Source organism: Rhipicephalus sanguineus, chromosome 2 (assembly GCF_013339695.2).
Source record: "Rhipicephalus sanguineus isolate Rsan-2018 chromosome 2, BIME_Rsan_1.4, whole genome shotgun sequence".
NCBI classification, from domain to species: domain Eukaryota; kingdom Metazoa; phylum Arthropoda; class Arachnida; order Ixodida; family Ixodidae; genus Rhipicephalus; species Rhipicephalus sanguineus.
In genome coordinates this window covers 221,840,618-221,912,706 of record NC_051177.1, presented here as the reverse complement: position 1 = coordinate 221,912,706, position 72,089 = coordinate 221,840,618, and the positions used below count along the sequence as shown (strand labels likewise).

The 72,089-nt window shown below is 46.3% G+C and overlaps 1 protein-coding gene across 6 annotated transcripts; it reads right to left on the bottom strand.

Moving 5' to 3' along the window:
• Positions 1-15,581: 15,581 nt before the first annotated feature.
• Positions 15,582-62,474, bottom strand: LOC119384107 (uncharacterized). Of its 6 annotated transcripts, none has more exons than XR_005181858.2 (6): positions 59,454-59,748; positions 31,542-31,691; positions 30,609-30,828; positions 26,937-27,036; positions 24,106-24,155; positions 15,582-24,025 (listed from the first exon to the last, which is right to left on the bottom strand). XR_005181858.2 is itself a non-coding variant. In XM_037652403.2 (6 exons), exons 1-6 carry the CDS (start codon positions 59,847-59,849, stop codon positions 24,012-24,014), a joined length of 732 nt encoding a protein of 243 aa, XP_037508331.1. In that variant the 5' UTR covers positions 59,850-59,866; the 3' UTR covers positions 15,582-24,011. The 6 variants fall into 6 exon arrangements, 4 of the variants coding, with proteins under 4 accessions (XP_037508331.1, XP_049268728.1, XP_037508330.1 ...); XM_037652403.2 differs by lacking the exon at positions 26,937-27,036 and adding an exon at positions 59,847-59,866; XM_037652402.2 differs by lacking the exons at positions 15,582-24,025; positions 24,106-24,155 and adding exons at positions 24,164-24,788; positions 62,355-62,474.
• Positions 62,475-72,089: the final 9,615 nt, after the last annotated feature.

The window sequence follows — 72,089 nt, the reverse complement described above, 5'->3', positions numbered from 1 at the left end:
ACAAGTTGAACGCGTTGCGGGTTCTTTGGAACGAGTTCGGAAGACAGATCATCATCATCAGTAAAAGTGCTTTGCACTTAAAAACGGCCAGACCTCCGTGGGTCGGCTGGCGCGTGCTCTCTCGCTGCCGTCTCCTTCGCTCGGCTAGAGTGGCTCGGCTCTGCAGTTTAGTCGCGCGTGCCCCCTCATAGCATCACCCCGTGCTTCGCACTTCCTCATACTCCCCTTCGGGGAAATGCGGGTTTTTTATTGTTTGTTTGCTTGTTTACTTTCTGCGCTGCCACAGCGGGTGGGATATTGGAGCAGCATGCCGCTTTCTGAGTTTCTTGTTCAGCTAGCGTGAACCATTATGTTTGGGTAAGAACAGGATATTGTGGTTACATAAGAACCGAATTTCCTTTAGTGTACCACTTAGGTCTTGCTCGTTTGCTCCTTGCGTTACCTCAAATTAAAAGTGGATAATTTTGAGAACGCTAGGGATAAGAGTAAGAAAACGAAGTTAAAGAAGTTTATTTTTGTTTTCATTTAGTCCTTATCGAAATGTGGCTGCCACCGCCAGCTTGGCGCCGTTGAAGCCGGTGGGCAAAAATGATACAGTCGTTGAAAGATGACCTTGTACACAGGAAAATGTGAACTTGGTTAGTGTTTTTTTTTTTTTTTAGGAATGAACGTATAGTACAACACATACGACCGACGTGTAGTGTAATAACCTCTAGATGTGCTGTCTATCCCGCCCAAGAAAGGCACCTATATATCCTATTTCATTTCTTCTTTTTGTTTCTTTTCTTTTTCCCACAGTCGACTGACTCATATGCTGGAGGTGATTGTCTTGAATCCTGTTGGCGCAGATAAACCAACAGGTTACTCTAATGGACTGGAAGCTCTCCTGAAGCTCTCCTTTCATGTGCTGTAGGCGCAGTCTCTTTCAAGTTTGCACTTCAACAAGCACAAAGTCGATCATGAATAATCATCAATCACCAATCACTTTGATCAGCACAAAGAGTTTCATAAAAGCGAATTTTGGCGTTTTCGCCCTGACAACAATACACAGTCGGATTCGGGGTCCGATCATCATTAGATGAAGCTCGGACCCCGAGCGAAACCTGAATAAGATTGCTTCGCAGGCGCGTCTGTTTGACTTTTCTGTAATGAATATTTCACCGGATCAAGAAACCCTTTGAGACAGTGAGGCCGCTGTCATTTTCGCAGAAGCTAGAACTCCACGTCGAGGCGGAAATACTTCGCCGCAGTTAGCATGACACTGCAGCAACCAATGAACAAAAATTCGTTTATTTCTTTTTAATTTTGAGAGTTTGCCCAACGGCATACATAGTTAAATGTACAGTTAAATATATAACTTTATCGCACACACGGGAAAGAAGAGAAAGGAAAAAAAACATGCAACGGCACCAAATAAAGTCAAGCTACGCCTAAGCTAACACCATGGTGACCAGAGCTATCAAATGTATCTACGTTCCAAGGAACGTTCCAAAGAAACGATGTCACCGCCCGAGTCACCACCAGTCGCTGGTGGTGGCTCGGGCGGCGGAGTCGTCGCTGACACGTTGACGACGACGGCGCTCGTGGAGCGGACGATGAGTCGAGTCGGCGCAGAGGTTACATGAGGGGGCGGCCTTGCCAAAGCGGCTGGCCACCTTCCTGCCCACGTACCGAGCGTGGAATCTGGCGGCAGGCACCCGGGCTCGTCCCGTGGCTAGCAACTGGCTGCAGGAGTCCTCTCGGCAGCCGGGACAGTGAGTTCTGCGCTCAGTGGCGCACCGACGGGGGGGGGGGGGGGGGGGGTTGTAACCCCCCCTGAGGCCGACCTGACCCCCCCCCCCCGCACACACACCTTAATGTAACTGCTTCACGGTCATTGTCACCGAGAATCCAACGTACACGTTCAAGGCCCTTGTTGACATTGTCGTTTCAATTCAAGAGGTAGTCTGAGGTCGATTTTCTCTCATTTACTGCAGAAATGTGTTGTATTCACTCATCTACCCGTAAACTGAAAGAGCGCAAACCGCGTGCTCTGTGGCTCTGCGTTCACTTCCAGTGAAGCAGCTTTGGACGAAAGAAAAGATGCTTTCACGGGTCTTCAGTTTGACCCCTCTTCTTTTCTTGCCCCCTCTGATTACTGCAATAGAGCAAGGAGATATTTCGGAATCTTCGAAACAAGCTATTGTTTTTTTTTCATTTATTTGATTCTCAGAGGAAGTCTAAAAGGGGCAGTGTACGATGATAATGCGCCGCGTGACTTGGCCACAGACATCGGTGCACAGTGCATGTGACATCAAAAAGTATTGTGTATAGCAGCTCAGCCAGCTGTGTACGCAGTGCTACATACATGTTTGTCCAGAACAAGAGTTCGCACTGTTGGCCGTTTATAACATCATTATCCGGTTCACATGGGCAAATCTAATGCACTTACCTGCACACATGCAAATTATACCAGGTTCACTGGGACGCTTCTAATGCAATTAGAGATTAAGATATCAAGTGCCTAAATACCATTAAATTGTCGGCCTCACATGGCTTGATTTAGTGACACTAATGGCACGATGACGAAGTTGCGCAATAAATATATGTTGGTTTTGCCTTGAATGTGCAACTTTTTTCAAATTCTACGACATAAAACTCATTTTACAGAAATAACAAGCGCTTTAATGTATATTCCATGGCCTTACTCGCTATGGAAACGAAACTCGCTTAAGCGTGATGAACAAAAAAAAGCGTGATGAACATTTCCTGTTGCGATGAAGGTGGCGTTCTCGTTAATTTTTCTTAAATCCTTCATATTATAATGAACACGAATTATGTCCGTCATGGAGCACCTTTGTTTTCCTTTAAATAGTCAATAATGTATACACTCTCCTTGCCGACAAACATTCTTTTTTCATCATAGATGGGCTCTACAAAACACAAAATGAGAATGAAGGCACTCATTCGACGGCAAGCTCTAAAGTATATAGCCACGTGTCACCGCTAAAATGCCCTTTATATTTACGGTCTTACCAATTAGCTTCACTTTTTACGTGCAAACGGGGTCTAACGTAATTCAAATTGGAGGACCGAATCAAGGTAACTATTGATTCCCCAAAACGAAAAAAAAAGATAAAAGCATTTGAAGCACTCGGGCCCTTCCAGAGACATATGGTGCGAATCTTCTTTTTCTTGCCTTGTCACAATGCATTGTTTGCTAAATATGCAAACTTTCTCATAAACGTTTCACTGTTTGGAACCCTGTGCCCATGTCTGTCGCCATGGCAAATATAACAATGAAACTCATCGAGGAACAATGCTCTTAATCCATTGCAGCCGCAGTCAAAAATCTTTCACAGATACGTCTCAACGACTGTCATTCGAGCGTCAAGAGATCATAAGTCACAATTATTCTCTCATCTAAACTTATCGAACCAGTATTCAATTCACCCTTGAAACAGAAAACTCCCTGTCGTTTTTGGATGCTCTTGTAACTTGAAAATAAAACTGTGCGAACACACCTACACAAGTCGATATTTTCTGTTCACTTCATACCTCCCGAAAATCCGCAATACATCAGTGGTAAAGATATTAATGCGAAGAGCCGGAACGCACTGCAGCTCAGAACTTGAAGAAATAAAAACAAGAAAAACACGATATATTCAGGAAACTCGCCAAGAATGGCTACCCAAACTCTTTTATTCGGAAAGCATTTCGCTTCCAAAAACACAACGACGCAAGCTGAGAAATCCAGCAAAAGGCCTCCCCCAATCAACATCACGACAGAAATACATCACTCTCCGCTATCCCTGGCCCCTGCGAAACCATCGCAGTTTCCGCGGACGGCGCGCGACTTCAAAACGAAGCCACATGTTCGAAAAGCCGCCGGCGTACTAGGCTGCCGAAAAAAGGAAGGGAAAAAAAGGTCTTTTTGACGCCCGACCCCTCCGAGCGTGTGGCCCGCAGCCGACGACGTGAACGGGCGGTTCGTGAAAATGTTTTCAGCATTACGAACACAATAGCGCGTTGTCTGCCTTCTCCCAAAGACTGGCCACCGGAAGAGCGTACCCAAGACATCTTCAACAAAACTACTGGTACTGGCTGCGACGCCAGCTGCACCAGCGGAACTGAGAAAGACAGGAAAGACGTCGCCAATTCCTCGCAGCTGAAGCCAATTACCGGAAATGAATGATGGCAGATTTAAACGACCCCATTTGTGAACCACGCTCAAGGCAACCTACACGTAGCACCGTCGCTTTTCCCTGCGCAGATCGCAAGAAAAAAGAAAAAGATGTCTGCGTACAGCCTCGCACAGTCCGGCCACTCCAAAGGAGCTCCCCACCCCCTTTTACTCTTCAACTCATTCCCGCCGGTCAATCCCTCGCACTCCTCTGTTCTTTGCCGAAGATCACCGCCGCCGCCTGACTCACCCTTTCATACCCGCCGAACAAGAAAAAAAAAACGCTCTTCATCCCTCCCTCGAAGTAGGGACAATGCTCGCTCAAAGTTCCACCGATAAGAGGGCGTCGGCTGGGCTTCGAAAACAAGTGTTTTCTGTTTTCTTCGGAGCGTGCGTTGTCTGCAGGCAAAGGGTGTCGCCAGCAGGGTGGTCGTGCATTTTTTCTTAACTTTGTTGACAGCGGACGCACGAGGTGCATTGGAGCTGCGAGAAGAAAGGCGACCTCGTACGCGGCTCGTTCGACAAGAAAAAAGGGGTTTGGAAAGTGCGAGAGGTATATTGGGGTGCCACGTTTTCTTTCTTCTTTTTTTTTTCCAGTAGACAACTCTCGACCTCTCTATTTTTACTACTTCTTTTTTGTATGTGGTACATCGGACGGAAGCTACGAAGTTTGATGTGCAGTTCGCTTGCTAGAACTAAAGCCCCTCCATGCGTTTTAGCTAGAACTGGCTTCTGTGTCTGCTGCGCGAGTCTGCGTCGACAGTGAGCTACCACACCACGCTACCACAAACGCCAGTTGAACACGATCCTCACCTACTTCCCGACAAAGATTCCGTGTTCGAATTCAAGAGACGCAGCAAGAACACCGGAATACCCGATTACGGCCAGAAAGGAAGCGATGACTCAGCACTTATCGCCTTCTGATGCGTCAATCGACCAGTCACTTATCACTGAGGATACTTCAGTCGCCGAACCTGTGCACCCGAATGACATGGCAAATCGGTAAGCTTGGCTACAATGCAGTTTATCCGTGAGCTGATAATTGTGCTATATGTGTGCTGCATTGAGCTGCACATACTGTTTGTAATCAATGCCGCAAAGTTTATAATCAATATTTACGATGCACTTTCAGATTTATAGTTTGGCGAGGCTGGAAGGAAGTATAATATAGGATGTTCTGCTCGCATTATGCACAAGATTCTCAGTTGCAAAGTTTTTTAACTGCTAAAATTGCCAATGGGGCTTGTTTGTGTGACATTTCCTGATTACTGTGGTAATCAGGCACAAGACGCAATAACTGGGACACAAGAAAGGCACACGGCGCCGCGTGTCCTCGTGTGCCTTTTTTGCGTCCCGTTTGTTTGCGCTATCATATAATAATTTTTTTAAGTAGCATTGTGCGACCGCCAGCCGGCCGGCACGTCAGCACCCTTATCAATACCTGGAGCTGAAAAAATTGCAATAACAAGTATTTCCCAGACATCTTTGTTGGAACTACATTACGCGTTGGTTTATTCAATTTGCCGTTTATTTTCTACGTGCACTGCTTCACTGAACTGTTTCTTGGCCCTCTCAAGTTTTTTCAAGATCGTGCTGTAAGACGCTGAAAGGTCATCATCATCATCATATCACATTTGATATTATTATTATTATTATTATTATTATTATTATTATTATTATTATTATTAGTATTATTCCATTAGTATTCTTATTATTAATTGGTATCTCATATTTTATTTGTCGTTGCATTCCTCCAGCATAAAACAACGAAATGGCGTAATATGCAATGCGCCTGCCCCCCCCCCCCCCCCCGCATTCCTGTAGTCTTCTCAGAACCCCCCCCCCCCCTGAGAGAAATCCTGGGTGCGCTAATGTCTGCGCTCCACGGTGGCTCAGCTGCCCGAATCCGCTGCTCGGACGATGGGAACGCCCCGTTTCCAGGATTGCCCGTCTCCGAGGCCGTCTGGAGGCAGACGCTGTCGGGCCCTTTGTGCTCGAGTCCGAAACCCGACGGCACAGACCCTGACACCAGCGTCTCGTCCGAGCTGTCCGAGTCAGACTGACTGCCTTCTATCTCCTCCTCTTCCTCTTCTCACCCGTCTGCCGCGCCATCTTCCTATTGGCGGCGGCCACACGTGCCATGCCCCGCCGACGTCTTCCTCTTTGATGTGTCGCACGTGTCCGTTGCGCGGTGCTTCTATAGCGTCACCCACCGCGTTTGGAACCCTTGCGCCACCAACACCAAGACACAGCACCGAATACACGACACTCGCATTGTTCGCGCACTCACATCATCACACCGCCAACGTACAGCCGCAGTAAGCGCGGGTTGAGGACGGCGTCCAGAGCTCCTCGGCACCTGCTCATCTGCCGCCAGTGCCACCACCGTTCATGGGCGGCGTCTAGGCCTCCTCGACGACTCCGCACCATTTCACCGACGCCATGATACCTATTCAAGAGCAGGGACGCCGTCCACGCGTACTTGACCATGGATTCATCCGCTGTGAGGACCGGGACCGCAGCGTACAACGTAGACACCGCCTATGGCTCGTCGGGCGCCTCAACCGACAACGGCGCGGAACTCTTGCGTGTCCTCACGGAACTCTGTCGTCAACACCGCCGCATGACATCGTTGAACTCCGGGTTCTTGTCCGCCGCTTCACCATCGTCGGCTCTTTGGGCAGTGCCGGTGTTCCGCGGCTTCCAGGACGACGTCTTCGGGTGGGTTGAGACTATCAACTCGCTCGGCACCCACCACGCCTGGTCGGACCATCAAAAATGGCTGATTGCCGTCGACCACCTTCGCGATGCCGCCAAGGCATGACATGTCTACGAAGGCGTCCGGCAGCGATCGTGGTCGGCGTAGTGTGCGAAGTAGATGTAGATCCTGTATTGCTGGCTCACACCCACTCAGGGGGATTGGCCAAGAATAGGGTAGCTTTTACGAGTCTTTTTCGCCCGCTTTCTCCTCTTCTTCGCCCCAGCCGAGCAGGCGCCCGTGCCCGAGCGCCGCTGTCTTCATTGCACTCGGCCTCGGCCAAGGAAAGTCGCAGCGTGGCCGAGGACGACCGCCGCGGCACAGCCAATGCCGCCCGCCAGAAGCATCAGTGCTACCTATAATGGTTCAGCGTCCAGGACCGCTGAATATTTTCACCAGCGGGGAAATGACCACCGCCAGTGAAGGGTCATTTTTTTTGGCAAGACACCGTGCTCGCAGCGTGGCCGAGTGCAATGACGACATCCGCGGTAGACCGACCCACTGTCTACCGCGGATGGGAGCTGTGAGATGCACAATCCCGACGATGCAGCTCGGGCCCCCACCGCCCTGCCCTCTCTCGGTGACCGAGAATGTGAAGGGCACGGTGCAGCTCTGCCCGTGGTAGACAACATGCCCGTTCTCGGACATGGCGCTCATTTGGGGCTACGCGTCGATGGTTCATCGGTGCTCTCCAGCCGCACGAGAGACTACAAGGCCACCCTCAAGCCAGAGCAGTTGGCGAAGCTGCCTCCAAGCTCGACAGTACTTGGGCATATGGAGGCGTTGGCCTCTGTCGTGCCGGACGAATCACGAGTCCACGAACCCCACCAGTGTACGAATGACTGTACCAGCGCGGCATACGCTGTACCGCTCCACAAAGTAGGCCTGTCGAGTGATGCCAACAAGATCGGCCCTTATGAGCCATATGTCCAAACGCCGCAGTTATTGGACGAGCGCGCGGACGCTCATCATTTCCTGAACGATGTCTCCATAGAAGAAATTGAGGTACATAGGCGTGCGCACAGCCCCCCCCCCCCCATTCACCTAGGAGGGGGGCGCAATGTCAGCGCCATACATTGACATAATTGGGAGGGGGGGCGCTGCGACGAACCTTCGCCCCCCCTGAAGGGGAACCGTGCGCACGCCTATGTTGAGGTGCCTATCCCGGTTGAGGTGACAGCCATCGATGACTTGTCGGGCCAGACCAACTCTCCTGCTGGCAACACTGCTTTAGAGCGGGAGAGCTCGAATGCCCGCGGCACATCGTCAAGACATGCCAGCTCGACCACCTAAAAGAGCACTATAGCGACAATGCTGCAAGACCATGAGCTGCGTCGCAGCTCATCCCGGGAAATCACGCACTCATTGACACAGAAGCCTCGCTGTATAGGGCTGACGCGCTGGAGTTTAGGGTACTGTGGCGGAGCCTGGTGGCGTGCGCCGAAGTTGCTTGGGTAGTCAAAAATGGACGCCGACCGGCGAGTTACGCAGTTCTCAGTTGCTTTGAGCGTTTTACTTAATTTTGCGCCTAGTTTTCAGGCTCAGAAAGAGCTTAAAACGTACGCAAGAACTTGTCCGCTATGCCTGCAGAGTCTGACATGTTTGACGAGCGATCCCTGCTTCAACAAACCGTGCCGAAAGCAGGTGGTCCGGGCGACGGCTCTGAGCAGCGCGCGGTCCCGAAGCGCGGTCGCCGCCGTTATTGCGTGGTTAATTGCCTCGAAAGTGGGGGTAAGGATCCTGATGTGCGGTTTTACTGGTTCCCCTGAAAGCCGTACGAAGTGGAGCGACGGAACCGCTGGATACGTGCCGTCCGACGCGTGAAGTGAGTGACGCGAGCAAAACGTGGTTTGCAACGCAACGTGCCGATTACTTTTCGTACGCACGTGCACGCGTTTATATATGTATATATTCCCTGTGTGCAGTCCAGACGGCACGCCGTGGCTGCCGACGGCGATCACGAGGATATGCAGCCGGCATTTCGTGGGAAACGAGAAAAACGATGCCATGAGTCACCCTGCGTATGTGCCTACGATTTTTCCGGCAGCTTACAGCCGGCTGCTTCCAGCGGCCGGCTGTAAACATTGCGCGCCGTCGCTTCTCGACCGCCACCGCACGCTGACAGAATTTGACGAATTCCCTAGAAGCAAATGTTGAAAATTACGACCGTGCATGGGGAAAAAGTGTGTTAGCGACTGAATGCGGCAGAAAACGGCACACGGCGCGAATGCGCTCATTCGGGCCGCCGACGGCTAGCCTTCGCCACTGGACCTTTCTTGATTCCGTTTCGTCGTGTAATGAAAATCATTTCGGCTTTCTTAACAGCAATCTTTTCGTTTATGCACTGTCGTTAATCGCGCGAGCATGCCTCGTAAAACTTAACTCGAGTTCAACGTCGTATGAGATTCGCTGCACTTGCGAGTTGCAGCGCGCCGAAATGGTTCCTTCAATATCCTGCACGTCGTAAACATACTTGACGTTGACGAGCTTCTTGCGTTTACGCAGATTGCTTGGCCTGAAGAACTCAGCCACGCCAGAAATTGGCCGAGATCCAAAGCGCTGCACAACAGACAGCGGCGGCTCTATTGCGTATCTGAGCTTAGTGCTGCATGCGGCCGCCAATCTGACTACTCGAAACCAAGGAACTTATCGTAGGGGGCGCTTTTTATGGATGGATGCTATGAGCGTCCCCTTTAAAACGGGGCGGTGACATGTCTGCCACCAGGCTCGAAGAAAAAAAAAAAAAAAAAAAAAACTTCCTTGTTTCATGTTGGCCTAATACCTTATCTACATTGATTAAATCTATGTTATTATACCAAAAAATATAAATTCACGGTCCATCTCTCTGCCTCTTAAGGCAGAATGACCTTATTTTTCCCCCATTATTTATTTTTGTTCTTTATCTCTACTTTTCTGCCACCAATACTCTAACCGTCTCTTACTTATTTCTATCGCGGACGTGTTCAGCTTTCCATTGTTGTCCCTAAAACCCAAGGCTTCATGTAGACTCGTGCCCACACGTATACCTGGGTGAATATCGCCACATTCAATCAGTACATGTTCCATCGTTTCCTTAGTTCCCCCGCAGCATGTACATTGTTCTTCTTCGTTACTAAATCTCGCTTTATAACTACGCGTTCTAAGGCAGCCCGACCTTGCTTCAAACAGTAAAGCGCTTCCCCTTGAATTATCATAAAACCTTTCCCTCCTTATTTCGTTTTTTCCTTTTCGGTAGTTACTCAGAGCCGGCTTCTTTTCCATCGCTGTCATCCAATAAGTCCTCTCCGCCTCTCTGACCTTCCGCTTAATGCTCCTTGTTGCCATATCGCCCGCACTGCCAGCCGTATATTTACTGGTGAGCCTCCTAGTTCTCTTTCTCCACTGCGTGTCAACGCTTTTTCTATACAAATACCTGAAAACCTTCTCTGCCCATCTACTCTCCTTCATTTTCCTCAGCCTCTCTTCGAATCTCATTTTGCTCTGCGCTTCCCTCACTTCAAAGCCTGTCCATCCCATATCACCCTTTACCGCCTCATTTGTCGTCTTCCCGTGAGCGCCCAACGCGAGGCGGCCCACCGTCCTTTGATTTACATCCATTCCTGATTGCACCTCTGACTTCATGCACACCACTGAGTTCCCAAATGTAAGCCCCGGAACCATCACACCTTTCCACAGCCCTCGAAGCACCTCGTACCTATTGTATCCCCATAAAGCTCTGTGCTTCATAATTGCAGCATTCCTCTTTCCCTTTGCTACCGATGCTTTCTCTTGTACCTCCATATATCTATCCCCCTCATTTACCCATACTCCGAGGTACTTGTACTCGCTTACCCTCGGTATTTTTTGGCCCTGTATTAATACCGTATGGTCTCCGTGATCATTGAATACCATCAATCCACATTTTGTTGCACTAAATCCTAGTCCTAGAGCCTCACACTCCCTTCCGCATATATCTGCCAGTCGCTGTATATCATCTTGACTGTCCGCAAATAAGACAATATCATCAGCATAAAATAGACCTGGAAGCCTCTGCTCAACCATCGCTCCGACCTGTTTGTGTGACAAATTAAATCCAATGTTGCTACCTTCTAGCGCTTTTTCCATCCTCGCCATGTACAGCATGAATAACAGCGGGGACAAAGGGCATCCCTGTCTCAGCCCCTTGCTAATTTCAACGCTGTCCTTGCTACTTATTCCTTCCCATTCTATACAAACTGTATTTCCTCGGTATATTTCCCTCAAAAGCTGTACACAGTCGTCACCTATGCCCACTTCCTTCAATATATCCCACAAAATTTCCTGATTAACGTTATCATACGCCCCGGTGATATCTAGATAAGCTACGTATAAGGGCCTGTTTTCTATTTTAGATATTTCTATACACTGGGTAAGAACAAACAGATTATCGTCTAACCGCCTGTCGATTCGAAATCCATTCTGAAGTTCTCCCAAAATATCATTTTGTTCTACCCACGCTTCTATTTTTAATTTTACTGCCTGCATCGCCAACCTGTATAGCACCGATGTAATTGTTAGCGGTCTATACGAGCGAATGTTATCCTTTTCTCCCTTGCCTTTATAGATTAAGTTCATTCTACTTTTTCTCCAACTGTCTGGTATTTCCCTCTCCTGTAAGCACTTTTCTACGGCTTTCAGCAGTGCTTCTTTAGTGTTATGTCCGAGTTCGTTAATGAGGCTGACGGGAACCCCATCTAAGCCCGGAGTAGTGCGCTTAGGAATTTTTCCTTCGGCCTTCTTCCAATTGAAATTCTCTAGTACTACATCTTCGTCGGTTGCACTCCTTTGCGTACTTTTACTCACCGGGGGAATCCCCTGGGGGACCTTTTTAAACGAATCGGCTGTTATCTTTCGGATGTAACCTAGCGCTTCATATCCTTCCAATTTATTTCCTCCTTCATCTACCATATGTTGTTGCATCGTGACAGACTTCCTACCCAGCGCTTTTAGGTGGCTCCAAAATATCCTAGGCGCGGCCTTCTTCTTTTCGCGAATCTCTGTCATCCAGCGTTCACTTTCACCTTTAATTTTTGCCTCGACTAATTTCTGCACAATGGATTTTTGCTCTAAATATATTTCCCATATTTGGTTGACTTCGTCCTGTGGCCGCTTCTCCTTTTTTGCCTTTCTGTGCTCCCGTGATGCCTGACGTCGCATCTCGATCGCTTCCCGGATTTCTTTGTTCCACCAACTTTTTGGCTTTTTCTTTCCTTTCCAACAAATAGTTTTCTTCTCTATTTCCATTTCTTTCGTGATTACATGTAGCAGCTCACTACCGTTTTCGCAGCGCATGTAGCAGCTCAGCACCGTTTTCGCAGCGCCGCCTGGGCAGCCAGTCAGGCCTATACCTCGCTGGAGTTCGGCCTACCATGAAGCAGGCAAACGACTCCAAATAATCCGACAGTCGACTCTACGGCAATTTGCAGATCTTGCGTCTTCAGGAGTTCCGCATTTTCTGCTATTTTCAGAACGGCGACAGGACAAAGCTCAGCACTTTGGGTTGGCTCTGCGACCATGTCGAAATAGTCGGGGCCGCCCGCCAGAATCGTCGCTGAAGAAATTTCATGCCAAGTATCATCATGACCAGAAACTATGACTACACCGAAGCCGCCAATTACGTCCACCAGAGGGGAATGAGGCAGGTTTTCCAAGGAAAGTCGCAGCGTGGCCGAGGACGACCGCCGCGGCGCAGCCAGAAGCATCAGTGCTACCTATAATGGTTCAGTGTCCAGGACCTCTGAATATTTTCACCAGCGAGGAAATGACCACCGCCAGTGAAGGGTCATTTTTTTTGGCAAGACACCGTGCTCGCAGCGTGGCCGAGTGCAATGAAGGCAGCGGCGCTCGGGCACGGGCGCATGCCCGGCTGGGGCGAAGAAGAGGAGAACGAAGGGCAGAAGAACAGCCGGCCCAGGAACGGGCGTTGTCTCTTTTCTCTTCATTACAATATATACACGCACACATACAAACGCAATCACGAACATAAAAAAGGATGGTTAACCCCCCTGAAAAGAACTTCTGGCTACGCTTCTGGCTGACGATAGTTTTAGAGAATGATGCTCGGCGCCTCTCTGAAGGCAGGGTTGCAAGGTGATGACAGGGAGCACGTGCAAAATGTCTGACGTGCGTTCTCAGGACTTCCACCGTAATGTGAGTTTGCATTGGATGGTCACGAGCAATCGCAATAGTTGCCTCTGTTGACGCACATCTGGGCAAACCAAGGCAGGCTCCGAGTGCTTGAGCTTGTACTGCCTGCAGAACACGAATATTAGTCTTGCAAGTATTGCTCAGCACGGGCAGGCTATATCCAAGAAAACCGAGAAAGAGCGCTCTGCAGAGTTCCAGCATTGCGTCTACTGACATCCCCCACGTCTTCCCTGCCAAGAACTTGAACAACTGGGAAATTGCTCTTAGGCGCTGCTTCAGGTAGGCTACGTGCGGGCTCCAACAGAGGTCCCTGTCAATGAGTACACCAAGAAACCTGCGAGTTCTGGCATAAGGAATGGGCCGCCCGTTGATTGAGATGACATAAGGCTTCATTAGTTTCCGAGTGAATGCCAATAGTGCGCGAAGGATTCGCATTTTTTGGTCTCAGCATATCACCAGAAAAATGCGCATCCTTACCAAGATACCTTGCACAAACGTAAGCTGCTCGATACCAGCAATATCCGTCGTTTCATCAGCAAGTACGGAGAAGCAGCCTGCAGCGTTTACTTTTGCGACTAGGCTTTCCTTGATGATTGCAGCAGAGATTTCTCTACAGGCAACTCGCTCGGAAGTTGCCAATCCATGGGACCACTGTCTCTATGGCAACGGAGAGCCAGACCTTGCCGCCCGCTAAAGAGAACTGTCTCAACAATAGGCTGTAACTTCCCTCGGTTCTTATTTGAATTTGCCTGCCATGGTCCAGTTGATCAACAACACTGGGCAGACATCCTGAGAAGGTTTGAAGAAAATTATCGGCTACTAGCTGAGCGTTAGCGTGATATTTAGTGGCTTCATGTGCATTGAAGACTTCGAGGGCGTGCTTCCACTTTTAAAATGGCTTGGATACGAGGGGCCCAGTGCGCGCACGTTGGCCCTTGCCAACCTCACTTCTCCTAAAAAGGGCACAAATTCGACAAAACGCACCCTCTTAAAGCGCTGAGTAGCTAAGCCATCGGTACTTGTCCAGCCAAGCCACCTCAAAACCTTCGTTTCTGCTTCAAATCGTTCAGAGACTTAAACATGTAAACTGGCGGAGGAATACAAGGAAAAGTTAGCAGTTGATATTTTGTCTGATCATCCACTTTTGAGTCATCTGTGTAGAGCCCGATATCAAACTTGCTTTTGGTAATATTTTGAGGGTCTGAAAAAGATAAATAATTGAATAAATAATAATAAGGCTGAAGCCCAATAAATCCCACCCCCCGGGTGACGCCGCTGGTCTGTGGTGTATGAGAGCACGAAAAATTTCTGGGGGGGGGGGCTGAAGCCCCATACCCCCCCTCCCCCTGGCTACGCCCCGGGCACACGTTGTTTATGCTGTCGCTGATAATGACAAATACGCCTGTGTGCTTTGTGGGCCTTTAAACCAACCACTCGTTGTGCAATACATGTTTTAATGCCTGGTGTAATTCTATGTTTCTTCCACGCAATATTACGTGCGTCAAAGTCACTCCTTGCACTGCATAACAATCATATAGTGTATTTTTTAAAAACAATTTCTGCGAAGGGATGCTGACACCGGAATTTCTGTGAAAGGTTTCTTTCGCAGAAATTCTGGTGTCGGAGTCGTTGGTTCTGAGTAAAAATTCGATATAGATGCAAATAAGAAACTAATAACAAAAATCTGTTCGAGTAGGAATCGAAACCAGGACTACTTCGTGGCAAGCGGGTGTTCTACTACGGAGCCACACCCATGCTCAAACTTGTTTCGAAAAAGAAAAAAACACTGTGATTGTCATGTAGTGCGAGGAATGTCCTTAACGCATGTAATATTGCTTCGAAGAAACATAGAATCACGCCAGACATCAGAACATGTGAATTGCACAACGAGTGGTTGGTGTAAAGGCCCACCAATTACCCAGGCATAATTAATTTGTCATGTTACTAAGTGTGCTGGGTTCCCCCTCTTGTATACAAGAAGCGTATTGCCACCTATGCCCTGCATTCCTTGACGAAAGCAGGCCTCCGATCGAAAGAATTACGTAAACATTGTCATACGTTCGTATGGGAATATTATTTTTGATCAGCATCTGAAATTATGTGGATGTGAGCATGGCACTAAGTGCGATCAGGTGGCCTGATAGTGATGCGCTAATGACAGCAGCATTTTTACTGGCGACGATGAGTAGACATACACCGAGCAAGCACATCTTTATGGACTGTTGAGGTAAAACAATCATTTTAGTAATAGGTCAGCTAGTTCACAAAAGCTGTAGGAAAAGTGCAAAAGTTAAATTGGCAGCCGTAGGTCTAAAATTCGGGTATGATTAGGTACGTGACAAGTTAACCACCACATGCTATTGCTGCATTGCCAACATAAAGCTTTTCACCTTTTCACACTAACCACAAGATACTCTCGAGTTCTGCCAATAACGGGCACTGTGGCAGTATAAAAGAACAGAGAAATCGGCAGCCTCAATAAAGATATGTTACAAGTGAGTTTATTCACCTTGAATATGCACATAAGATAAAATGTCCACACAGGGACCTTGTTCGTACTGAAAAAGTTTTCAAGACATAAATTTAGTGAAGAATACATGCGAAAAAAAATATTCATTGGTGCTCTTAGCCGTTATTGAAGCAACAACTTGCCTCAAATAACTCTAAGCATGAGAAATGTGATGATAAAAATAAAGACCAAAAGCAATTGCACACCACAAAGTGTCGCACCTCATATATGTGCACAGCGCGGCGATTATTGGTTACCCGATGCCATGACGTTGTGTACCATATCGAAAAATAGAAGCATGACTAGATGCAGCTTTATACAAAAATGTCTACACTGGATACTTTGGATAGTTGTTATAATTAGCACCACAGTTAAGGACACTTTATTAGAATTTAGTTTCGGCTTGAAGGTTTACTGTATGATAAGAGAGGTTACCTGGTGCCAGCTGTCATGCACAACAAAAAAATACCTATACATTCATTAAGAGTCAGCCAACAGATAGACAAGACTTGGCATCAAATCATACTGTCACACATCACACTGACTAGTCAGTGTGATACAAAAAGTTGCATTTCAGGTGAGGACAAAAATCACAAAATGTTTTTCTTGCCAATTGGTACTGCTCAGAATGCATTGAAACGTTGCGGTCATGCAAGTAAAAGGCAGCAGTGCTTCTTTGTGGCTTTTAATAGCTTTACATGGTAGTGTACTTTGGAAGCGACATTTAAGTTTACCCTGCGAAAATTCAACACTGTTCACTGTCAAACACATACCCACATTAATGAGCATGAAACAGAGAAAGCTACAAGACTGGAACGATAGAGGTATCATCATTTTGTAAACATTACATTTGTGAAGCACAACATCCATATGATGGGTGCAAATAAAGCAGGCGACAATGACAAATCCTACGAAACAAACAGCACCAGGCTGTTGCAGTTTCTCCTGAAATTAAATTGCTGAAAAATGCATGAGGTTGCATACACTGCTCTAGAAACAAATGTTTTTGGGCTACCCATTCATGGCATGAAGAACATCCCTCTTAGTCATTTACCCTTCTCTTCTTTGGCCACCTATGATTGTGGACTTATCATCTCATTATAGCTGCACAATGACATGACGGTAGTTAAAATGATATGGAATACACATTTCACATGTATTGAGTGTGGTGTCAGCTGACATCAGTGAGATTACTCTGCATGACCACTTTCAATCTTTGTTAACCCTCTGAGGGTTCTTGCCGTACATGTACGGTGGCGATTTTCCGTCCCGCAAAGGTCTTTGCCGTACGGGTAGTTTCGACCCTCCATTTGAAATTTTGCCCCATAATGAAAATGCATGCTCACTGCGAGGTGCTACCACCTTCTAGGATTTACAAGACGCGTGAAATTTGATTGTGCTACCTTCTTGCGGAGATAAACCGAACTGAATTTCTAGCTTCAGCACATCATGTGGCCTGAGGCAACGCCCTTTTGCGGTTTCGGTTTCACTGTGTCATCGCAGCGGAAGCACGTGAAACTTGATTTTTATTTTTAATGGCATTCGCTGACAGGTGCGGCGGAAGTTGATTTCCATCTTTATTGGTGCTGCTCTTTGCTTGTTTATCACTGGAGCTCGTGTAATATTCTCACTTTCCTGAGCATTGCCATTTTTGAACAAGTTGGTAAACGGAACTCGAAAACATATTCAGCGCTAGCAAATAAGGACGTAAGAGGACCACAAATAAGGACCACAATGGACCACAATGCACTACCTTCAACAATTTTATTTCGAGGAAACAACAAACCATTTATCCATGCACGAAGATAAAGACTTGAGCGAGATTATTGAAGCTCACGCTGTCTCGTGCAATAGTGACATGTGTGTGAGTGCACCATCAATTGACCTCTTAGATAGGGAGAGAGCCTTTCTGGTTAGTCTAGCGAGTGGAGTAGTGGCGCCACTGTGCATGGATAAATAGTTCGTTGTTTCCTGGAAATAAGATTGTTGAAGTTAGCTCATTGTGGTGTCATCTCTCTTACGTCCTTGTTTGCAAGCGCTGAATATGTTTGCGAGTCACTTTCCTTGTTTAACGAGTTTCCTTCAAGTTCTTCAGGTGAACGGTAAAGCGGTGATATGGCCAAAAGCACTGCCCATTCTCCTGACAGCGATGACTGTTCAGACGCCGATTTCGCTTTTGTTTTACGTGTGTAGACAGCGATAAGGTGCTGTGCGTAGACCTGTGTTTCAAGGAATACCGCCCTCTGAAGGACTATTGAACATTTTGCAGTTCTGAGTGATGCTAACACCAAAATACTATTCCTGATCTTTTTAAACAATTTTTTTCCAGACTGTACACATTGTGTGCATTAAAAATTTGCAATAAGGTAATTTGACTATCTGGGAAAGTTTTTGTTGAAAAAATTCAGCCCTCAAAGGGTTAAGTATGTGTAGTACACATGATTACCAACTAATGAGTAGACACCCTGCAATGTAATTCAGCCACGATAAAAACTGATATTCTATAATTTTATATGAATGCCAGGAATGCAAGGGCAATAAAGTGCACACAATACATTTCACATAGTTGATGTTATGTGTCTTTAGCTAATGGTGCAGTGACCCACACAAGAAATGGAAGAGGATTGAACACCCTTTCCTGCCATTGCCAACTAATGACAAAACGTCACCTCTGTTTGCCATGATGCATATTTAGCGTGATCTGACAGCTTAGCATGATCTAACATCACGTTAAGCAAGCACAGAGCCACATCAATGTGCCATACATAAAATGCTGCAAGTACTGCCTGAATAAGCATTGCAAGCGTACCTCTCTCTCTAACTTAACTGTTTGTTGGCTTGTTGTTCACGTCAATGTGCTGAGCAGACAGCATTGTGCAACGCATGCGGTATAGTACTAGGCTTCGCAGCCTTGCTTCCCTGTTTGATGTTGAATAAAACTGCAGTGCCCGCCACAGTGCCAAACACAAGAACATACATGTTCTTAGTAAAAGTGCCGTGGTCCATTAGTAGGAGACGGCACAACCACTGTGCCAAGTATATCACAGCACAGGTGAACTGCTGCTACGTGGTTGGACAGCTGCAATATGTTGCAGTCAGCCGCATCGATGTGCAGCTGACACATTGATGGTTGTCTCAACCTACACAGAACCTGGCAATGCTGGTGCCATTTGTCATTTTCCCAAGCATCTTCACTGTTGTCACAACCTTTTCAAGTGAAATGAGTGATGGAAACAAGGGACACGGGTGATTGCACTGAAGCCAGCTTTCATTGCTGAAGAACTAACACTCGAAGGCACAGTAAATATGAATTGCACCCTTCCAAGTGTACAGTCACACATTTGCGATAAAGCAGGCATAAAAAGACTACAGCCAGCAAATGTGCTCAGAGAGGTGATCCCATGTCGCAGGAAACTTGCATACAAAAAACTTCTAATAGGCAACCTAAGTTTTTGCTCACAATAATGCAGCTTGTAATCTCCACAGACACACTCCTCTGCAAAACAGCTTTCAGTGGTGGTTTTATTTCAACAGCACCGAGAAAACGCTTCTTCCATTCAGCGCTGCTCTGCTTTCACTTAAGCTGTGCAAGAAGGCTTAATTTCTGGGTCAACACTGTCCAACAATGTGCTATGAACATGGTCTGGTTCATTAAGAAAAAACAGAAATCCACTACCCTCTCAGCCTATCATCATTCCCAATTAACGGTCCAGATACAAACAATGCCAATATTGACCAATGAATAATCGTGTCACAAGATGCAACTGGAAACACAAATAAAAAATGGCTGTAGCTGAAAGGGGCCCTGCAACACTTTTTGAACATGGTCAGAAAATGCTGTCACTCAGTAGTCAAGGCCCCTGAGAAAATGTGAGCCAAACAGTATAGCAGAGTGTGTGGAACGGAATGTACACGTAACCCTTTGCAGTCCGTTGTTGGGCAGGGCCCAACAATGCAACTCAACAGCAACAGTCCACGGTCGAGCACTGCTTGACAACTGCTTGCGTGGCAACAATTCATGCGCGCGCTTTCTCACTGCATTATGCGCCATCTCTAAAAAAAAAGTAAGCAAACTTCCTGAGCTTTGGACCGGAATGGACAGAAGGTGGGTAAAGGTTTCGAACTGCAAAGGGTCAAGTTTAAAGGTCGGCAAGAAATCGCTCGCTCTTCCCTCAACAAATGATGCCACTAGTGCAATTTGGCTTATGATGTCAATTTGGGCCATTGGCTGATTTGAGCATCGCAAGTTGTATAGTTACCGCGGTCGCCATGGGATGCCGTAACTTCCCGCACTGTGCTCTATAGTGGTAGAATCACACGCGATACAGAATTACACCAGAGTGCTCGTGATCACACCAAAAGTTAGGTGTGTGTTCAAAGAAAAAAAATAAAGAACGAAAGAGAGGGTCTTGCTGTGTACACGTGTGGCTTCTTGCCCTCTTGTCAGCCATCCACCCCCTTGCGTAGCCTTCAGCGCGCTCGCTGGGAAGCAAGTAGAGAAAACGTTTGAAGCACGTGACAAATTCTCATAACTCCGCTCGTACTTGACGAACTCTAAAAATTTTTGCGGCAGTCGATTCGTGAGGCAACTTTGATAGTTGCCTCAATAATTACTTACAGAAGTGTTGCAGGGCCCCTTTAAAACCGCAAATCACTATTTGAGAGGCTATAGATAAAACTGGCGCGTCACAAAGCATTCCAATGGTGCCACCGTACTGTACAGTCATATGCCTGAAATCATACACATATTAAATTACTGCACTGCAGCAGGAAATGACAAGAGTGTCTTAAGAGGATGCATGCAAGGCCATCATGCACACCAGTCATGCACATCAAAGGCTTCACAGACAGTCGAACACAATTACGTGCAAATAGTAAGAAAAAATATGAGTGGGAGAAAATTATAACAAAAGCATCAGAGGCAAAGAACAGGGAAAGGAGCTGCACAGAAACTATTGCTCAATGGCCTACTACTTCGTAAAAATGTTGGAGACTGTGAGTAACGCATGTAATATACAAGTAAAAAAAAACAAAAAGGACCTGCATGCACAGACTATCATTATATCATCTCTTCCTGCAACGACTACCTTTCACCATTAGAACAGCAGATTCAAGAAGAAATTATTGCTGACTAAGAGTTGGAGAACATCATAATTTGTGTGATAATGATAAAATGCAACAGTTACGTAGCTATCAATGACTTTTCAGCACTTAGGGCCTGTTGGATTGTAGAACTCACGCTGATAGTATGTGAAAGCGTAAATATTTCATAAGAAATCTGCCTTGAGCTGGCATCAAGGAAAATGGGCTCAGAGTGCACTACCATACTGTTATTTCAGCGTACGAGTTCCTCCATGGCACATTTACACAGTGTGGGAAAATGTCTACAATACCCTATGAAATACTTAAAGGATGCTTAAAGGAGTACTGACAAAAACTTTAGAAAGTTTCCTATTGTAGCTCTAAATAAAAACGCCGGCATTGAGCGCCCTAAAAAAAGCGTATCGCGGTGCCCCAGAAAGCATTGGATCGATTTTAAATACTGCTAGCTTAAAAAAAACACTTTTGCTTTCGATATTCAGAGGATGATTTCGCAGTGACTTGCCAACACAGTCTAACATTGGTACGTGGGGGCCGCAACTCACGATGTACTTCCAGCAGTTCTGTCGTGTGCTGTCAGCTGCACATGGTACTCGTAAACAACAATCAGTGAATTGTAGACTAGTGGCTTCCGACAGCAATTTCAGCCGCATGTGGGACGCAGAGTTTGCAGTACTTGCAGAGTTTGCAAGTACTTGTCATAATCATGACCGTTGCGGTGGGACTGGCTTGCACATGCCGGGCAATGTTTAAAAATAAACTAAAATATTTTATACGTGTTTCCCGGCTCCGGTGTGTGGAGAGTGTTAACACTACACGCCAAGAAAACGAGAAACGTTTCTTTTACGATGTCTCAAAATCACGTCAGTAATCCTTAAAATTCGTCTTGACAATATTTGTGCGAAAACATGGGGACAAAGAAAAGGAACATCTTTGCGCGTGATATGGCCATCGTACGCTTTCCAAGGGCACCTACTGCAAGTACAGAATGTGAAATACCCACTACGCCATAGCTCACCACCATTTTGCCAAGTACCCACTACAAATCTGTGAGGCAATATGCGCACCTACGTAGCTGCATACTTCATTACGCTGACAATGATGATAAAGTATGGATGAGCTCTTTGTAATGTATGGGAAGCCTTTAATCACCCACTCGCCACGCAATGCCCATGGTGCAACAGCTGTGCGGTTCTAGGCTTCTGTCACGCAGTATTTACACAGCTGCCAACGTGACTCCTCACCCGACGCAACGTCTCTGTAGGGTCTTTTCCCAAACGAGTTACAGGCATATTGATGTGGCTTTGTGGTAGAATGCTAGACTGCTATGCACAATACCTGGCTTCGGTTCTGGCTCAAACCCAATTTTTTACTCTTTTATTTCATTGGGATTTTTCGCTCATGAAGAACGCTGACAAGACCAAATTTTCTGCGGCAAGGGCTCCTTTATGCTACCACATTAATGAACGAGACTCGGACCGAGAAATGTGCTCTCTAGGCGAAGGTTACAAAAATCACCATTTCATTTGAAAGGCAGTTGGGTCTTTTGATAGCACTGGGGTGAAAAAAGTACTTTATTCCACTCCAGTTGTGGAATTCTAGCTTCTTTCGTGTAAGATGTGTTCATACATGAAAATATTTCCAATTCTACACTGTCCTCACTTTAACGATCTCATTGCAGTTATCTATTGCCATGTAGTCCAAAATGGCACCATTATAATTCATGTTACTTCTTCGCTATAACTGTGGGCTTAGCCATCAACTTGACCAATAATTTCAAGTCTCCTCAGAGCCAGGGTTGCCAGGTTTGGCTACTTTTTCAGGCCGGTGGTGGCAAGAAAAACACCATGGCTACTTCATGGCTACTTTCTTGTTCCCTGAATTTTAACCAAGTTGTCCATATCTGGCGATGTAGCAGCCGCTGCCCTGCAAGAACGTGCTGTCAAGACAAGGCGGCCAAGGCACGTTTCCAGCTCCCAAAATGTAATTTGGCACTTGCATTGCCCAAAGGACTTTTGGATGCATGGCGGAAATTTGGGCAAAACTGCTGCATGGGACCTCAATTTGCAGACCACCCATATTGGTGAAAACGACTTTAAACCATAATTGGATGTGACCGGAAAATCGAAAGCTTTCCCATCGAGGGCGCTCTGCACTCGTTGACTTTAGAAACCGGATATCCAACAAACTGTTTGTGCCATTTCGTAATATTAGGTGCGGACTGCGACTGAAGAATACAAACTGCTTGCACTACGGCCTTAGGCAAAAAAAGATCATGAGAATCATACCCTGCAACTGCGATTTTGAGCACATTCGTGCCGTACTTATTTTTACTGTTGCTACGCGGCTGTCACTTCAAGTCCTCTAAGAAAACTCACACAAGATGCGTTAAGAGCTTTTTTTTGCAACAGTGCAAGAAAGTTCGTCATCCTGTACGAAATGAGTCAAGAATTTAAGGCTTGGATCTCGGCAATTCTGATTGTGAAAAGTTCAGGCTGCACTTATCTACATTTTCGCAAAAAGGATTTTTGCATTTAGTCATTTAACTAAAAACGTCCAATTTGTTTTTACACATGTGTGGTTACTTTTGACTACTTTTGCTGCCCCTGGCTAAAGTTGGCTACTTTATGGCTAGTTTTTGCAAATTTTTTGCTATTCTTTTTTTTTTTTCAACCTGGCAACCCTGCTCAGAGCAGGTAAACAAGTGTCAGCTAGAGTCTCATCCCTGGCGATGTTAAAAAAGAAACTGCAGCAGCTGTGTTAAATTACAAACTATGCAGTACATTCTAAAAAGAGACAGGGCGTGCAAACACGGACACAAGAAAGAGATCAGGACACCACAAACGCCGTTTGTGGTGTCCTGATCGGTGTTTGTGGTGTCCTGATCTCTTTCTTGTGTCCGTGTTTGCACGCCCTGTCTCTTTTTAGAATGAATACGTACCAACTAGCTCAGCTCTCTGTTATTCTATGCAGTACACTCTGGGACCATTTAATTACTTAGCAAGGTTTTCTCCAAGGAAATGCTGTTGCAACTGCTCGATGGATTGAATTGTCCACGCCATTCACTGCTCGACATGTTTTTTGGACTTTCGACATTTTATTTCCTTTACCCAAAATTCACAGAGAGATCCATTCCATTTAACGTGAGTTTAATATTGTGCCTACGTACGGCCAGGCAAAATTATAGCATTATTGTCCCATTTATTGGGCATTTTAGTTCAAGCGAGTTTCATTTATCTGTAGTCTGCTGTGCAGTTGTCTCAACAAGTGCTTGGCCCAATTTTTGATAAATGGTTGAGGTTTCTGAACAGGGCTCTTCAACGTTTCACAACTAGAAAGAAATGCAAAATTACTTTATTATCACACAAGTGCAGATATCCACCACAGCTATGAAAAGTTATCTCGAATCACCTTTTCTACGTAGTCGGAGGCAGTCGACGCCGGAACAGCAAGTGCTGTAACTGAAGACATTGGGAGCAGAAAAACCAAATGCCATTGTCAGAGAAGCTAGCAAGTGTCACCCAGATTTATGTTACGTGGCATACATAATACACTTTTCCTATGAGCAGAAGCAAGCACTGCGCTTGGCTGTACCCTCCCGTTTCAATAAGTGATGACACGATCACAAGGCATTGGTTTGTATAGCTCGTGTGTTGACCAGTGAGCCGACCAAACACCAAGGAGAAGCAACCGCCATGCCTGCCCTTGTAGCTCGGCCGAGACATCGGAAGAATGGCAGCGGCTTTAGCGCTCTGGGATGCTCGGTATCAAAGCAATGCCGCACGTGTCTCCAGGGTTCTTTCGCTACAAAGCCAGCTGCCACATCGGTGCCCCACTGCACCGGCTTTCGTTGTCCTTCCCGCAGTTACTACCACAGATTGTGCACAGCGTGACTGCAGCTCGTGCTGGGCCCAGCACCTACGTTATCGCCAGTGGCCCGACAAGCAGGCAAGATGCTTTGTTGGCCAGTCAAGCTCGCGGTTAGTCCGGCAACAGAGGAGGGGGGGGGGTGTGCCTGTCAGCCGTGTCTGTCTCCTCAGACTGAGGTGCCGTCGGCGGGGAAAAGGTAAAGGCGCGTTGCCGGATCAGCCGTCCTTAACGAGGGAAAGAGAGAGCGACAGTCAGGGTCTCGCCAAAATGGCATGCTGCCCTGCTTTATACACGGCAAAGCTAGTCACACGAGCAAGTGGCAAAAGAATACCAAAACTAAGTATAGAGCCTAAAAATTATTGAGACACTCGTAAAGTCGCCTATGCAATTTCTGCGCAATGTATTTGAGCAACCGTGAAAATGTTTTTGGTACAGAAGTATGCTGCATAACCACTGAAACTATGCCTTTTATTTGCCACATGCTTTGGCAGTGGTTATGTCATTAAACGTATATCAACTGCACAATGTATGACGCACAGCCAGTGTGACAAACTTCCTATAAACAGAGCCATACAGGTACTTGTTGCAACCCAAATGCATGTGCACATGACTGCTAGCTATATTTTGGGCAGTACTAAAATATTTACCATAATTTAACCTGCAAATTTAATAGCCAAAAGTATGCTGTGATTATTGGACGGATGAATTGCTGAGCTGACTGTGTGCCGGGAGGTGATGGGTTATATAAGAGAGCTGCCATGAAAAGGCATGTTATTTGGGAAGGTTGTGACTATCATGCCAGGTCATGCAAACAAGGCTCCACATGGCTTTCGTGGTGACAGGTCATGGCCGAAATGTGTTGCAGTAGACGGAGTACTGCGCACACCTAGTTTGAACTGTACGTCCACTCTTACAATATGCCGGCATGCATGCGACAGGGAGGAGTAAAAGGCCGACACACAGGACTGTCAGTGTCACCTCTTCAAAGAGCTCTTCAGGATGTCAACTCTAGAAACATCTCCTAAAATTTGTCTTCGTCATTGCTCAGTATCACAAAATATCATTAATAAAAGAAAAAGCTATTTCCACACTCTAAAAACACTGAATCCATACATCTGGCATTAGTTGCATTGGTGTAAGCAAATAGTCTTGAAAGCACAATTGGTATTGCAACATCTTTCTTTATGCACAATGACTGCACAAAACTGCAATGCTTTACAAAAACATTTGAAAATTGTAACTATAATATTTGGACTCATTATGAATATTAATACATTGCACAAGTTCACCACTGCACTCAGTAGCTGCTAATTCGGTGCCCAAGTATGTGAAAAAGGAAGCAAGTTTTTAATTGTTCTTGGCGAAGATAATGCCTGGATGTTGGCAGAATGGGTAAGTCGGCTAAGTATGCCGGTCCTGATACTGTCAAGAAACAATGGGCTCAGAACTGCCAGAAGAAGCAATTTCTCTGCAACAGTGCTGCAATTGGCTGCAAGCCTTCTACGCACTGTACATGAACTGGTACTTCAGGAACAAGCTACAGCAGCGTATGCTTCGAGCTGCATGAAAATAAGGAAGCCTCCTTGAATTCACGAAAAGTGCCGAGAGGTGGTGCTGCACACATGCAATCTTTAAGGAATAAGTTTCAGGAACTGCCGCTTACAGTGCTACTAACGGGAAGTTATGCCACTGCCGTCTAGGAGTTCATAAAAGGCTGCCGAGACACCACAGATGCCAGAGTATGAAAGTTTTGGATTCTTTCAAACATGGCTTCATTTTACACGTGCCAATGAAAGTGCGAACGAATTGAAATCTTCTTGTAGCATGCCTCGCATTAGTGCTTGCAGTAATCAAACACGCAACGCTCAAGAGCACCGACTTTCTAAGCTTTTCAGTAAATGTACCAATCAGCCAATGCAACTCTTCAGTGTCACATTTTTTATTATATAACTGACGCTTACATAACTAACGCAGTCTCGCATCCCGTTCTGCTAGACTGTGACAGGCAGAACAAGTTCTCGAAGCACTTCTATGCAAGCAACAATGGCCCCCCTAAGTGACTCTAAGCAGCTAAGGCAGCAGCAGCGAAAAGCTTCGTTCTGATCTCCACATTTTGCCTGCACAAAACACGGTGAAGCATGTGTGGCCTGGCCGACCATGATTGACAAAGATCACCCTTCAGAACCAGTGTTATTCAACAAAACATTGAAAGTGGAGTACACATGAGAAGTCTACTCTCAGTCTGACATTCAGTGTTCACATGCAACAGCCTTTGCTTTGCCACAGTTCACTGGGGTCATGCAAGGACAGAGTGGGAGGGTCAATTGAAAGCAGCGATGACCCTGCTTTCCCAGATGATGAAGCATACCCACCCAGAGGCTATCCCCATCTATGGGGAACGGCTACTCATCAGCTGGGGTGGATGGCTTTTCCACAGGTGTGGCTTCAAGCAGAGAGAGGGAAGTTCCCGGCCTGTGTTAGGTCACAGAAGGAAGGAGGTGTGTTAGTCAGAAATGGGTTGGTAGCAGTCCTTGAGGGAATTCCAAGGATTCAAATGAGGCCGCATCAGACAGTGCTTATTGTATACGCAACTAAGCACTACATAAGTGCTAATGGTCTTCTTGAGCCACACAACGTTTCTCGAGCTTGGCCAAACACAAAATTCAATAATATTTAGGCCTTTCACTTTCAAGGAACGAGTGAGTGAGAAATTTCCAGGACTGCTATGAACCCTGAAATTTAGTCTCCGAGCAGCATAAGCATAGTGAGCACAGGTCGCACAGCAGAGGAGAGCCCAAAAAGTGACCACAGGAAGGGAAGGCACAGTGAAACATGGGGAAGCGGTGCATGCGTTTTAGTGGCACATTACTCCTCCATGAAAGATAGGTTTTCTTGTGTAGCCAGGTTGAGATTATTTCAATCCATAAATGTTGTCTGGATGTCATTAAAGGACAGCGACTGATCCTTAATTAAGCCCTTCTCATAACATGCAAGTGCACCTCTCTGCAGTGCACAAGACATGTGCTGGCCACAAATGATGGATGGTGCTTGTCATACTGCAGCTGCCTTTATGCGTCACAATATGAGCGCACTGTTGGTACACCATTGTTAGTTGAGCAAACTGCCTCACAGAAAAGCCAGCGCTACAATTATCAAAAGAATATGCTGTCAATGCAAATAGCAAATTAAGTCAGCTCTCGCCCACAAAATACACTAGCTGCCTGCTTATATACAGGCCTTGTTACACACGGCTCAGTTGTATACAACTGCACGTGCTTTCTGCAACAGTAAATAGCTCCAGCTAAATGTAGCCACTTTGGTTATTGCTTGTCTCTTGAGACATCAAGCTGGACTTGTGTTTGGTTCTAATATATTTCCTGCTTGCTTAGTGTACAGCCATTAACTGGTGACACAACCAATGGTAACATGCAAGGGCATATCTAATATAACTGAGGGTGCATTGTTCACCTCTTGAATTTCGTAATGTGGCAAGACTATCACTGCTTAACTGTTTGCCCTTAATGACAGATGCCAGTTGGTATTTGCTCCCTTAGCGAAATCCTCATAAACCAGCTCTTTATATTACTCATCTAATTGAGCATAGTTCAAAGGCAGTGAAGAGCTGTTATTGCACAAATGTAGAAATGCCACACGCACGGCACTTCAATTGTGGCACGACATTTCAATGAGCCAGAAAGGACACCAAGAGGAAGCATAAAATGAGGTTAGACTGGCTTAACATTGTTTCTAGGTTGTTTTTTTTTTGTTACATCAGTGCAAGGAACTGGAGCCATTATGATTGAGCCAGACGAGTATCGAATTTTTCAATCTCATATGCAAGCTGCAGAAAGGACCACAACTGTGGTCCTGAAACCTTATCCCAATTGAGCTTGAGCACAATCAAAAGTGACACCGTCTCATTGCTACAATTTGCTACAATTTGCACTGTACCACACTGTGACAGTTATTGAGTGCACAAGCCTTGCATGCAAGGTGGGGGGTGATATTTAGGTTAATAGTTCTCAAAAAAAAAAGAAACCTTGTTTTGCATTAGAATAAAAAGAAGGCAGGACTTATGCAAGAACGCTTATAAACAATGTAACAAACAACAAACTCGCGTAAGCTGCAAAGCTACGTATCAATTTTCTCCACAATATTTGTTCTGGCAGACAGTTGTAAATGTTGTGGTTATAATACTTTCCTGTCTTGCTCATTTTCAGAAATATTTTAAAGAATATTTCAGGCCCTGTATAAAACACAGCTGCTGCTTCCAGTCACTAGAATTCAATGTTCTCTCTCAAATAGACCAAGTTTCGTTGAAAGTGGTTCAAGGGCTGCCTCAAAAAAGCATTTCTGTGTTCAGTCAAATTGTCGCTGGCCCTGAGCTAAACACTCACATGAATTCAAGACAGAGCTACTTCGCTCAACAACAGCTCCGAAGTAAAAAAAAACAAAAACAAAACAAAAATGCGTAGCACAGCAGAGACAGTCAACTTCTATTAATTTCACTTGAAGGTGTCCTGTCTGGACGTACAGGGGGGTTAGAAATTTAGTGAAATCGAAACATCCTCTGCAGAGGTGGCCAGGGCCTGCATCTGAAGACGACATTGTTTGCAACTAGATGCATTGACGAGGGAAACCTTTGTGGGTTGTGCTGGCTGGTGCTCTCGTTAAACCGATCTTCAGTATTCTGAGGCAATCCTGGCCACACAACACATCTGAGGCATAAACATAGTGTCTATTTTCATGCAATAATAAATGTTTACGTGGCCTACTCTGGCATGTAATTGCACGCAGTCGTAAAGTGGCAGAATATTTTTTGGAATATTGCAGCTGTCAAACAACATGCGTTAAAAAAGCGTCTGCTTCTGTGTTTGGCAGGTGGCAAAGGATTCCAAAATATCTAAAATGTGGCATGGAGCAACAAATCACACACTCTAAAAGTGCCCCTCACAGTGTATTTACATATTGACCCATGTTGAATTAATAGAAGTCAACTGCTTCCGCAAGTGCTAACGAAGTTTTACTACAGAACAGATAGGCACAATAAGTGGCACGGTTGTTTTCTTGGAACAAACAACCAGACTTTGTTCTTCATTGTTCTTATGAAAGAAACAGTAGTATGCTGCTACTGTTCATTCAGCTCGTGTAACAGAGACAACAATACAGCAGGTAGACACTGACATGTTAAGATGTTCTAAATGTGGCAGTGCATTCTTTAAAGATCCATCACAGGCACTTTGCGACTGTGCAAAGTACACTTCGTGTGCAATCACTATCACCGGGCAACAAAACGTCAAGGTCAGAAAACTGACAAGCTTCAGTGCAGACAACAAAACAAGCGCCCCATTAACCTCTACATGTTGAGTGACTGCAGCCACTCAATCGTCTGCAGCGCAGCCTTCCTGCCACAAGAATGTTACTGGCAGTGAAATCGTTGAAACAAATTAGAAGAACACAGCCGTGATGTGATGGCTACAATACAATGACTGAAAGTGGTGCTAGCAAAAGTTCCAAGGGAGACTGTTCCTGCGCAGTTGATGCTTGGCATGAGCCTATTGGATAGAGCACAAGTGCAGGCCAATGGCGATAGCTATCGCGCACCTGCCACTGCGCGAGCTGTACTGCCACTGCTGTTCCTTCATGCACACTCTGGCAAGAGTGGAAAAGAAGACTGCCAACTGTGACAAGTGCATCAACACATGCATGCATTTGAAAAAACGGCTCTACAGATTAATCTCCATGGACAAGTCCACTAAATATTTACCACGTGCCACTCGATTCTAATGCCTCATTCCTTTTGTGTAGCAGTGTAGTAAATAATCCCTAAGACTGTGCAGATGGCACTGGGAGTGCCTAGGACTTTTCTCCCCCGGAGGCACTCCTTTTGCGTCCTTATTTTTGTTTCGAGGCCCACATGCTGCTCGATATACCACTCCCAAATAGCCTTCTATCTACTCGGACACCACACGAGTGGCTGTGAACGGCTTCCCAGTAGCCCCTCCCCTCCAAGACCGCAGCAGTGACGAGACACAGCTCAGGACCTGGGTTGCATGTTGTAGATGAGGTTGTTGGCCCGTCGCCGGCGCTCACGGGCCTTGAAGGTCTCTCCTAGAAGCATCACGGCAGCAAGCGTGTGGAAGAAGAAGGCAACGACGGCAAGTGCATAGGCCCACGACAGATGGTTGTAATTTGGGTACTGTAGCCAGGAGCGGTCGAAGCACATGCCTCCAAACACCGCCACTGACAGGAACACGGGCACCGCTGCACAAGACAAGCGCCACAGATCTGCTGGCCAAAAACAAAGCTCATTCACAGAAAGTAAGAATGCTCAACTGCCACACAAACTCGCCCGAATGCAAAAACACACGTGCAGCATGCTTCAAGTGAATGGTAAAAGGAATGCTGAGGTTAAACGCAGTTAAACAACTTTGTCGAGCCACAGCAGCAACTACTGCATCTTACAAGTGCACCACAAGTCAACACACAGACGATGCTTGGCGCTCTTGGCCCGAATGTGCAGTGAATTTGGATGCAGCCAGCACCTCTGGCAGCAGTGGCACGAAAGACTCATCTTGAGCTGCTGTCCATCTTTGCAAACGGGTCGCACTAGGGTTTCACTGAAGCGCTTTGGCCAGTGTTGCAACGACACTGGAGGCGCGGCTCAGAAACACTGGCACGACCTTGGCCGAGCACGAAGGTCAGATTCATTCACGCAATGAGGCGTTTTCTAGGTTTGTACCAGGAGAAGTAGAGCTATCGTTCTAAATACATTGGTGACCGAAATTAACCTAGAGCCGTCCACTAAAGCACCTTGGAACTCCTCTGTGCTGCTACATAGTAGTAGGACTCCATCTATTAAGCTACAACACATTTTTCAGGACACACTAAATTCTTTTGATTCTAACAATTCATATTACCCAGCGGAGAGCTTTGCAATAAGGCAAAATGAGAGCACAAAGAAAGGTGGTGGGCACCTGTAATAGCCTCGAGAATGAATGCACCCAGCAGGAAGATGATCTCAAAGCGCAGCATGTAACGCATCAGCACCACACTCAGCAAGACCAGGGCACCCAGAGCAAACATGAGAGCCAGTGTCATCATGCTTTGCACAAACATCAGCCATCCTGCATAGGAAAAGAGAAGGGGTTGAGAAATTACTTTTCAGCAGAGTTTAATCATGGTCAAAGAATGCTTCTGATTTGTAGGTAGTAACGCCATGCCAGTAAAACGTTAATCCACTGGATGTCTAAAAATATGTCACACCGATGATGTGACGGCCTAAAGATGCCAGTCATGGGGCTCATGGTCGTTCCTCAAGGAAATGGGGAAGCGGCTACAGCTATCCTGTACAGCATACCCTGTCACCAGTATGTTGCCCACCCATCTTAACCACCATGATGGCAGCACCAGAGACTATCAAGAGGAGCAATAGATGAGGCCTTGCAATCACAGACAAGCTTTCACAGCAAAAAGGAAAGTAAAGCGACCCTAATGCAAGACTTTTAGGGTACACTGTGTTGGCAAAGTTGTGATTAACTGTGAGCCATCCTCTTTTTCTTCTCAGTCAATTCATTGACCGACACAACCGAGAACTTTCTGTACCTTACCAGGTATTGCGCTGCCTGCAGCACTTCTGACCACGTGCTCATTTCATACGAGGTCATCACATCTTGTGTGATGGCACAAATTTTGGCAATCTGTGATGTTACGTCATCAAACATCTCTGATGACGTGATTCTTTGCATTGTTCGTGTTGATGCTGTCACCGACGGTCGGTTTTCCTCATTTGATGAGGCTTTTCAACCACAACCATCCACTTCATACCAGTTTATACTAATTGCTGTTTATACTAACTTCCACTAACTATATTTTATTTACTATATTTATAATTTTATTTTGAACATAGCTTAACCCATTTCATCATTTTTTAATTCTGATCAAGGTTTTCACACAACTTGCACCAGCACTTGACAGAGTGGTGCTTGGTACTTGTACCACTAAAAAATCCTTCGTTTTGGAGCCGACAATACCGAAATTGGAGCAAATAAAAAAAATCATGTTTTAAAGCTACAAATTCTTCATATTTTGAGCAGGACATTCTGAACATGTAACAGTCAATAAAGGAAGTGATGGCAAATTTCACGCTAGCCTTCCTTCCGTTCCACATTAGCACCTGCAGTTGCAGATGCCTCCTGAGGGAGCTGAAAGCTGTGCACTGCTTTCTCGTGTTTACCAGGCATGGCAAAGTCCTGGAAATAGCGAAGTTCCACAGATCAAGCTGACGGACAGCTCAAGCAGCATTTTGGGTCCCATCGTGGCATTTAAATGGGTAAAGTTTCTCATTACCTGAACGCAACGGCAGTAACTTTAAGAAGAGGGCCATTTCATGGCCTAGCTAATGATAAAGCAGCTGTGATGAATCGCAAGAGCCATCGCCCCCCGAAATTTAAACCTTCAGCAAGCTCCTGTTGCCATCTGGAGCACCAGAAAGGTTCTGACAGCATAGGCAGCTTCAACGGGTCCTTGTTTGGCCATTCAGATTAATATGCACAAAGACTCAAGGGCATGCACACCTTGTGGACTAATGCACAGCAAGAGTGCCTCTCGAAGCTATTCAAAGCTGTGCCATTCACATTCAATGTGTAATTGCAACACAATAAGTGACAAAGAATCGTGCAAATATTTATTTATTTATTATGAATACTACCCTCAAGTGCCATAGCTTTATGGAGGAGAGGCTAGTTACAATTGAAATGACACGACACTAAAAGAGAATAATGCCTAGCAAAACGAAAGGTCCAGAATGTGCACTACACCAATAGATCGATATTTTTATGGCACATGAACATCATATGTATTAGAATGAATGGAAAAACAAAAAAAATGCGTCTGTAGCACAAGAAAGAACAGAATCAGATAAACATCTTCAAAAAAACAAAAAAGTAATGTCAGTGATAAATGCAATCAAATGCAGTCATTGTGTGTGGCACAAAGGAATATAAAAGGCCTTCGTACTGCAGTGGATGCATCCAACCTTGTTTGTGGTCAGCACGAGAGGAATAATAGTTGGATGTTGAAATGAGCTGGTCACTTTTTTTCTTTTTAATTGGTGCCGGTATGCCCTACAGCATAAGCTAAATAAAAAGGAATAGTTCGCGCGTGCCATACGGCATACTGGCGCCATGCGTGATGGGAAGTTTTATAGAAAAGACAAAGATAGAAAACCTTTCGGTCTAATGAAGGCTATGATAAGCCATCCTTCATAAGGGTTACGCTGGCTGTACTTGGAAGGGATCAAGCGAGTAGTGTTATTCTGGATACGTTTAAGGAAATCAAATTAAATGCCACAGGAAAGGCCATTTAAAAGGGGCATTTTCCAATGCCAGGCAACCAAGCCCACAAATTTGTTGCTCGGCCTACCAGACCTGCTGGCAGGTTGCCTTTTGATAAGTATTACAATATGCCACTCATAAGTGCCTGACACAGCCCAAACCCGGTCACGCATTGTCCCATCTGAATCGGGTGGAAGGAGTGTTACAACATCCAATTCCCCAGCTGAGAAAAGAAAGGTGACAGTAAAATGTGGCGCTCTTCGTAACTCTGGTAAATCTAGGTCTTCCCTGAGGATATATGTTTATGGGAAGACATCACATTCACTTCACTGTGTTTGTGCACAACTACTTTCAAGTTGCCAATATCGAGCAATGTATTCATCAGAAGGGCCGTTAAAATTCCAGTATTTTCAGAGAAACATATAGCTTTAACCAAAGCAGTACATCCAACATGTTGGAATCTACACACAGTGGAGCTCATTTTACAGCCTATTGAAGATGCTCCAGTTTCATTTAGGTCTCATGTCGGCAAACACTGTAGTGCTCTTCAGAACATAAGCAGCACTTTTTGCAGGCAATGGGCTTCAATCTGAAAAGCAAGATTGGTAATCCTGCACCAAAAGTTGTCCCTAGCTCTCATTGAGGCCCTTCACCTCCAAAAGTGCTTTTGTTTCCGGAACTCCATGGGTACTTTTCTAACAGGAAAAGTAAGCTTCGCAAGACCTGGAGCAGAGTAACATTGATGAATCATCAGCTTGTTTTATCTCCACTGCAGAATGAAGGCCTATCCCAGTGATCTCTTATTCACCCACCCTTTTCGAACTGATTTCAGTTTATTCCTGCAAATTTCTTAATTTTGTGGCCCCAAATGACTTGCTCCCATTATCAGCTGTGCTTTCCATCCTTTGGTGTACGTCCCGTTGCTCCAACTGACCATCAGCTGTCTCAGTCAAACCAGGTCCATTTCTTTTGCTTAACCGTTTGAGGGTCATTTTTTTTTTTCGTAAAAGGCATCCCAGAGAATGTGTATTTCTTTTATTGCTGAATTAAATTTTTCAGATGAATCTAGTTAAGAAAAAAGTCGCAGTTTCTCCGCAAGGGCGAAGCAATGAATGCGATAGCAAGAAAAGCAGCCCGCAATGGACACACTGCTATGCTGCAGAAACATCTGCCCCCCCGGCAGCAACTACGGCGCGAGCAGACAGTGGAAGGGCAAGGTTCTCCCCGCGCAAATATTAGATGAAGCGAGCGATCTGGCCGAAGACCTTTAAATGTGCCCGTTGTGCTCCTCGCGCCATCTCGCTGGTTATGAAGGATAGCTTATAAGCTCCTGCCGTGTCTGAGTACTGCCAGCGGTAAAGGGTGTGAATATAACAGTCGCCATTAGCTACCTGAAGAATCTGCATTTTGTGGCGTAGCGGTTAGCGCCACGTACTGCGGAGCAAGGGGTCGCTGGTTCGATTTTGCGCTTTGGAAGCATTTTTCTGAATTATTTTTCTTTGGGACTTTTATATATATACACATACTTATACATATACGGTGCATGACGGCAGCGACGACGAGAGGCAATAACGAGCCGAGACTGTAGATATAATTGCTATCGCAATAAAAATTGCCTAAACTTTTTTGGGTGACCATAAAGTGACTAAAAATTTTTTGTGTTGTTACATGCACATGGTTTTTCATGAGTAACAGCAAGATAAGTTCTAAAGAAAAACATATCGGACTGTTAAAAATTATGAGTTGCAATAAACTTCTGTGTAGTTCACAGACATACAAAAATAAGTGCCCGAAGTGGCGTCAAGTGGAAACACGGAGGGAGAAAAGGACAGAAGGGTTGCTGATCGGGCGAGTTGGTCATCCATGAACGTAGCGTGTATTAGCGCGGCACATAAAAGAAAGGGACAGGACACAGACGTAGAGATAGGTAGGCGCTAAACTTCCAACTGTTTATTTCATGCCAATCACACCCATTTTATACATCCGCGAGAAAGCACAACTCATCTTGCACGTGTTCTCAAACCAAGGAACGTCATCTCCTTTTCCGAGAAGGAAATCGATGACGAGCTTACACACGAGCTATAAAAGAATTAGGACAATTGTGTGTAAGCTCGTCATCGATTTCCTTCTCGGAAAAGGAGATGACGTTCCTTGGTTTGAGAACACGTGCAAGATGAGTTGTGCTTTCTCGCGGATGTATAAAATGGGTGTGATTGGCATGAAATAAACAGTTGGAAGTTTAGCGCCTACCTATCTCTACGTCTGTGTCCTGTCCCTTTCTTTTATGTGCCGCCCTAATACACGCTACGTTCATGGAGGGAGAAAAGCTACTTTTTATCCAGTCAGCATTGTCTCGCCACGCACACTTTTGAGATGTCGCTCGCTCACCAACATCTGAATCGTAACTCGTAAGTAACACCTTGTATGACGGGCTGACATTTACCGAATCAGATTCTGATTCGCCAGTCGAGTGGCGATTCGGAGGAATCGCCGCTAGACTCACTTTTGCAGCTGAGAAACCGGCACGCACTTCCAAAGCGCAAGCAAACTGCACTGGTGAGCGCGCTGAAGAAAATTGTGTAGTTGTGAGCGTGTCCAGAAAGCAAAAAGAAGTCTGAAACCAATAATAATCATTCGTCTTATCGCCAACGAAACGGAAGCGGTTTTTGTGAGTCCCCAAAACAGGAAACGCAACCACGGTGGCATTGTTTCGGTCAGTAAGCGCCTGCACAGAAACAGGCGTAATCAGGTACTGGGGAGCAATAAACAAGATACACTCAAACCTCATTATAACAAAGTCTCATCTGCGACGAAAATAACTTCGTTATATCCGAAAATTCGTTATAAACGTTTATTTTTAACACTGTAGCTATGACAAGGCTATTCTTCATTTAGTTCGTTATAACCGATAATTCGTTATATCCGTGTTCGTTATAACGAGGTTTGAGTGTAGCAACAAATCCGTCACCTTTTGAAAGATTCTAAACCAGAAAGCCATCAGTTTTGCGCATGCAATAAACGGGAACTGGCCAAAGGACGAAACTGAAACTAGCCGGCGCACCGCTGTAGTAGAGCATAAAGAAGAAACGGAGAGGCATCGGTGCTAAAAAAAACATTCCATGTATTCCCGCAATGTGGCAGCACATGCCAAGCAAGAAAAATGATTGAAAAAGGGGTGCATTTTAAACATACAGGCAATGACGTACCGTCTCGTGGCGGTTCGAGATGACATACAAATATTTACGTCTTTGACTCTCAAAGGGTTAACTAGGATATCTGATATTCCTGTTTTTCCTCTAACCTCTTAATGATAATACACGCTCAATTCCACTGCATGCTGCACGGCCCTTAAGTTTTTCTCCTGTTAGCCTCCAAGTGTCCTTTCGTTTCATACACAGCAGCAGATTTCCAGTCATAATTTGGGAATGCCTACTGCATGCACTACAGCCCGTCCTTATTCTTCAGTACAAGAAGCGGGTGGTCTTCGTCTCCTGCTGCAACCTTTTCATGGGTAGTAGTATTCGCAAAGTCTCAGTTGCCGTGAAAAGTTGTCAAAATCTTTGTATAGCAGGAATAGCTGGAGCAGCTCCAGCTATTCCGAAAGGCAGGACAAAAGCTTCAAACCTTAGACAGGCATCGTCGGAAAAAGTTGCACTGGACAAATGAACTAGGGTAGGCTTAGCATCTGTTTTCTGGACAAGTGTTCCTGTGAAAAAGAAGTTTGCATGTCAGCGAATGAATGAAGAGAGCAGGGACCTTATCACATCTAATTTTGTGTTCTTTTGAGATTGCTAGTTTTTTTTTATTTTTCAGGTGAATACTTTTCTAAAAATGGGAGTATGGCCTCCGTATTTGTTCAAAAGCTCTGTCTCCTCTTTCGCCAAAGCAGACAAACAGGACTTATTGCGAGCAATGATTATGTCACAGGGTGGCACTCTCTAGGATAATATTCCATTTTTTAAGGTTAACATCTGACAGCTGGGACACAGATGGTTTCATGCAAATGTGCAACCCTTTTGGAGCAATTTTATAAGTTCAGGAATGCTCTCACCTGGCACTCAAATCAAGTCTTTTTTTTACAATTTTCCTCATCTTGAGACCAACTTTTGGGACACAGCATGCCTTATCGGTAGTCTGTAATTATCCAGAAGTTATCGATCCATCAGAGGATTTTTCTAATGTTCTCAAGTGTCCGTCTGAGATCGTAAAGGTGAGTGGGAGGTCGGACACTCTCGTGGGATAAGGCTTCCGGAAAATGGTGCCTGTCAGGTGACTGGGAGATTTAGTTTTCCTTGTCTTTAAGGCAGATTGACGCTTCACCACACGTTTGCGTTGAGGCTGGTTGCAAGGCCAGCCGAGTCTGGTGTCTCAGGCGTCACTGATGCTTTGCCTGGGCATGCTGGAATTTCGTGTGTGCCTAAGCCCTGGTCCCTGGTAGGCCTGTGCATGTGGACGGTTCATCTGTTGCTTGATGGTTGTTGACACGTGGAGTGGAATCAGTGCTTTCTTTGACACTGTAGTACGTGGCAAAAGTGGAGTGGCTTTGGAACAAATGCACTTGATGTGGCTTGCGATTATCAACATGCCTTCGAAACTGATATGTAGACTGTCTGCGGCAACAACACACATCTGGGGAATTCATTCAATGCCATGATCAAGGTAAAAAGTATTTTGACCGGCAGTAAAAGTTCTGCAATATCAAAGTTGTGTAGACCCATTTTAGGTCGGGATGGTCAAAAAAAAAAAGCAGGGCTGCGGAACCTTAGTGGTAGGACAGACACATGTAATACTATAACCCATGGGCAAAGGTGAGGTCACTGTAATTATGAATACTAGAGACTATATAAAAGAGGCCTAACGCCCCCGCCCCAGACTCAAGAGGTCGTGAAAAGAACTATCCTTGATCGTCTAAAAGCAAACAGAATTAGTGATGCTGTGGTTAAATACCTAATCTGAAAGGGCCAGCAAACAGGCTTCAACTTTTTTTTCACATCTCCCCAACAAGCTCAACAATTTGTGCACAGCTGCGACGATCACATTTTGTGAATAGCACAGCGGTGCGCACCATGCAGACGCTTTATTTAGAAAAACAATTCCCACATCCCTTTTCAGTGCCTCGCCAATCCTCCTTGTATGCAAAGTGGCGTATCTTGCCCATGGGCAACATTACGTTGCACCGGCTTCGTCGATTGGTCCTCTGAACTAGAGCTGTGCACGGGCCGTATTTCCGAGCCCGAGCCCGGCCCGGGCCTGCTGACTTTGTTGAAGGCCCGCCCGAGCCCGACTGCAAAGGGCTGCGAGCCCGCCCGACCCGGCCCGACGTACGAAAACACAATCCCGGGCCCGGCCCGGCCCGGCTTTTACAGCGAAAGCTGTTATGAGATCATTTCACCGGCCGTTTTTGGCGCCGTAGTTGTCCGCCGCCGTCGCCGCCGCCGCCGCCGGTGTCCGTAACCAGTATCGCTCGAAATAAGAAAAAAAAAACGAAATGAGAAAAGAAATCCAGGATGGAACGAGGTTCGAACCTGGGCCCTCTGCGTCGGAGCCCAGTATTCAACCTCTGAGCCATGCCCGTGCTTGAAACTGCTGTGCAAAAAGGTCCTATACAGGCTTCATGTCGGGAAGGAACCACATTAGCATATGCAATATAGCGTGGTAGAAGAGTAAAATAAGCACCAAGCGTCGCACAACGCGAATTCTGTAACCAGGCATCACACAATGCGAATTCCGCAACGAGTAGGTTGTTGAATGCTTCCAACCCGTTACAAAGGGCTCCGCCATAATTCTTCATCGTCATCAGGCACAGCATCAACAAAGTGCGCATAATGCCTTACATGCGTTTAGCAGGTACCAACGCTCTCCGTAGAATGACGAAAAATGGCACAGTGCCTGCTGCCCTACTTCTAAAAAATTACAGTGATTTATAGCGTAGTGGGTTCCTCGCAAGTGCACTTGTATTGGTTGCCAAGGAAGCCCATAAGCGCATTATCCATTTCCTCGGGGTCTCAGTAAAGTTCTTCGCCCCCCTCCCCCATCTCTCTCCCACGTCAACGTATGTTATACAGCATGACGGGAGAGGGAAATAGCGACTGGGCGTCACCCAATGCAAATTACATAACTGGTGGGCCGTTTAAAGATTCCAACCCATTACAAAGGGCTGAGCCATAATTCTTCATCGTCATCAGTCGTCGCGTCGACAAAGTGCACATAATGCCTTACAGACGTGTAGCTGGTGCCTCGCTTCTCTACAGAATGACGAATAATGTCTCAGTAGGTGCTTCCCAACTTCACAAAAATTGTGATTTATGGCGTAGTGGGTACCTTTCTAGTGCACTTGTATTGTAGCCCCAAGAGAGCTTAACGGGCTCTAGAAACGCCGTTCTTCCAGCTTTCGCTGTGACTGCTGCGGTTTCAGCACAGGCCTGGCGTTTTTTGAAGGTTCGCTGCGTAAACAAAACATCGTTTTCCGGTAATTTGGCGTTTTATTGAGCACAGCAAATGTGATCAAACGACACACGACGAACAGCATCTATTAAACAGATTACAAATTGTCGTGCAAAAACAGCAAGCAAGTAGACGGCCTCATGCCAGCAACAATGGAGTTCGCTCGCCAAAGCCGTCACGTGTATGGGGTATGCGCATGCAAGCGTCAGCTTGCACGACGTAGGCGATCTACGTCGGGTCGCTCGTCGCTGTCGCGTACATTTTCACTCATATGGGATTTGGCCTTAAATCTAACGCGAACAGTCGCGTGGCGCCGTCACTAGCTCAGGTGGTGTCACTTCTCTGTCTGTCGGAGTGCAACTGAGGCAGTGCTTTACCTGCTCCCCTTTTGTTTAAAGTATTGAATGGAAAGGAAAAGCGGTAAAGAGCGGTCGCGAAAAAGGCGCTGTATGCGTGCTGGAAAACAATTCTCGCTCATTCTCTATATTTCGGGCTTGAGTCGGGCTTTGCGCCGGGCCCGAGCCCGGCCCGATAAAACTCCAAGTAGCCCGAGCCCGGCCCGTGCCCGAGGTGAAAATACGTCGGCCCGCCCGAGCCCGGCCCGCGGGCCGGGTCGGGCTCGGGCTTTCGGGCTACCCGGAGCCCGTGCACACCTCTACTCTGAACTACGACACGGCACCTTGGCCCTGCGGTGATGCGGTTCTGGCCACGCATTTACCACACTTGTTTACCGCGCCGCAAGGGTGACAGCTCTGACATGAGCAACACGTGGAGGAAGTGTTGCTCGGTCGTTGATGACGTAATTGCCGACGTCACGTTACGTTGTCGAAGTGGGCATAGTCATGACAGCAGGCTATGCCTGCCCCTCTTGCCTGCCGAGAAGGGTGGGAAGGCCGAGCAAGAAACCGGAGGAAGCGAGTTGTTTTGTACTCCGTAACTTCCTCATTACAGCACTTACTTGCAAAATTCTTGCGGCAGCATGTTCACATGGTACAAGTTCACAGTTATAGTTTCATTACACATTTTGGACCGCAGGGTTGTTTACTGGCCCTTGAAGGCCCGTTCTGGGTAGGCTTTTTTTTTTTGCCAATGATACACAAAGAAAACCCAGGCCAACCGACTATCTCTAGAATTGGCACTATAACTGAAAGATTATCAAGTTATGGTGATGGGATCACCCAAAAAAATTCCCCCTTTCTTTGACTCTCGCATAAAAGACACCACCGACTTCCCATCAGACACAATCGACCTGTGCATTCCCACAGGCAGTCTTGTGGCGACCGTGGATGCTGCCTCCCTCTATACGGATGGATTGCGGATGGAATCAGGCCAGTTGTGCATGCATACTCGGAGATGCCATTCGAGAAACCTATTGATTGTGAGATGCTCCAAGCCATTACGATTGGTATTAGAGCTGAATGTCTTTGAATTCTATGGAAAGCACTTTGTTCAAATCAGCAGCACCTCAACGGGATGGAAATCGGCACCAATTAAGCAATGCTCCTCCAGCCAATACAGGATTTGGAGCAATTTTCGGTGCAGGAAGAAAGTTATTTTGCAGGAGAGCGTTGGTTGGCACCTTTTGGCCACCCCTACAAATGTCACTGTGGCAGTCGCTCTTGCATGCCAATCCCCTTGCATGCTTCTCAATCTAAACTTCTGCAGGGCTCCTTTTCACACGCGCGGCTGCCTTCTGTAGCATCGATGTGCTGCATGTACTACCACATATATACCAGGTGTTCAAAGTTAAGCTTTATGGTTTTGTTAAAGTTAAGCACTGGGAAGAACATGAAAACCACATTTGCAGATAAGTTATGTATTCAGGGAGACACAAAGTTAGACAGTAATTATCACTGTCAGCCACTCAATTAACTAAGATTGAATAATTAACTTCTTAATGAGTGCAGCAAGCGGGCATGTTTGTATTGAAAAGTTAGAGGCAGGCGCCTTTCTATACAGCTTCACTTGGAAGAATTGTTCTAGCATGTCCATGCCCCGAGATATCCCGCTGCAAAGTTTAATTGCGGTTTGCACGATTACGCATGCAAGTCAGTGAGCACTGGCGTAATGTTCCTCCCTGATATGACGAGCAGTCATTGCTTGCTATCGCGAGCCGGTAGCAAAAGCGTACCGTTATTATCATTGCCTATGCCTTCGACGCGTTCTCAGATTAAACGCCGCATGCAACTGCCGCGCCACATCGAGGAGGAGCTTTGCACCAGTGCTCACTGTCTTGCATGCGTAATCATGCAAACCGCAATTAAACTTTGCAGCGGGATATCTCGGGGCACGGACATGCTAGAACAATTCTTCCAAGTAAAACTGTGTAGAAACGCACCTGCCTCCAACTTTTAAATACAAACAGGCCCGCTTACTGAACTCATTAAAAAGTTAAGTTTTCAATCTTAGCTAACTGGGTGGCTGACAGGGATAATTATGGTCTCACTTTGTGTCCCCCTGGATACATAACTTATATGCAAATGTGGTTTTCACGTTCTTCCCAGCGCTCAATTTTAACAAAACCATAATGCTTAAAGGGGTACTGACACGAATATTTTCAGTTGTCGTTTCTTTTGCTTCAAATGAAAGGTCAAGCCCTCAAGAGCCTAGAAAAGGTAGTGCTAAGCGCGAGTGCGCCCTGAAAAAGTAATTACAATATGTTTTTAAAAGCAAGTTTCGGTTTCTACTGTACCCTGACGTCACAACACGGTATGAGCTTCTCGTCACGTGCTTGCACAGTATATAGTGACGTTTCCACGGCTGCTCCGCACCGTGGCTCCGTTGGTGACGCACAAGCGGCCATCTTGGAAGTTTTGGTACCTAACGTCATCACAACTAGCCAGACTGCTGCGTGAAGTCACCAGAATTTGTACTGTAGCCTGACGTCAAGCTAGTGTCGATGTCAGCATGTGCGCTATAGAAAAATTGACTTTATTTGTCAAATTAAAATATCTTATCAGTATTTGTTGAGCTTCACACTTGCTCAGAGCCGTCTCTGCATACAGGAGATTTGTATGGCAGAGTAAACTCTCCTTCGAAAAAAGGTGTCAGTACCCCTTTAACTTTGAACACCCGGTATATATATATATATATATTTTGTCTTCTAATGTGATGATGCACATGTGCAACACTATGACAATATGTGTTTAAACTCTGTGAGTGTGCCTCACAGCACCACTAGTCCATTGCCTGCCACCCTTTTTACTCTCTCAGTGTTCATGGATAGCCCAGCAGTGTGTTCTGGTAAACTATAACTGCGACACTTTGAACGCTGTTCACCTTCTTGAATGTACCATTTGCCGTGCACAACATATGGGACAAACCGAAACCTCTTTTGACCTATGTTTGAACAATCATATATCCTGGCCACACTATTGACAAGTTCAAGGCCACCCTTCTAATAATCATGATTCCTCACTCACCACAACAGAGAAGCTTGTGAGCCATTTTTAATACACAAGTCCGACATCCTCTTTAAAGCGATAAACGAGAGCACAGGTAGGATCACATGCACACCCAAATAGCAAAATATCAGGTTTCAAAGACTGAACATATTTCAAAAACATGTATAGGGCCGATAAAAGTTTCTCCTCTCACCTCTTCATCTTTATTTGAATGCAGGAAGGAATATCTATCTTGCATACAGTGGAACCCACTTATAATACTCAAGTGCCATGAAAATTCCATTGTTATAACTGATTATTGTTATAAACGGGTTGCATGGGAAAAGGAAAATAGCGGAAAGGCAGGCTGTTCTGCGAACGCTATAATATCAGATGGGATATGCCAACAGACATGAGTAATAAAGATGACACAGCTTCCAATTTTTCAAACTTGCTCGAACATTCGGACGCCTTCACGGCACTGCCACAAGCCCCATAAAGTTAATGTATAAGAACGTCTGAAATTTTGGGTCCTGAAACTCTTCGAAGTCACATTTTTCCAACTTTTTGCTTAACTGCAATAACTAAAGCCACCACCACTGCCCCGTCGATCATCTCGCACACTTGAATGAGCACTGTTGTGAGTCGATCCGCTTGCAGCCACAGAGGATTTGAAAGGCAGTTCGGCGCAATGGTAAAACGGTATGCGGTGAAGCATACCACGACTCCAAAGGGGCTACTGTCACGGTGCGGGTCAACACAACCTTGGCGTGGCGTGGAGTAGCCTACTTATGTTCGGAGAGGTGCAAGAGCAAAGAGAGAAGTGTGCATGGCCAGAGATACCTAGAAGACTACAACACAGGTTCTATTGTATGAGCGCATGGCAGCCACTGGGGTCGTGGGTGGAGGTGCAGCAGCTTTAATTTCTTGTTTTCTTCTTTCTTGTCAAGGATTTCACGCTCCATTCCCTTTTGGGATGGACAACCCGCAGCCACAATTGACTATTATAACTAGAGACCAAATTTTAGGCAAATGCCTATTTTGTTCCTTGTGCACCTACACCATTTTGATATATGAGCATGAATTAGCGGTTAAGAAGGGCTTTTATAGTGTTTTTATAGTGCCTATAAATGCCTATTTTTGGCGTTCGTGCCTAAATTCTTAGAAATGCCTATTTTCAAAATTGGTGCTTATATGAAAGCTATTTAGCCTCAAGTTTCGCTGCCGGGTGCTGTTTGAGACTTATTAGGGTTACCGCGTAACACTGACTGTTGGGAACTATGGGGTTCAACCTAGCCCTCTAGTTCAACCAACTCCCGGAAACAACCGCTAGCAGCAGTGAAGTGGGACACGCCAGCGAGCATTCGCCCCCGCGGTGACATGGTGCGAGCGGTTGGCGAATGCGGACCCACGGAGAGCCGTCAGCGGAAAAGAGAATGAAGAGCCAAAAAAGAAAAAAAAATGTGATGTGCACGCAGCTTTTGTTTTGTTTGGAATTTATTTTTGAGATGTTCACTACAGTAGCATAGCCAGAAGTTTTTTTCAGGATGGGAGGGAAGGCGTGGTTGAAGCCCCCCCTCCCCCCTGGCCTGGCTATGCCAGTGGTTCACTGCCAGGAGAGAAATTGGCTCTACACAATTCGACCCAGCCAATATGAGGAATCACTCCCTTCTGGTCTTTTAGCGATCTGGCTGTCTGCTCCTGCCCTTTGTAATTGTCATGTTTCTTGTGCATTTCCTGAACATACATTATTTTGGCAAAAAGCACCGTGTACAGTCTTAACGAATTGGTATGCAGACCTTCGACTAACACAATTGTTTTCGTGTGCAGTATTGTGTGAAGACCTTATCGATCTGGAAGCACATTTCTGCCCCACATAATCGTTTTCTCTAATTGTTTCACACCCATACATGACAATCATTGAACGGTCAGCATCTTACACAAATATGGAAGGAGCACCGTGGCTTGAGATGAATGGCACCATCCACCGCTGTTTACGTGCTGCCAAGAAGCGCGACTGACAATACAGTAGACTCTTGATAATTCAAACTCCGATAATTCAAACTTTCGGTTAATTCGAACAAATCTTAAATTTTTTTGTTGGCCAACTATGTTTTCAATGTATATTAAAGCTGCTTAATTCAAACTGCCTCACTGCACAAATTCGGTTAATTCAAACTTTTTGCTTCTCCATGTCTGGAAATATCTGCTGCCTTTGTTGCTTCTAGCTGAACATTCACATTTTTCTGTTACTAACAGGCACAAATAAAGCTGATTGCCTACCTTCAAAATAGCCAAACTAGCCGAACCTTGCTCACCAATAATCGCGTGCTGACCGAGAAAAGAAAAGACGGTACGGTCTGGCCTTGATCTATCGTGTGCCAAACATTTCTTGAAGTCACTTTCTCCGCAGTATGCCATGCAAGCAAGCGTCCTAAGAATTAGAAGGGGCTAGCAACTGTCCTGGGATGCAACACATTTTTTCCCTTAATTACACACCCGTGCGCGCCTTGTATGATTATGAGTACGAGTATTATCACTGATGTCTAAACATTTTACTTTCAATCATGCAAAGCTGTCTATGACGTTGCTGCGGCACTGAGATACAATAAACATCGCAGTGTTAGTTGGTGTGTTGCCCTGAGTCATATTTATGAGAACTTCTAATTCAAATGAAATCCTGAGGTCCCCTCAAGTTTGAATTATTGAGAGTCTACTGTTCTAAGTGTCGCCGACACGTTCAACGCCTCTACGAAAAGCGGCTTTGGGCATCCATGATGTGTCAAACACGTGGGGAGCGTCGTCCAGATGCTTCCTGTGTGTTTGACACACCCCGCACTTCGCTCAGTGCAGGCACCAGACTGGTTGACTGAATTTGCGCATTCCCTCCACAGCCTTCGGGCAAGGCTCTTCTGTCCTTTGGCCCGGAGGGAGTCCTTTCCGACTGACAATTTCAAAAAAGGCTTCTGAATAGCCCTTGATTTTGTAAGACACACGCACTCTCTGCCTCAGAAGCTCATCTATGGCATTCATCAGCTAGTTCTAGATGTCCTCATTACACCATATGCAGGTGCTCACACTCTGCACCTCCTAGGATCTGTGCAATTCCACACCTGGGAACATCTCTGCATGCACATTGATGTATGCTTTGTGTTAACATACACTGAAGGTCGGGGAGAGTTTTTTTTTTTTGAACGCTCTTAGGCAAATTTTGGGTATTTGTTTGTTTATTTGTTTATCCCTACATTGGGGCAGTGAACTTTCAGCTGCGCTGGTATGCATTCCTTCCTAGGTGTTCCTTACCCTCTTCGCCATCATTTTTTAAGGGAGTGCATATTATTGTTGTTTTGTTGTTGTCCTTTCTCTTGTTACTGTACAAGTGCATACCCAACCCTCATGCTATGAGTGAACATGTTCTATGATTTTTCTGTTTTTGGTGCAATGGCCATTTTCTTGCTCTTGCAGTAGAACTCTTTCCTTGGGTGAATGGATACCGATTGAACCAATGTGCCTGTCAACACCACTCTTGAGAAAGACCGCTCCCCATTTGAAACACTGACTTTCTACATGCACCTGCACTTCTTATATATGTGCCACAAAGTGATAGAAGCAATGGATCAATGAAGTTCTACAGAGCAAGCGCTCCCCCGGTAGCATCACTGCACAAGCTGCGGCAACAACAGCCAATCACACGTCTGCACACTAGGTGCATTTTGTCAGACCAACCTTCATCATTTTTGTGTTGTTGCTGGTTTCCAATAAGGCCATCACAGGTGACGAGCATAGGGACAGAAATATGAAACTTGCGCTTTCATAAGATTTGAAGGTAGTGACACTAGTCGACATGAAGCTCAAGATGCGAGTTTCAGTGTGTTATCGAGTCAACAGTGAACACACAGATTTCTACCTAAAGGCTGGCAGAACATGAACATACAAAGCTTTCCATAAACCATATCGTCACGGGGTTGTGACGTCCACGAAAACAGCAACCGGCGCGTTCAAGATGAAACTCTTTATTTGGCCGAACTTGTGACCGTGAAATGAAAACCAAACTACAGCAATACACGCTGTACGCTGATAGCGGCGAACACGGCGTCGGCCGTCGATAAAACTGCTCCTAGCTGGGACGCGCCATCTTTTATACATCAAGCATCGAACTTTCCAGTCTTATCATTGGTGGTCGTGCAAGCTCTGGAATAATCTAGACTAATGGTGTCCTGTGCGCAATCTTAACAAACTGATCTACTACAATTCTGAAGCTTCTCGAACACTGCAGCACGTTCAGCGTCGAGCGTTGCTATCCGTCCGTGCTTGTCAAACTCGAATAGATAAAAATAAAACAAGAAGCGGGCGTGGCAATGTCCCCCTCTGAAGAAGCATCATCCCGATGCTTGTGACAGAACATAGAAGGGGAAAAAAACAAGTGCATACACAATAAAATTACAATAACAAAGGAAAAACTAGAGTGCCCTGGTTCGCTAACACGCAAAAAACGGCTTAAGGTGCACGACATGCATGACTTCACGTCGTGCACAGCGTTGCTGGGAGTTTGTAATGCCGTCCGGGATGACCTCGCAGTCAAGAGCGTCGAGACGTCGAAGCACCTTGTATGGCCCGAAGTATCGTCGAAGAAGCTTCTCGCTAAGTCTCTGTCGACATATCGGCGTCAAGACCCACACACGGTCACCAGGTTGGTACTGCATGTGGTACTGCATGTGGCGTCGTCTAAGGTTATAGTGACAGCTGTAGACCTTCTCCTGGTTCTTGATGCGTAGGCGAGCGAGCTGTCGAGCTTCTTCAGCACGTTGCAGATAAGTGGCGACATCGAGATTGTCTTCGTCGGTGGTAGCTGGCAGCATTGCGTCGAGCGTCGTTGCCGGGCTCCTTCCGTAGACCAACTTGTACGGCGATAGCTGCATCGTTTCTTGTACTGTATGTGAAGGACACGTATGGAAGGATGGCATCCCACATCTTGTGCTCGACGTCGACATACATGGCCAGCATGTCGGCGATGGTCTTATTTAGGCGCTCGGTGAGGCCGTTGGTCTGTGGGTGGTAGGCGGTGGTCCGACGGTGACTTGTCTGGCTGTACCTCAAGATCACCTGAGTTAGGTCAGCAGTAAAGGCCGTACCTCTATCAGTGATAAGTACCTCTGGGGCGCCATGACGACGGAGGATGCTCTCCACAAAAAACTTGGCTACCTCGGCGGCACTGCCTTTGGGCAACGCGCGTGTTTCGGCGTAGCGGGTCAGTAGTCGGTAGCTACGACGATCCATTTGTTTCCGTTATTGGACGTCGGGAACGGCCCCAGTAAGTCCATCCCGATTTGCTGGAATGGCCATCGAGGATGTTCGATTGGCTGAAGAAAGCCTGCTGGTCTTGTCGGCGGTGTCTTGAGTCGCTGACAGTCTCGGCATGTCTTTACGTAGCGAGCGACGTCGGCGGCAAGGCGCGGCCAATAGTACCTTTCCTGTATTCTTGCGAGCGTGCGGGAAACACCGAGGTGTCCAGCCGTTGAATCATCGTGTAGGGTCTGGAGGACTTTTGGTCGTAATACTGAGGGCACCACGAGAAGGTAGTTGGCTCGAAGTGGCGAGAAGTTCTTCTTCAGAAGAACGCCATCGTGGAAGAAAAACGACGCCCCAGTCCTCGCTTGAATACCTTCTGAACAACGGCGGTCCAGCCCTCGAGGTATTCCACAAGACCCTTGAAATCTGGGTCCACTCGCTGTCGTTTGGCAAAGTCATCGGCACTTATGGTTTCAAGAAACAGTCATCCTCCAGGTCGTCCTGCGGCAGTGGGTCGACGGTGGCGTGAGACAGGCAGTCAGCGTCGGAGTGTTTTCTTCCAGACTTGTAAACGACTGTTATGTCGGATTCTTGAAGTCTTAGGCTCCACCGTGCGAGGCGACCTGAAGGGTCCTTCAAGTTAGCTAGCCAACACAAGGCGTGGCGGTCGCTAACAACTTTGAAGGGTCTGCCGTAGATGTAGGGGTGAAACTTGGATGCAGCCCAGATGATGGCAAGGCACTCCTTTTCTGTTGTGGAAAAGTGCTTCCGCCTTGAACAGCGACCGGCTAGCATAGCTAATAATCCTTTCCAGTCTGTCAGTCCTCTGCACGAGTACGGCGCCGAGTCCTACGCTGCTTATGTTGGTGTGGATTTCCATATCGGTGTATTCGTCGAAATGGGCGAGTATTGGAGGCATCGGCAGGCGTCGTTTCAGTTCTTGAAATGCCTCGACTTGCGCCGTTCCCCACTTGAATTCCACATCGGTCTTTCTCGGGTGAGTTAGTGGCTCGGCGATCCGTGAAAATTCCCTTACGAAGCGTCTATACTAGGCACACAAGCCGAGAAATCGGCGTACGGCCTTTTTGTCGGTGGGCGGCGGGAAAGCAGTGATGGCAGCTGTTTTCCGTGGGTCTGGGCGAACACCATCCCTGTTGATCACGTGACCCAAAAACAAGAGCTCCCAAAAGTCCCAGTTGTCAGAAGCAGGCATGGCAATATATAAAGGAGCAGATGCACTTGCACATTTTACTCCTCAATTATCGCACGGCAATGTGCATGTCGGTTTTTAAATGCGAAGCATTTCTTAGAGAACCTTTGGCACTTTCAGTGTTTCTATCTACGTGTCTATCTATCTATCCATCTAGCCGCGTACGTCTGTGTGCTCTCATGATCGCCTCCATTACTTGGCGTAGACCAAAATTGGTATGGGAGGGTAAGAGGATTCGACGAATGTGACTGTCGGGCCATCACATGAATAACGTGAAAATCCTGCCGCGTATGTCGTCAAACTCTTTCCTCCAGACACGTGTGGCACATACCCGCTTGCCACGGGCCGCGGTGTACGGGTAAGTGCCACAGGTGATTTACAGTTTATATCTACCCAGGAACGGCGATAACAGACATTCGTAATTTAAATCGGAGAGCGTTAAGAAAAACGAACATCGGCAGCGTTGACCCGACGAATGGAAAGAATAAGAATTAGGATCCCAGCGGGAATCGAACCCAAGCATTCTGCTTGGCAATCAGGTATTCTAGCATAGAGCCACGACAGGTCCATAAACTGGTTTGGAAGAACAGGCTATGCAGGTGTAATGTCGGTGCAACGTCAATTGTGTTTGTGGTGCCGGCTATCTAATTTTAAAACAACGCAATAAACACTACATATGCACTCCTACGATACAGGCGTCATGTCAGATTAACGTCTGTGGTTCCAGTGGTGGCTCCGCTTTTATAGCAGTCTAATAAAGATTACATTTGTATTCATATGATTCAGAAAGCTATATTAAAGCATTGCTCGACCCTGGTAGAACACATTAACGAAAGTTACGTGTGATATACACATTATTGCACCATAAAGTGCACTTAGTTTCGATAATACTGACTTATGTACACTAACGTGAGGGCTGACGTTACGTCGCACCATAAGTTACCCTTTAAACGCCAGTGTTGTCGACATGCCTGGTAAGCCCACAATGTGCACATAGCTACTACACTTACAAAAACACCTCAATCCATGTCGTAACACTTGGCTCAAAGCCATAAAGTACAGCATAGAAGTAATCGCTGACTGCTTCGCATGAAACCGATTTTCACAACGTGTGGGATCTGCCGAATATTTTTCTTTTTTTTGTTGTTCTAAGGCCTTGCATTTGTTCTCAATTGCCCATTTTATACCATGACTACACTTAGGTTGGCCTGCTTTCAAGTGTCTTGCTCGCTTCAGTTTGATAGCAATCCTCACCCTCACTGGCATGTGATCAGTGCACCTTGCCTACCTCCATGCCCTGTACTACATTCCACACGCAATGAAATCTATTTTGTTGTTTGTTTCTCCGTTCGGGCTTTTCCAATTTCTACGCTCGTTAATGAAGGCGTTCATTATGCAGAGTCAATTGCTTTCCGCAAATGCCGCTAGCATTTCCACCTTTGCAATTCCTTGAGTTGATGCCATATTCCGTGACTGCTTCTCTCCTCCTCTTGTTTTCTTCCCACTTTCGCACTGAAGTCTCCCATGAATGTGGTGTACTGCATTCCTACCTTTTGCATTGCTAATTCCACATGCTTGTGTTCTACTTTGTCATCATGGCTGGATGTTGGAGCATATCCTTTCAATTAATGTCTCCTATTCAGTTTTGCCACGATGCATACTGCCCTTTCATTAATGCTGTAGAATCCTTCAGTGTTTAGTAGGTTAGGAACTCTTCGCCATACTCTTTCTTCTCGGGGATCCCTCTGTACCAGAGGACATCCATTAGTCAACACTGCATAGGTGCGCCCAGTTCTCCTAACCTCACTGAGGCCCCGGATATCCCAACGCTTTCCAACTCCTCGAGTAGCTCCGTTGGCCTAGCTCCAACTGAAAGGGTCCACCTGTTCAATGTTGCTAGGTTTACCTTCCAGTGCTGGCTGCTTCCAGTAGTGTTTTTTTTTGGCACCTTCTACTGCGTTACAATTCTGACCGCAGCGATGGTGGTTGGAAATGCTGCACAGCTGCTGGAGTCTGAGGGGTTGGATGGTGGGCTGCATTTGGGATGTGGTGGCCAGGTACTGCACCACAAAGGCCAATTCCTGTTGCGGGAGGGAGTTGGTCGTAGAGAGGATGCAGACGGTGTTCAGAAGCACTGCCTGTCCGGAAGGCCAGGGAAAAGTCATAACAAAAGCGTGCTTTGTGCGTGTGAAAAACAGAAAAAAGGTGGATTCGAACCCCACAGGTGTGGCTCAGTTGAACAGTGCTTCAGAGGTGCTTGAGGCACGATATCGCCGTACTGCCATAATACCATAAAAACCCGCATATGGTCCAAGTTTTTGTTTCGAGATTTCATGATGCAAAATTCCTGCCCCGTACTATATGCGGATCCCAAGAATTTTCAGCCTGAATTGACACTTTCGGTTTTGACGTTGCACGAAGCTATCATCATCATCAGGCTTCTGCGTTAGGTAGTGTTAGTCCGTAGCGTTAGTCAGTGGCCATTGAAACCACTTGGCGCACCACACGACGGCCATGATTTTATTCCACATCAGGACTGGGAAAGCAGTATTCGGCTGCCTTTAAAAGAAAGGTGATCTCAGCTGCCGACACCATCGGCAACTGTGCTGCGGGGTGGCAATTAGGTGTAAATGAGCGAAGCATTCGCAGCTGGGGGAAACAGAGGGAAGCCCTTTTTTGTGTGCAGCGGCCAAAGAAGTTTCTGGTGGCCGAAAAATGGAGCATTTCCCGACGTTGAACAAGAATCGACAGACTTTGTTTGGGAGCAACAGAGCACTGCTGGGGCTCCCATCGATACTCGTGCTCTACACATTTCGGTGTCACCTGGCTGACTCCGTGAAGCTGGACTGCTCAAACGGGCCTCGCCAGAGATGCTGTGCACATGGCTCGCCCAGGCTTGGGCCTGCATTCCCGACGCACTCATTCGTAGTGCCTTCAAGAAGTGAAGTGCTCAATTTTAAATGCCCTTAATGGCACTGAAGATGAGGTGCTGCGGGAGGACATCTCTGACAAGGGAGTTTCGGAAGAAAGTGCGTCAGACAACTATGAATAAGTGTGTAAATAAATGTATTCGCTTTCTGTTTTCCTCGGGCTATATTCAGGTGAAAACATTTTTTCTCACGTTTGCTATCCCCGAAATACACCTTGGACTATGAATGAAAGAAGAGAATTTTTTAGGATTCACTTCTTTGTTTTCACACAACCTTAATGAAAACCAGCAGATAATGAAGCCAAGGAAAGTATAGGCGACATTAACTGTACTGTTTCAAGTGTACTGTAGTAATTCTGATATATATGGGAAGAAAGTAAAGTGGACTAAAAGACAACTGGCCACCGGCAGGGACCGAACCTGCGACCTTTGGATTACACGCCCGATGCTCTTACCAACCGAGCTACAGCGGTGGTCGTCCCCTTGTTCACTTATCAGGTATTTATGTGCATGCAAACCTGGAAGTGTTAGTCAGCGCCGCTCATAGCCATAACGGCGAGTGTGGACCACTTTTTGTTTGTGCCAGATGGCGTCACGTAGCACGTGAACTGTTAAGGCCTAGATATAGTCCGGCGCACTCAGCGCACAAAGTCGCGCGCAACGAGGTCCGCTACGCAACACCGACTACGCCAGCCTGCTCCGTGAATTTTGCACTCTACAGTCGCGCGCGCACGCCGACACACTTTGCGTGAAACCAGCGCCACCTGCTTGAAAACTCGCTCACTTTGACAGCTGCGGCAATCAGCTGATTCAGTGGCGCATGCACAGTTTCCACCTGACTCCGCGCCCGCGGCCCCGCCGGCCCGCTATTTTTGGTTTTTGCACGCGCTTTTTGGTTGACACACGTTGTGTTTTTTCTCGCTATGTGCACTGCTTGACTTTGCATCGGAAATGACTTTCCTCACAAGCATTGCATTCAACGCTCTGGGAGCCAGAAAATAGCTACATTGCTTGCATCAGAAACGGAAGCAGATCATATATGTACGTACGTACGAGAGCGAATTCCGTAGGCTTCCCAGGCGTTCGTTTTCCCCTCCGTGTCACAGCAGTCTGGTCTACACGCACATATGATTTCTAATCCCTTCGAGTAGGCGCACAATCGTGTCATCGTCGATCAATGTGGAGTAAAACACGGCCGCACTTTCCAAACGCGGGCCACACGCCGCCATTTTGCCGACTGCCGCTGCCGCGCGCAGTGCATTGTGGTCTATGGCCAGCCGCGTGGAGTGTGTGAAATAGGAACATGCTCTATCTCTGCGCCGGCCACGCAGAGCGCGCCGAATGTCGCCGGGTGCGCCAACTACGCCGTGACGCCAGACTATAAGTTCTCCGCTTTTGGCCAGCGTAGCTTAACCGCGTCGCGCGTGGTCGTGCGTGCACGCTACGCCGGACTATATCTAGGCCTTTAACGAGCGGACGACCGACTAATAAGCCCTCACATATTACCTGAAGGCATCAACTCTGCCGGAGCGAGACCCTCCATATGAATAATTCCGAAGGTCACAGGTTCGGTCCCTGGCCGCGGCAAGTTGTCTTTCCATTCACTTTACTTTCTTCACATCTATATGACAATCGTTACAATACACTTAAAACAGTACAATTAACCTCCCCTATACCTTCCTTGGCTTCATTATCTGTTGGTTTTCATTAGCACTATACGTGAGTCCGAGCTATACCCGGGTTTTTACGGTAATCTGAGTTGCCTCCAAGTGCCCGTAATGCCAAGGTTTTGTTGTTTTCAAATGGTGGACTTAGCTGCCCCTATAAACGAACTAAGGGCTTCACCAACACGAACTGCCGTCTCCTTGGAAGGCACTCTGTTGCAGCCCGTGTACGGAGAGCAATGGGGAAAGGGCAGGACCGATGCCGGGAACAATGCCTGGTACTGCGACAGGAAGAAAGCAAGAAACAAGAAATGCAGCTTCCTAGCAGAATGCTCTTCGAAACAGTTTTGGTTTAACAAGGGTGTGCCGTAATAACGCACAGCCTCATTGCCCCAACCAGGAATCGATAACGCAAGCAACATTGAGCTACAGTTCGTAATACGTAACTGCAGAAATATGTCCCGAAGTGGAAAACCCGCACTACCATGTGAGCCGACTGGCCCTTGAAATGGGCATCTCGTAAGGCTGGAGCCATTGCCGCTGTGCACATCAGGGTTGTTTTACCCGTGGCAGCTATAGTGGTTGGTTGCAGCAATCGAGTAGCTGTGAGCACTCGCACTCACGATGGCTAGGTTTCCGCCAAATCACTGCTGCAGGACGCTCGTCCTGGCCTATCTGCATCCTGCATGGCACTTAGTGATCATATTTCTGGGAATGGGGAGACCTGGTCCCTCTTCTCCCGAGTCATCATCTGTGTCGTCCATAGAGAACAGGGCTCAAGCTTCGTAGCCTGGCTTTCAGAGAATAGACCAGCCCTGGACGATGTTGGCTTCTCATGTGAGGACTGCATCAACAATATACTGGGCTCACACCTTGACCTGGACCCGGCGTACGACAGGCTGGACAGGAACGAGAGGACAGACTGCATAGCTTGACGAAGCAACAACCGAGTGGAACCGTACAGGAACCTCGGTCTGCAGTGCACGTAAAGAAGGAGGCCTCCCCAGACTCGAAACTAAAGAGGAGACTGGCAAGGGACTGGCGTTGCTTACAGACAAATTACAGTATAACCTCATTACAACAGACCTTCATAGTGAAGAAGATTTTGGTTTGTTGTAAAGGGAGTATGTAAAATCCAAGTACTGTTACTACAGACTTTTATGTAAACACCGAAAGGGTCTGTTATATGCGGAGAGAATTACGAGTCACAAACACGGTCTTAATCTTAACGGGGGACCAAAAAAAATGTGATTTTTGGAAAATCGCACTTTTAGTTTCTGTAGCCCTTTTTCTATCTGATTCCAAAATATCTTTACTGAAAACTATGTAGAAGTGCTATAAAAAAATTTTTGCGTCTGCTGACATGGCAAAAAATAAAAAAACAAAAAAACAGTGTTTTCCAAAATTATAGCTCGGCAACGGCACAACCGGGCGCCACCATTTTGGGCTCGTCGTAAAGAGCATTCCTCCGTGTTCAAGTTCACCGTTTCAGCTAGCTCCTCCACTCAGTAACAAAAGTGCAAGAAGCACATGTTTGAAGTTCAATTCAAGGCCTCCGATTGGGTGCTTCTGCCGCGATGCTCACTTCGGGAGCGTCGTCTGCTGCTTGTGCGTCGCAAGGTCATGGCTGTTGAAAACTGCGCTACTTAGTGGCGCGGTCACACTCGTTCTGTGTTCACAGTTCGAAGATAATTTAGAACGCTTTAGTTTGACAGCTGCAAGCGGAAGCTCAATCATCAGATTACTATAGCGTGCCGCACTCGTCGCGAACATCACAGACGTGCCACTGTAACAGCGTTGACTCGTTGGACCCGCTGTTAGAGGTTCTTCTTATCAGCACTTCGGAGCTTATGATGAAGACCACCGCGGGACAATTCTTTGTACTTGCGATCGAACATGACGTACTTTGAAACATCGGGCACCGCAGCCACGCACATTGCAACCGAGCTCTCTACTCGGTGTTGTGGCTAGGCCTAACTCCGCTCACGGTGCCGACGTACGAGACAAATCCGAACTTTGCGGGCAAGAACATCGCGTCAGCAGACATGCGAAAGCGAAGGAGCCACAATGTCCTTTGTCGCAAGCAACGAATCGCATTGCCCGTTGGCTCCTCAGAACCGTGGATGGGCATATTGCGCATTGGCAGCGGACACTCCGAGCATGCTCGCTGCGCAACGACCGCTTGGAGAAGCGGTGGCAGCGGTTAGCAATTTTGCACGTTAGCATCCCAAAACGCAACACCAAGCACGCTGCGCGCCGATTTTTTGTCGCTACAGCTAGGCATAGCTGATCATTGACAGACCGGAGATCGGCGGACTTCGTTCTTAAATCGGTACGTCGATATCCGCGGCGCGCTCTTCCCGTCCCGAAAGTATGCTAAGCGATGTTTGAAGTCGGAAGTTAATGAATTTGGAATGTCTGTGGTAGAAAAGTCTGCTCTAAAGGAGTCCTGACCACCTTGCTGGCCTGACATTGTAGTCAATTATATCCAAATGTCCGTTGTACCAGAATTTGTTGTAAACGAAGGTCAATCAATGGAACAAATATGGAGGTCGGCATAACGCCGCAAATTGGTATGTAATATCCGAATGTCTGTTGTGCACAGATCCGTTGTAGCGAGGTTATACTGTAATATCGACACCTAAGTGTATTAAGGGGGGACGTGGCACTTAGGGAATGAAAATCAACCAAAAAATCCAGTTTTCGCTGGCCATCTCTGCACGTTCCTGACATCATTGTGCACCTAATTCCAAATTTTCATTGCTCCATACCATCGTCTTCTATCCACATCTTACTTTAAAAAAGCAAAACCATGCATCCTGCCCTTTAAATTGAGGGCAAACGGCAAACAATTTTTCATGCTCTTCCTGTAATGGAGGAGCAGTATCTTTTGTTCTGTCTGGGTTATCATTATGAATTCTTTTTCGCTTCTAAGATAAATAAATGCAATGTGTCGTAAGGCAAATTTTGTTATAGTACTTTCTTAAGAAAATGTTCTAAATCAAGGTTTTGTTTTGAGTATTAATTGGGGTGTTTTTTAGATTGGGTGCAACAGCCCACAACTCTGCTTGGAAATGTCCTAAAGCAATGATTTATGCTTTACGACACATTACAAACATTCTAAATGTATTCTGTGGATTGTACAGTGCCGTCCACTCTTAGGGTGAACACGGCTCAGCGTGGCCGCGCCCTGCGGAGCGCCACTGCATCCAGCCAACGCCGGTGCTGGCATGCCCGTGATCGCTTCCCTGTAGTACAGCAAGAGGAGCACGTTCCCAAGCGTCTGCGCCGTTTCGTTTCGATGCGCAGAGCGCGGCCATGCTGATCCGTGTTCACCCTAAGAGTGGACGACACTGTACATTGGTGTGCAGGTTGTGGTTAATTAGCTAATTAGGCCTTAAACAAAGAAGTAGGTGTTAGTGATATCCTGGAAACCACTTATCATAGAAAAACAGCAATTGAATATTTGAAATCAGCACACAAACATTCTTAAACTCCGCAAGTTCCATCAAAATCGATCAAGAATTAAAAAAAAAGTTTTAAAGCGCCATGTACTTATTAAGATGCATCCGACTCAGTACACAGACCTGTGGTGTAGCCCATGCTGGCCCACGTAACATCGCATTGTACGGACAGATTAGTTGGCCCCTTCAGAGGGACACTGACTTCATAAGGCAGGGCACTGTTTGCATGTTAGGACCAGGAGAGCCACATGGTCCTGGGCCACGAAAGCCAGTGGAACCAGACCTGCCATCACAGCCATTCAGTAAAGTTACTCATCATCCTCTTGCCCCTCGGCACTACTGCAGACAAACGAACTGTAGAAGACAGCAGCGATAGCAAAGCATAAGATCAAAAACTGGCTCAAAGAGGGCAACCTCCACTAACACAATGTTAGCACTGTTGCCCATAACATCATATCTCAAAGCCAACGTGCTTACGCAACCCACAAAGCACTCAAAATCATTTTGTGAATGTGTTGTTCAAGCCTGCTGTTTTTAAAGAACATAGGCTCAGGTTCTGCACCTGCTATATTAAAACTAAAACGGTATGTGTCCATGTTTCTTCTTGCTTGTCCTTTTCGTGCACCGCTGCTTGAATACCAGTCCATCTTTCCGAGGCATAGGAGAACGTGTTACTAATCTGCTGTCTATGTTACAAGGCAACTTGGTAGCTGTCAGTATAACAGCTAGGCCCTTAAAAGTAATGCAGCTCTCATATTACTAAAGACAACACATAGGGAATGAACAAAACTTTGACTAGACTGATTTCTAAAGCAGCAATTCAGGTTGGAAGTAAAGCACCAGGACAAGAAGTAAACATGTTCACTCAAAGCACAAAAGCTTAATAAAGAAACGACAACAGATGAAAGAGATAAAGCAGAATTTGCTGAGCTATCGAAGCTTGTCGACAGACAAACTCGGAGACATACATAATTATAACGTCAAAGAGATAGAAGCAGCTAGAAAAGTGCATGTGCAAATGCATCACAAAACAAGTGACGTGTGAAGGCACAAGGGCCATGCATGGCTAATGTGCACCAATGAGACGATAAACAAGTCACACATCACTCCATCCCACCACGTGCTGCACCTTGAGCGGTGCTATGTGTGAGATTAAGCAGATACCACTGACCGGGAAGGAGCCAGTCACGGATGTTTTGGTAGGCATATGAGTGAATCCAGTGGCAGCCATTGAAGGTCTCGTCGTACTGGTAGGACGGGTGGCGGTAGTTGTGGAAGCACACGTCCCACAGGCCCAGCCGTATGAACTCCATCTTGGCCTCCTGGTAGCTCTCTAGCCAGTAAGGACTGGCAAAGCTCACCAGTAGAAGCAGCGTAGCACAGTAGGCCACCAAGCCTGCACCCAGCAGGAGACCCGATGCGGGCGGGTACCGGTACACCTGGCCGCTCGAAGCCTTCTCCATGGCCTGCCGAGAGAACGGACACAAAGACTCATTTATTTCCTCCAAGGTCTCTTGTTGAGACATTACATGAGCGAGTGGATCATGGAAGGCTAATCACATACCATTTATAATAGGGTGGTTTCAATGAGCCGCTTCAATGCTAATGGGTCGATGATAGTGGCGACTTCAGTGGGGAGGCCAAGGTGGTCTCGTGTTGCGCGCAGAAAAAATGACTGCTGAAAGGTATGCACTTGTCGGGGATATACAGAGTGACTGCTGCGGACAAAGCAGTGGGTTCTTCTGATGTATGGGTTATCGAAAGGCAAAGAATAGAAAAATGTACAAAAGACATGCGATTCCATGGCACATGGCTAGAACGGGTAAGTTAATCTGTGCTTTTAGTGCGAAGATGCTTGAATTTCCAGAAAAGACTAGACAGAATAAATTGTGTCCCACGATTCTGAACAAACTCAAGGGGCTTAGTGACATTATTGTGGGGAGGGTCAACAACCGCACTCGTATACTTTTTTAGCTTTCGCCGTACAAAAGTCTGGAAAGCAGTTTGTTTAATAGAAGGAATTAATTTGTTAAATACCCAAGATTTCACAGAGCACAATATCAAATGCATCATTAACAGTGACCAAAAGAAAACAAAAACAAAAGAAACATAGGATGGCCAAAATGCTTACTGTAGGGGCAGTAAAAATTCAGCAGATTCCATGAATTGCATGAATCAATTTCATGCGAAGCAGTCGCCAAGTAGCAACCTATGCCAGGTTTCTTGCTTTAAGCCAAGCGACATGAGGTGGATCGACATCTTTGCGTAAAGTGAGTAGTGCCCATATCACAGGATTGCCAGGCACACCGTCTTCACAGGTGTGCAAAGTGCAGCTCACGATCCGACAGCAGGGTTCTCAGTTTTATCACAACGAAGTGCAAGCTACGGTGCAATTATGTGCATATCATAACATATCAGGTTGAACGTGCAGCGTGGCACAGACGAGAGACTAAGAATTGGACAACACGAGCGCTGACCCACAACTGAAAGTTTGCTGCGTGCACAATGAAAATATACATTTAGTTCACGTGGTATTATGGGCAGACTGGTCGCTGCTTAAATGTTTGCCTCACAGAGCACCAGGCTGCTGTCAGAAATTCCACTGCTCTAACCTGGCTGCCGATGCCAACCCCTGTTTAAAAAGACTACAGCGTTGCTCACAAACAGTAATCAATCACGCCGAGAGATAGCAGAGGCATACCGCATGCATAGATTCCACTTCGTGGGTCAGACAAACTTCAATCACATTGCATCAAAAGAAACAAAGTTTTTGAATGGCTTGTTTCTCACGTTCTCTTGCCTATCCAGCACGAACCATGTGACCTAAATGTATATTTAGATTGTGCACACAATAAACTGTCAGTTGTGAGTCGGCGCTCGTATCGTCCAATTTTTTGCCCCTCCTCTGTTCATCGTAATATGCTAATGTACCAACTTGCCGTGTTAATGCATATCACAAGCAGTGGTCGTCAGCGTGTTTGAGCAAGCCTAGATTACAGCTTGTGGAGTCATAGATGTGTCCATATGTAATTTCCATTCTATTGTTATAACAGACATCCAACCCGCTACCGCACTTGGCGCTGTCCTGACATGACGCTTGTCTATGGTCTTTTTTCAAACCAATCAGAAGCACTGCTGCAGCCCTGTCATAGAATGATTTACTGCCATGCAGAATGACTAGGTTCAATTGCGGCTCAAGCCGTGATTTTTATTCGTAGCTTCCATCAGGATTTTTCATTCATCAACAATGCCGCCAACGCAGGTACCACATTTTCCGCAACACACGCTCTTTCAAGCTATCGCATTAATATTTCCAAAGTGTGGGTTGATATAAACTGTGAATGGCTCTTGGCAACATGGTTGTCGGTAAAAATGACTTGCATTATTTTTGCAAAAAGATTTGAAGTCCCATAAGTGCTTTCGGGAACACGGGGTTCATTATCGAGCTCTCGCTCGCCGCCACGCACGTACTAACAAGTTCACCCCAATTTCGGCACATTCTCAAAATACTGTATGCATTCTAATTAGGGGTGCGCGCAGCTGTACAGGCGACGCGGGCCAGCGAACGTAGCCAGTACCGGATAGTAATAAATGCCCTCCGACCGCGCGGCGTGCGGTGCGTAACCTCATTCAGAATGCATGCAGGGTCCCCATCCCGATACATGGCAGGCAATTAGCCACGGGCCAATGCGATCGCCGGACGACGCCAGGTGCTGCGGCGATCACGCGCGCATGGCCTACTCCAAACAAGGTGCTCTCAGCGATGACATGTCGCGTATACTCAACGTCTACGACATCGCCCGGCCTAGGAAAGTTCGAAACAATGCTGCCGCGTCTGAAGTTCGCTGTAAGCTTCAAGCGCCCAACTCGACGGAAAGGCTCGCACTACGCGCCCCGCCCTGAACAACGCTTCGGGGGGAAACCTGTTTTTTTGAACGACGCATGAAAAGTGCTTCCTATAGCCGCCGCTGTGCACATCGTACGGGTGGAAACAACGCCTCAGACTACGCATGCCGAAGGTCTCCAATGTACCCATAGTGCAGCCACATGCAAACAGCCGAAATGAGCTTACCACACCGAACTGTTGCGCGCCAAACCACCGACGCACACCTGAGAAGCCGCTCCGTCTAGCGCTCCGGCGGTGCGCTGCGCTGCTCGTTGTGTCGCTCGCTCCGGTGGCCCCGGTTGCCGTGCGGACGCGCCGCGTGGGAAATGACGCGCACGAGAAAGCCGGATGTTGCTGTCACGTGACTGTAGAAAAACTTGTTTCGGATGTCGTCTGCTACATTCTCTTCAGCACTTTAGAGCATTCGTGCAACGGCACAATGCTCGTTTTTCAAGACGTTAAAAATGTATATTGCTAATCTCGCAATGGTCAATTTTATTGACACAGTGACCTATCAATTAAGGTGTGTCCGTGTTCTAAAGAAATCGGAAAACGGGAAGAAAAGAAACCAACCGCGGTGGTCTAGCTGGTTATGGTGCTCGACTGCTGACCTGTGGCGACCGCATTTCGACAGCGGCCCGCGTACTTAGATTTAAGTGTACGTTAAAGAACCCTAGATGGTCGAAACTTCAAGAGCGTCTCCTATAATCGCATCGTGGTTTTGGGACGTAAAACCCCAAAAATTACTATTAATTAAATGGGATGAGAAGCAGGGGCGTAGCCAGAAATTTTTTTCGGGGGGGGGGGGGTTCAACCATACTTTATGTATGTTCGTGCGTGCGTTTGTATGTGTGCGTGTATATATGAGCAAGCAAAATTGAAAAATTTCGGGGGGGGGGGGGGGTTGAACCCCCCCAACCCCCCCCCCCTTGGCTACGCCCCTGATGAGAAGAAACGACAATGCAGCTGCCGTGGAGAGTTTCTCAACAACAACAAAAAAGAAGAAATGAAGAGCCTTATCCTCAATGTATCACGTGGAGAAAGTGATGTGTATTTTGTCTATGGCATTGTTACAGCAAAGCTCACGTATATAGCGTACCAGTCCAGTTGTAACCCGCAAACAGCAACCGTACCAACAGAAAAACCCTTGGCGTATGCACGCATGAAACCGAGTTTTTTTTTTTTTCTAGGGGCTCGTTTTGATAGATAAAACCAAATGAGCCCAACAGGCATAAAAAATTCAGGGAAAGCATAGGCGACATAATAAATTTGTTCTTTGTAACTCGTATAATACGTTGTTTGGCTAGTTGGTGCGTTGTATTGAGGAAATATATCCAGCCAAACACGAACGAATGCAGGAAATGGTGAAGAGGACAGAAAAGCCGCTGCAGCCGCTCCCCTCTCTTCTTCACCGTTTCCTGTGTATGTTCGTTCTCGCCTGATATATTTCCTCAATGTTTTTAACTGTACGTGTAGTACTTATGACGAATTAAAGTGGACGAGAAAGCACACTTTCCATTGGTGGGATCCGAACCCACAACAATCGAATCACGCGTCCAACGCTTTACGTCGGACGCGCAATTGGAACACTGTGAGTTCGGATCGCACCGACGGAAAGGGCCGGTGCTTTTTCATCCTTTACCTCAATTCATATATGTCCTATTTACTACACTACAGTCCGGGGCGTAGCCAGGGGAGAGGGGGGGGGGGGGGTTAAAACTTTTTCCAAAAATTTTTAATTTTGCTTGCGTATATTTATTTATTTATTTAGCAATACTGTCAATCGCGTCAGGGATTTTTACAGGAGTGCGCTGAAAAGTGTCTACAAACATCACATATTCACATAATTATACAATTGCATAGATAGGATTACAAAAAAAATCATGATACAAAATAATAGCTATAATGGACCTACATTATTAACGAGTACACATGTCTCAGTCACATGTGCACACACTGAAAAAAAAGAAAAAAAAGAAGAAAATAACACGAAAAAGAAAGAAAAAGGTAAGCACGCAACATACCAAATTGGTACCGGCTTCCACCTTTTTAGATCACAAATTTAAAATACACTGGAAAGGAGGACAATGATCAGTACACTCCTGATAGCGTCGCTATCATGTAGCTGACAGAACGGTTTGGCCAACATGTTCAAGAAATTTGTTGACAGTGGGCTGCGCAACCACCGTCTCGGGTAAAGCATTCCACTCTCGCACTGTCCGCGGGAAATATACTATACAAGCACACATTCAAACGCACGCACGAACATACATAAAGTGTGGTTGAACCCCCCCCCCCCCCCCACTGGAAAAAAATTTCTGGCTACGCCCCTGACTACAGTTTGAAAAAATGAAGCAGCTACGCACCATAGTGGTGCGAAGAGTGAGGAAGCAGCGGATCGTGATGGCATTTCCCTCCTTCTTTCTCTCCTCCTCACCCACACATTCCTTTGCAACCCCTTGCTATAAATATAGAAGAGTCTGCTTTATTTTACCCCATCACCTCCTCCTGCTCACCCTTACTTCCCTTTCCCAACTATACTTCACTATGCTTGCTCTCTCTTTTTCCTGTCTCACTCGGTCTAGTTCTTTCTCTGTACTCGTTCTCTCACCTTCTGTCTCTTCTCTCTTTCTTCACCATCTTTCTCTTTTTCTCATTCTTCCTGCCTCCTCCTTTCTATCTCTCTTTCTCTCTGTGCTCGTCTCTCGCCCAGCAGAGTTATTGAATCCCACGCCGAACAAATAGACGCTCGTGTTCTGGGAGCGAAGCAGGATATGAAGAAGAGGACGAAGAGAGCGCGTTCGTGATGATGATAGTTTTCTTGTTTCGCTACACGCCATAACAAAAAGTTTAACTACTCCGGTATAAAACAACAAACAATGTCCCCTGTCCTTCCCTTGCCTTAATGCTCTGTTCGATTCAGCTAGCTCATGTACGTGCCGCAGAAATTGGGCAAACCCCACTACTCATCTTTGGTTCACTAAAATGAAGAGAGAACACAAGGGCAAGAACACAAACAACAACGCCATAGAAAGTGGTAAAACCCCACTACTCACCACTGTTCACTAAAATCAAAACGGGAACGCAAGGGCGGCGAACACCAACATATGTGCCATAGAAATTGGGCAACCGCCACTACTCTCCACTTACTCACCGTGCACTGTTCACTAAAATTGAAGAAGGGAATCCAAGGGTGGCAAACACCTACGTATGTGTCATAGAAATTGACAAACCCCACTACTCATCTCTGGTCCACTGAAATAAAGAAGGCAACACAAGGGCGGCAAACACTAACGTATGTGCCATAGAAATTGGGCAAGCGCCATTACTCACCACTGTTCCCTAAAAATGAAAAAGGGAACACAAGGGCAACAAACGCCAACGTATATGCCATTGAAATTGAGCAAACCTCACTACTCACCATTGTTCACTAAATATGAAGAAGTGTCCACTAGGGTGGTAAACACCAACGCATGTGCCATAAAAATTGGGAACACGCCGCTACTCACAACTGTTCACTAAAAACGAAGGAGGGAACACAAGGGCCGCATGCAACGCATGTCCCATAGAAATTGGACAAACGCCACTACTCACCACTGTTCACTAAAACTGAAGAACGCACCACAAGGGCGGCAAACAACAATGCGTGTGCCATAGAAAGTTGTAAAACCCCACTACTCACCACTGTTCACTAGAATGAACAAGGGACCACAAGGGCGGCAAACACCAACGTTAAGTGCCATAGAAATTGGACAAACGCTGCTACTCGATACTGTTCGATAAAGCTGAAGAACGCAGCACAAGGACGACAAACATCGACGTAGGTGCCATAGAAATTCAGCAAACGACATTACTCACCACTGTTCACTAAAAATGAAGAAGAGAACATAAGGACGGGGAACAACTACGTATGTGCCATAGAAATTGGGCAAACCTCACTAGTCACCACTGTTCACTAGAAATGAAGAAGGGAACGCAAGAGCGGCGAACACCAACTTGTGTGCCATAGAGAGGGTGCAAACCTCACTACTCACCACTGTTCAGTAAAAATGAAGAAGGGAACACAAGGGCGGCAAACAACAACGCATGCGCCGTAGAAATTTGGCAGACCCCACTACTCGCCACAGTTCACTAAAAATGGAGGGAACGCAGGAGCGGCAAACACCAAAGTATGTGCCATAGATATTGGGCAAACCTCACTACTCACCACTGTTCAGTACAAATGAAGAAGGGAATACAAGGGCGGCAAACAACAACGCATGCGCCGTAGAAATTGGGCAAACCACTACCCGCCACTGCTCACTAAAAATGAAGGAGGGAATACAAGGGCGGCAAACAACAACGCATGCGCCGTAGAAATTGGGCAAACCACTACCCGCCACTGCTCACTAAAAATGAAGAAGGGAATACAAGGGCGGCAAACAACAACGCATGCGCCGTAGAAATTGGGCAAACCACTACCCGCCACTGCTCACTAAAAATGAAGAAGGGAATACAAGGGCGGCAAACAACAACGCATGCGCCGTAGAAATTGGGCAAACCACTACCCGCCACTGCTCACTAAAAATGAAGAAGGGAATACAAGGGCGGCAAACAACAACGCATGCGCCGTAGAAATTGGGCAAACCACTACCCGCCACTGCTCACTAAAAATGAAGAAGGGAATACAAGGGCGGCAAACAACAACGCATGCGCCGTAGAAATTGGGCAAACCACTACCCGCCACTGCTCACTAAAAATGAAGAAGGGAATACAAGGGCGGCAAACAACAACGCATGCGCCGTAGAAATTGGGCAAACCACTACCCGCCACTGCTCACTAAAAATGAAGAAGGGAATACAAGGGCGGCAAACAACAACGCATGCGCCGTAGAAATTGGGCAAACCACTACCCGCCACTGCTCACTAAAAATGAAGAAGGGAATACAAGGGCGGCAAACAACAACGCATGCGCCGTAGAAATTGGGCAAACCACTACCCGCCACTGCTCACTAAAAATGAAGAAGGGAATACAAGGGCGGCAAACAACAACGCATGCGCCGTAGAAATTGGGCAAACCACTACCCGCCACTGCTCACTAAAAATGAAGAAGGGAATACAAGGGCGGCAAACAACAACGCATGCGCCGTAGAAATTGGGCAAACCGCACTACTTGCCAACGTTCACTAAAAATGAAGGAGGGAACGCAGGAGCGGCAAACACCAACGTAGGTGCCATCGAAATTGGGCAAACCTCACTACTCACCACTGTTCAGTAAAAATGAAGAAGGGAATACAAGGGCGGCAAACAACAACGCATGCGCCGTAGAAATTTGGCAGACCCCACTACTCGCCACAGTTCACTAAAAATGGAGGGAACGCAGGAGCGGCAAACACCAAAGTATGTGCCATAGATATTGGGCAAACCACTACCCGCCACTGCTCACTAAAAATGAAGAAGGGAATACAAGGGCGGCAAACAACAACGCATGCGCCGTAGAAATTGGGCAAACCACTACCCGCCACTGCTCACTAAAAATGAAGAAGGGAATACAAGGGCGGCAAACAACAACGCATGCGCCGTAGAAATTGGGCAAACCACTACCCGCCACTGCTCACTAAAAATGAAGAAGGGAATACAAGGGCGGCAAACAACAACGCATGCGCCGTAGAAATTGGGCAAACCACTACCCGCCACTGCTCACTAAAAATGAAGAAGGGAATACAAGGGCGGCAAACAACAACGCATGCGCCGTAGAAATTGGGCAAACCACTACCCGCCACTGCTCACTAAAAATGAAGAAGGGAATACAAGGGCGGCAAACAACAACGCATGCGCCGTAGAAATTGGGCAAACCACTACCCGCCACTGCTCACTAAAAATGAAGAAGGGAATACAAGGGCGGCAAACAACAACGCATGCGCCGTAGAAATTGGGCAAACCACTACCCGCCACTGCTCACTAAAAATGAAGAAGGGAATACAAGGGCGGCAAACAACAACGCATGCGCCGTAGAAATTGGGCAAACCACTACCCGCCACTGCTCACTAAAAATGAAGAAGGGAATACAAGGGCGGCAAACAACAACGCATGCGCCGTAGAAATTGGGCAAACCACTACCCGCCACTGCTCACTAAAAATGAAGAAGGGAATACAAGGGCGGCAAACAACAACGCATGCGCCGTAGAAATTGGGCAAACCACTACCCGCCACTGCTCACTAAAAATGAAGAAGGGAATACAAGGGCGGCAAACAACAACGCATGCGCCGTAGAAATTGGGCAAACCACTACCCGCCACTGCTCACTAAAAATGAAGAAGGGAATACAAGGGCGGCAAACAACAACGCATGCGCCGTAGAAATTGGGCAAACCACTACCCGCCACTGCTCACTAAAAATGAAGAAGGGAATACAAGGGCGGCAAACAACAACGCATGCGCCGTAGAAATTGGGCAAACCGCACTACTTGCCAACGTTCACTAAAAATGAAGGAGGGAACGCAGGAGCGGCAAACACCAACGTAGGTGCCATCGAAATTGGGCAAACCTCACTACTCACCACTGTTCAGTAAAAATGAAGAAGGGAATACAAGGGCGGCAAATAACAACGCATGCGCCATAGAAAATGGGCAAACCTCACTGTATACTCACCACTATTCACTAAAAATGAAGAAGGGAACACAAGGGCGGCAAACGCCATAGAAAATGGGCAAACCTCACTGTATACTCACCACTATTCACTAAAAATGAAGAAGGGAACACAAGGGCGGCAAACGCCATAGAAATTGGGCAAACCTCACTGTATACTCACCACTATTCACTAAAAATGAAGGGAACACAAGGGCGGCAAACGCCATAGAAATTGGGCAAACCTCACTGTATGCTCACCACTATTCACTAAAAATGAAGAAGGGAACACAAGGGCGGCAAACAACAACGCATGCGCCGTAGAAATCGGGCAGACCCCACTATTTGCGACTGTTCCCTAAAAATCAAGGAGGGAACGCAGGAGCCGCAAACACCAACGTCTGTGCCATAGAAACTGGGAAACGCCACTACTCACCACTTAGTCACCACTAACTCACCACTGTTCACCAAAATTGAAGGAGGGAACGGAATGGTGGCAAACACCAACGTATGCGCCATAGCAATTGGGCAAGCTTCACTACTCACTAGTGTTTACTAAAAATGAAGAAGGCAATACAAGGGCGGCAAACACCAACGTATGTCTCATAGAATTTGGGCAAACCCCACTACTCACCAGTGTTTACTAAAAGCGAAGAACATAAAGATGAAAATACTATGCCGTTCTTGATAATCTTAGTGTGGGCTGAATTACCATGTAGGAGTGTTTTATTTTGGTTGCTATTTCCAACATACATGTTGTGAAGTGAACATCAGGCGTAGGTCGAGGTGCGATAACAGGTATCGGGAGTCGAAACCGCTACCTAATCCCGAAACCATTTAAATTGTTGATTTATATTGTCCTTTTCGCTTCGTATCTAAACTACTGCCATTTGGTTTGGAGGACTACCACAGAATTGAATCTCTTGCGGCTATTACTTATGCCAAAAAGATTTTTGAGAATAATTACATATGTACCAACTGTGCATCCTTCTGAATAGTTATTTAGAAAGTTCAAAATAATCAAAACACAAGACATACCTGTACAGATTGGTCCCTGAATATCGAATACATTGCGAGCACCAGGATTCTTTTTTCATGAGATTAGTTAAGTTGCGTCCGAAAGAAGCATCACATAACATACGAGCAACCGAGACATGGAATGTTCCGCATTGTCGAACTGCATGGTTATGGTCGGCAAATGACTTTTAATAAACTTCAGCGTTTATTAAATGATTACAACAACAAACGAATTGATATTCGCGATGTAAATCTGTCTGACTTGTATGGTTTCTTCTTAGCTTCAGCCCTTTGTCTAAAATTGTTTGTCTTTATATAAATGTACACTTAAAATGTCACTAGTGCAGTAGCATAGCAGTTATGATGTCTTGTGTTGGTGCATCACGCTGATGTGAACAAGATGTATATAAATGCAGGACGTTCTGTATAGGGTAAAAAACAATGGATGCATATTTTGGTGGTTTGTTCAAATTCATGTTAAGAATTGAGTGTTAAGAACATGCTTGTACCTCACCTGCTGTCTTTGACTCCGATCACGTGTGCTGTGATGAAATAATAATAATAATAATAATAATAATAATAATAATAATAATAATAATAATAATAATAATAATAATAATAATAATAATAATAATAATAATAATAATAATAATAATATTGAAGTTGTTGCTGCTCCATTAAATCGGTAGTGAATCGTCGACCTAGGCCACTTCGAGAAATGATTCCACAGTATTTTCAGTCATCCGGCTGTAATTGTGGTCGTTATTGAAGATCACCAGGTCTACAAACCTACAGACATATCGGATACCGTCACATATATAGGCAGCTGCGAGGTTTTCTGTTGACATGGCTTAATGCACCACAATAAAGTTAATGTCCATTTTTCCTATACCCTTAAAAACTCCTCTTTAAACCCCGTTACTAGTTACCGTTATCTTTGCGTGCATATAACCCACAACCTATCCTGTAATATGCACGTTGAACATGTAATTAATAACGCTAATCGCATGCTTGGATTTCTCCGCCGTCATTTTGCATCCGTTCCTTCAGATTTAAAACTTAATTGTACACAACACTCGTTAGATACAGATTGGAATACGCTCGTTCTACTTGGGATCCATTTAGCTCCGTATTAACTACAGCCCTTGAGTCCAACCGTGCAGCTCGTTTTGTGCTGTCTAATTACAACCGCTACGCCAGTGTTTCTTCAATGAAAGCTACCCTAGGTCTACCAACACTTAAGTCACGCCGTAAGTACTTCCGCTTAAACCTATTTCACAAAATCTTTTACACGAATCCAACACTTAAAAATGATATTTTCCTTCCCCCAGATTATGTATCACCACGGTTCGACCATCGTCTTATAGTTAAAGTTCCCATATGCCGCACTAACACTTGCCATGCTTCTTTTTTGCCGCAAACAAGTAGTGACTGGAACCACCTTCCAGCCTCCATTGCTGCAATCGAAGAATCTGCCGCCTTCAAAATTGCAGTAATTGATATATTGTTGTCAGACCACTCCTCTTGTATCTCTGTAATACCCTCGGGCCCTGAGAGTATGAAAATAAATAAATAAATAAATAAATAAATAAATAAATAAATAAATAAATAAATAAATAAATAAATAAATAAATAAATAAATAAATAAATGGGCGACCATACAAATAAAGTCGAAACTTCGTAAGGGCCCAGATGATCGCCAGGCATTCCTTTTTGGTGAGCGTACGACTTGCATATGCCACGACATGTTCAGGGAACCCTGGCTTGCGCTGCGCAAGAACAGCGCCAAGGCCAGCACTGCTGGCGTCTGTGTGTACCTCTGTAGGGGCCGTAGGGTCGTAGTGGCTTAGTATGAGATGCTATATCAACAAACGACGAAGCTCAGCGAAAGCGTCGTCGCACTCTGACGACCACGAATGGAGGGGCCCGTTGCTTCCCAGGAGTTTCGTCAGCGGCGATATGATAGTAGCCAAATTTGAATGAAGCGCCGAAAGTATAGGAACACAGTCATACAAACTGCGCAGTTCTTTGACGGACGTAGGTTTGGTGAACTGGGTCACGGCCCGAAGCTTGGCTGGATCGGGGAGAATTCCGTCCTTGGACACGACGTAGCCGAGTATTGTCAGCTGCTGTGCTACAAATCGGCACTTCTGTAGATTCGGTTGCAGACCGGCGTCGCTCAAACGGGTCAAAACATGCCGCAGGCGTTGATGATACGTGGAGAAGTCCGGAGCAAAAACGACGACGTCGTCGAAGTAGCACAGGCACGTGTGCCATTACAAGTTGCGCAGAACGGTATC

Excerpts from the sequence above, each read along its gene's own strand:
- LOC119384107 (XM_037652402.2), bottom strand. The coding sequence starts at position 59,745 with ATGGAGAAGGCTTCGAGCGGCCAGGTGTACCGGTACCCGCCCGCATCG. Across the intron at positions 30,829-31,541 it reads CATTCTCGAGGCTATTACAG|CGGTGCCCGTGTTCCTGTCA; the intron begins GTGCCCACCACC and ends TGTCTTGTGCAG. Across the intron at positions 27,037-30,608 it reads ATCTACAACATGCAACCCAG|GCCGGGAACTTCCCTCTCTC; the intron begins GTCCTGAGCTGT and ends GACCTAACACAG.